The 71,893-nt window shown below is 44.1% G+C and overlaps 1 protein-coding gene, 2 long non-coding RNA genes, 7 other non-coding genes and 1 pseudogene across 10 annotated transcripts; 8 read left to right on the forward strand and 3 right to left on the reverse strand.

Moving 5' to 3' along the window:
* Positions 1–1,835: 1,835 nt before the first annotated feature.
* Positions 1,836–1,909, forward strand: trnat-agu (transfer RNA threonine (anticodon AGU)). Its single transcript has one exon. It is a non-coding gene; the product is annotated as a tRNA-Thr (tRNA).
* A 2,131-nt stretch (positions 1,910–4,040) lies between these two features.
* On the reverse strand, positions 4,041–4,950 carry LOC138242923 (uncharacterized). The gene is made up of 4 exons (XR_011191798.1): positions 4,883–4,950; positions 4,704–4,775; positions 4,500–4,568; positions 4,041–4,336 (listed from the first exon to the last, which is right to left on the reverse strand). It is a non-coding gene; the product is annotated as an uncharacterized lncRNA (long non-coding RNA).
* Positions 4,951–10,955: 6,005 nt separating this feature from the next.
* On the forward strand, positions 10,956–11,074 carry LOC138244871 (5S ribosomal RNA). The gene has a single exon (XR_011193486.1). It is a non-coding gene; the product is annotated as a 5S ribosomal RNA (ribosomal RNA).
* A 5,444-nt stretch (positions 11,075–16,518) lies between these two features.
* On the reverse strand, positions 16,519–18,370 carry LOC138242898 (uncharacterized). Its single transcript, XR_011191772.1, has 4 exons — positions 18,263–18,370; positions 17,672–17,730; positions 17,449–17,563; positions 16,519–16,883 (listed from the first exon to the last, which is right to left on the reverse strand). It is a non-coding gene; the product is annotated as an uncharacterized lncRNA (long non-coding RNA).
* A 14,209-nt stretch (positions 18,371–32,579) lies between these two features.
* LOC138218554 (5S ribosomal RNA) lies at positions 32,580–32,698 on the forward strand (annotated as a pseudogene).
* Positions 32,699–33,235: 537 nt separating this feature from the next.
* LOC138216936 (5S ribosomal RNA) lies at positions 33,236–33,355 on the forward strand. The gene has a single exon (XR_011180649.1). It is a non-coding gene; the product is annotated as a 5S ribosomal RNA (ribosomal RNA).
* Positions 33,356–33,888: 533 nt separating this feature from the next.
* Positions 33,889–34,007, forward strand: LOC138217188 (5S ribosomal RNA). The gene has a single exon (XR_011180900.1). It is a non-coding gene; the product is annotated as a 5S ribosomal RNA (ribosomal RNA).
* Positions 34,008–34,543: 536 nt separating this feature from the next.
* Positions 34,544–34,662, forward strand: LOC138219123 (5S ribosomal RNA). The gene has a single exon (XR_011181574.1). It is a non-coding gene; the product is annotated as a 5S ribosomal RNA (ribosomal RNA).
* Positions 34,663–35,199: 537 nt separating this feature from the next.
* On the forward strand, positions 35,200–35,318 carry LOC138217189 (5S ribosomal RNA). Its single transcript, XR_011180901.1, has one exon. It is a non-coding gene; the product is annotated as a 5S ribosomal RNA (ribosomal RNA).
* A 28,624-nt stretch (positions 35,319–63,942) lies between these two features.
* LOC138243768 (U7 small nuclear RNA) lies at positions 63,943–63,998 on the forward strand. The gene has a single exon (XR_011192386.1). It is a non-coding gene; the product is annotated as a U7 small nuclear RNA (small nuclear RNA).
* Positions 63,999–64,304: 306 nt separating this feature from the next.
* LOC138243420 (histone H4-like) lies at positions 64,305–64,601 on the reverse strand. Its single transcript, XM_069199022.1, has one exon. The coding sequence runs from the start codon at positions 64,599–64,601 to the stop codon at positions 64,305–64,307; it is 297 nt and encodes a 98-aa protein (XP_069055123.1).
* Positions 64,602–71,893: the final 7,292 nt, after the last annotated feature.

The following is a 71,893-nucleotide window of genomic DNA, read 5'->3' on the forward strand; positions in this document are numbered from 1 at the left end:
ATATCGGGGCTGTAGGCAGTCAAATCTATAGATGTAGTGAAGATATAAGTGGAGATGGTGTGTCTGCTCTCTGTGAGAGAGCCGGGCGGAAAGAATAATCTGTGGTCTGGGAAGAAGAGACCCTGGTTGGAAGAGCGGCGCTCCTCACAGGAGAGAATGAAAAAAATCTTTTTCAGGGAAGCTGATTGTTCTCTTTGGGTGAATTAAAAGCACTTGAGGCAAGTGACGTTGTGGCGCAACGGTAGTGAGTCTGACTCCAGCTTAGAAGGTTGCGTGTTCAAATCACGTTGTGGTCAGCTGATGAGTTTGCAGGTGCTGCTGGAAATTACACCACGCAGTTGGGTTTTATCTGTACACCACATAGGTAATCTGAAAGAAATAACAGCGTAGTAGAGAACACCCAGTCAGGAGCATATACAGCGAATCATCTTGAACACGACAAGAGAAAAGGCACACTGCACATCCGCGAAACATCACGTCCGGCTTTAGAGACAGTGACATCAGAGAATGGAAGTTTCAGACCTCATTTTTGTTACAGGTTCAAGCAAACTTGAAAGTTAGGGAGTGTTTGGTCTCTTTTGTTTCAAAAAGTGTCTGAAGCCTGTAATTATAATTTGCCCTTTTTTAATTGTGGTTGAAATCCACTCCCATGTACCAAGACCTTACAGTATATTCATGTTTACTTAAATGACTAACTATTGGACTATTGGACATTAGTTGGTGTTTTTTTTTGTAACGATTTGCTATTTCATGCAGGAAAAAAAGGAACCCAGACCCAACGTTTGGTTTCAGGGGCGGTTCATTTACATAACGGACATCTATTTCTGAGGAGCCTGATTTAAATCACACAACCCCGGTAGAAGTCGAATCGACAATCTAATAAACCGAAATCAGACGCGTTATCCATTAAACCACTAGCCCGTCACGTAAATGAATTGCACCATGGTGAGTTCAGCGCCGCTACTAGTAATACCCCACCCCCATCTTAAATTTCTACGTGAGAAACGTGTTTTCTACATTTTTATCAGTTTTTAAAAATCATTACTTTTAAGCAGACAAAGCCTTTATGTGTCGCTCTGAATTTCTAATTGATTTAGAATTCCAAGAAAATAGCGTTTTGTTCCACAACGGCGTGAAATGATCACGTCTTTCACTCTACTTCTCTCTAGTAGTAAAGCTTATCTTGCTAGGTGAGCATTTGCTCCGGTAACTTAGGTCACTTTTCATGTTAACTCACTTCTTCTAAACACAACAGTTCCTGGTGCATCTTTTCTCCATGTAAAAAAGACATTTTCTCTACATGATTTCTCTTTTTTTTTCATCAAAGTGTACAGAAAGAAGAAAGAAAGGAAAAGCGTCATAAACGAACTCTGTCGCCCATGGGAGATGTCAAGCGCATTGGACATGAAAAGTGCCCGATAAAAGCCATTTCTGTACGTTTCTCTTAGTGTCGGGGCTCCTATTGAATGTAAAGGAGGCAACGTGCTCAGCCAGCTAACTCAGCGCTTACTGAACGCAGGTGTCTCAGAGCGGTGTGTCCAACCAGCAGTAAAAGAGGAGAATTCTGCCGGCGCCGTGGTTTAGTTGGTTAAAGTACCTGTCTAGTTAACGGAAATCCTGGCTCCAAATCCCAGCAGCCCATCGCCTGTGTTGCACTGGACACCCTGTAAATCATCGAGCCCAAAAGCACATCGAGCTCCTTGGTAATGAAATTGCCGGATAAAAGCCACTTCACATCCTTTCTCAACTTGCTCAGCGAGCAGGCTCACCGCACACCGAACGAAGATGTGACAGAGAGGTGTGTCCATGTGGCTTTAAAAGGGCAGCACTTCGCCGGCACCGTGGCTTAGTTGGTTAAAGCGCCTGTCTAGTAAACAGGAGATCCTGGGTTAAAATCCCAGCAGTGCCTGTCTTCGTGCACCGTTTATTGTTATAGACAACATGCTTCTGCATTATGTTTAAAGAAAGTGTTCATTTCGTTTTTGGCACAACTTGTTTTTCAAGAAATCCACACATTGCGAAAGATAAAATGCTCATCTTTCTTATCAATGCAAAAGAATTACTGCCAGCTGGCAAGAAAATGACAACGATTTTTTATTTTACTTTAGCCAAAAATCTGTGAATGTAGAAAAAATACGACATGTGTCAGTTTTTATGGCACACTCAATCAGGGTGTCCTTCAGTTAATCACAACGTTGGTAGATCAAACGCACCCAGAGACACACTTCGAATTAATCCGATCTAAACATTACCCAGTGGGCAAAAGACGTATAATATACGTCTATTAAACGCATAACTTAGACGTCTAAATGTGGTCTACAATTCATCTAGAATGAAATTCTAATATACGTCTAAAGTTATACGTCAATTATACGTCTATGTTTAGACGTTCATTATACATAAATGGTTGGAGTTCTATTATACGGATACATTTAGAGGACTATTATACATATATGGTTGGAGTTCCGGATAACTTTAGAGGACTATTATACGTATATGTTTAGAGGTCTATTATACGGATAACTTTAGACGTCTATTATACGGATAACTTTAGACGTCTATAATACGTATATGGTTAGAGGTCTATTATACGGATAACTTTAGACATCTATTATACGTATATGGTTAGAGGTCTATTATACGGATAACTTTAGAGGTCTATTATACGTATATGGGTAGAGGTCTATTATACATCAAAGATGGGTTTTATAGGTGTAGAAACAAGTAAACCAAGCCAATGATTTGGTTTAGAAATTTATTCTGAAAATACACATTCACACCTGAAAAATTAAATTATACATTGTATGCAATCAATCAACAATCAACATATGGGCAATAATCATAAAAAAACACAACTAGTCTTAAACTTCAGCTACAAATTCTGGTAACATCAATATACAGTATAGTAATGACAAACACAAACCAATTACATTAACACACTATCTAACTCAAAACCACATTTTGATTCAAATATAAATTTTAAAATGTACAACTTTATTTATTTATCCAAATTCTTTTCAGTGTCCAGATCTCCTGGCCCCCTGCCTTGCATATGCATTCTTCAAGGTAACGCATTGCGTGCTCCTTTATATCTTTTTCTTTCGATGTAGGGTGGGACTTCAGCACCACAGCTAGGAGAAAATTATATAAAATTACTACTCGAATAAATGATGGTTAATATCTTCTTGAGTATAATCTCAAAAATGAACCATTAAGGTTTACTAAGCTCAAAGAGGAAATAAACGGATAAAATGTGGCTTGCATCACAGCAATTGAGCAATAAAGTCTGTCCTAATTAAAGAGTACCCAAAGTTTGAAAGTACAACATAGAATAGGAGTACCTTTAATTACTCTATAAAGATTTGTGTCTCCCAGGCCTCTCTTTTGTTGATTATCTTTTCGGTTTGTGCCAGCGAAGTTGAATTCTGTCATCAGTTCATTTGTCATAAGTCTGAAAACCAAATTTTCACTGAGTTTAGACATTTTTCCAAGTGAGTTTCCACTCAACATTTATTTACTCAAATATTTAGGATCAAATGTAGTACTGTAATCCTTATATTTTAAAAGACAATTTTGCAGTTTTACACCTTGCACATTCAGTGGTTAACACATAGGTATCTATAAGCTCAATTCTGTGGATATGTTAATTTGATCGAAGTAAAAATTTAATGTAAAAACATTTTAAAAAAATCAATAAGCAATACCTTGACAAGACTGTGAAAACACTCTCTCTGACATTACTGTCGCCTACTCTCTGAAGTTGGTTTATCTGGAAATAATATTATATTAGAAATAATATTAGAAGCTATTTTTACTACTAGATCTTCATTAATCAACTAATCAGACATACCCATTTACACATTCATGGAACAAACACATTTTCACGTATTAACTGCACTTTTTTGCAGTATTATCTCAGTCTAAAAATACAAAGTGACCATTTTTCAAAGTAAAAAAAAATGTAGTAACTTTTTAGAACATGAAAACACGTTATTTTGCCATTAAAGGATAATCAAGATTATACATTATAAACTAAAAATATGAACTTATGCCAGAGATGGATCATATTAATCAAATGTAGGCTATAAAATTATGACCCATCTGAAACCTAGAATATTGGTAGTGAATATTTTCTACACCACAGTGAGAATATAATATCATACCAGCAGGTTTTGATTGTCCATGCTGTCAAGTGCTTGCTCATATGCACAGAACTCTTCCATTGTGGTCAGCCTCCTGATGTGGAATTGGGAGTCCACCGGTTCCGTGGACCTACCCAAACGCCTCAATTCATCCCTCATCTCTATCAGGAGGCCCAATACCCGCTTCTGAAACTCTGAAATAATTTACATTTTATGTCAGCATTTAAAAGGAATTGGGTTAGGATTTTCTTACACTTTTGTCACATTAGCATTACTGTAGTGTTGCTAATGTGCTACATGCAATTTATAATCTTAAAAATAAAAAATTCCCACCTCTGTAGTTCATTTTAACTGTACTTCCTTCTGAAAGAGGATATTTCTCTCTTTTCTCTTCTGGTCTGGACATGGTCTTCTGCCTGGGAGACTCTGAAAAGAATTCAGTTATGGAAAACATTTACTTTATCACATAACTTAATATTTCAATTTAGTCATTTAGTTTGTCATAGAACTTCATCTCAATTTCATAGAATAATTAGATGTAGGCAAAAAATGTAGTAATACCTTCAGGAATGTTGAAGCCAGAACTCGGCACCGTTTTTTTCCTTGGGGAGGTTCTCACCTTTGATGGTTGGGCTTCAATAACATAAAAAATGGTGTTAACTTGACTTTAAATATGATTGATGATGGTTATCTTCTGAGTACATTAAGAAAAAATTTTAACTTTAATTCCAATAACCTACCTTTAAACGTACTTGAACAGCTGAGTGAGCTCTGGGAGACACTCTTCCTAGGAGAGAATCTCAGTTTGGGGGATGGCACTGGCAGCTTCGGTGGCTTCTTCTTTTCTAAACAGAAAAAATATGGCAGTAAAATATTTCATATCAAATTTAATTATTTAATCAACTTTATCTGTAACTTTTTACAATGAATTTATTTCCTTTATTTTGTGAACTTTGAAGGGAGAGAAACTGACTTACTTGGAGTAGTAGCATCAGAATCAAAGTCTGTAATATAATAGAAAATTTTCATATTTCAATATAATACTGAAAATTAGTTTAACATAGAATAAGCTAACCACAATTTTTAGCAATTTCCATTATCAACAAATCTGATAAGATTTTTAACATTTTCATACAGAACACCTTTCAAAATGACTTATTTTAAAGAGTTGTAAAAAAAATCAATAACAAGGTACAAGCTAAATGAGGCATCAGCTGATATTAAGAACTGTTTAAAAATCTAGCTATTGAGATTGAGATTGTTACTTTCACATACCATCAACGTAATCGGAGAACACCCGCTTCTTACTTTTGCGTTTTGGATTGGGTGTCTCATCCTCGTCTTCAGCATCCGTAACAGAGGTGGTTAAATCAAAGTGATCACACTCTGATTTCTTGTCTACAAATAATTATATTTACATTACATATGATCAAATATGAAAAGGGTATTGTTGCACTAATACATGTACATAGACAGTTACTGTAAATATTCAATTGGAATTTATAATAATTAACAGGAATTTGCTCTTATTTTCAAAGAAAGCTATACCTGATGTATGTTTAACTTTAATGAGCTTGAAGGTAACCCAAGTATCTTTATTAGGGTTGGCCTTCTCTTTGTATAGTTTTGTGGCCTGCTTTGGATCATTCGGCCACCACACATACTCTCTTCGGGCATCCACCCAGTTTGAGGGCAAGACTCCCTCAACCTCCCCCTCCTGCTCTATCCAAACTGCACGTGTCCACATCACCTGAAACAGACATACACATTTTAATTTTGAGTCTTAATTCAGATTGTGGTGCTGATTACTAAACTTATGTTCGCTTATAATGATTATACTCAATAAAAACACATAATTCAATAATAAACATTCTGCTTTATTTATACATTTGTAGTTAGATGGTATTCACTACATGCAATTCCTCACAAACATTAAAATTTAAACTTCACCATGAGAAAAGAGCAGACTGAAGCATCCTGTGTGAATCAAAGTTGCAACTTCTTCATGGAACAGGATTATGTTCTATGCCATGAAGAAGAGGGAAAAGGACATAACCAGCACCATATGGGAGACACACTACTTTTCTGTGCAACTCTTTTACAGAGAGGAATTTCTCCCTTGCATGCACCTCCAGACTATTAACATATACAATATTAAGCAGTTTTGACTCACATGGTTCAGTGAAGAAGTTACAAGTCTGAGTTTGTCGTACAACATCACATAGAAGACTTCTGTCTGCTCTTTTCTCCTTCACAAATGCAAAGTCCTCATTATCCAACAGGAAACAACAGTCTTTTTGTCTTGACGAAATATACATCCGTGAACCAGATGCTTCACAGTTGCTCTGAACTCTTTCCTTCTCCTCCATTCTCTTTACTACTTGAGCTATAGGGTTATGACTGTTCCGCACTAGTTTCTTCAAGGACTGTAAAAAGTTTTCAAATGGGAATGCAGATACATAATTTAAGGAACAATTAAATTGTACCACATCCTGATGTAGATGTCTCAAACTGTGCACATTATATACAACAAATGTTGGTCCATACAAATGCTGAGCATTGTCAACAAAGGTATCAAGCAGTTTTTGGGCATAGTTGAGATAGGCATTTCTCTTTCTTTCGTCCGAGTCCAACATAATGGAAAGAGCAACTGTTAGCATCAGAAAATGGGTGTATAGTTCCTTTGATACAACATTACGAAGCACAATGGGGCCTGTATACAAAAGGAACTTGCGGAACTCTGTAGCCTTCCATCTGTCAAGCTCTGAGAGGGATGCTGTCTAGCAAATTCCCCAGGCATCTTTCTGCTAAGAATTTCCAAATTATCAGAAATTTCTTTCCTCTGCCTGACAGACAGTCGACATTTAGGTGGTCCTTGCTTTAAGAAAATAAGAATTCTCTTGCCAACACCAAGACAAGCTAGATGCATGTAGTCAAGGGAGAATTGGCTTATGCACCCAATTCCAGCAGCAGCTAAGGGAGAAAGTCTTTGTTGGTGTTCCTTGTACTCAAAGTTCTTGAATTGTTCATCTGTACGATCATTACATGCCTCATCCCCTGTGAAAACAACTCTTCCCTCCCAGCTCCCTTTAATTTTGCATCTTTCGCAGCCAAAGTACGAATTGTGTCCTTTGCAGCATTTCAGATATGAGCGTGCAGGGGCATCACATATAAAAGCCTTCACAGTAACATTAAATACTCTATCTTCAAAGTGAATGCCATTATTGGTGAGTAACTTTAACTCCTCTAAAAAGTCACTCACATAATCATCAACTGATTCAGGCTTGGACCCTCCACAAAATAATGCTACAATGAAAGGCTGGAATTGGTGAAAAGAGCACAAAATAGGCCAAAATTGCACAGATGTAGATTTGAAGAGAGGAACTCCATCAACATTGATACACAGGTCTACAGAATGCATGCCTTCTTGGAATGTTTTAGAAGAAGATATGTTTTTCAGGATTCCTTTCTTTAATCCAAAGTAAATGTACTGACCGCCGCATTTATCACTGATTTGCACTTTATTAGGTGTTTGAAGGAGAGTCCTGCAATCCTTTGGAAGCTTGTGCCCCTGACGTCTCAATATCTCCAATAAATCATTGAAACACTGTCTTTTACAACCATGCTTTGCAGACCAAGCTACAAGTTCGGTAGATAGATTTGGCCTTGCTGGGTCAGTCTGTGCCTCATCTACAAGGTCAGTAGATTCAGGACTGGGGTCAGTTACATCAGATTCATCAGAGTCAGAAATGTCAACCTCATTCAAGATTTCTTCTTCAGAAGTAATAACTTCTTCAGTGTACCCATAGTCATTTGAATCCTGGTGTGTAATGTCATCACTGACACAAGCACCCATATCACCAGAGGACTGTTCCACATTCTCGTCCGTGGTGTCATCTATGTGAAAACTGTCATCTTGATCATCACTGCTGGATTCTGCAAGAGCATTTAGCTCTGCACGTCGCTTCCTCCATCGGGATAAATAGTGCTTTGACATAAAGTCTGATTTGGTGTGCCCCCTGCGTGCTGATGTGCACCTACAGATAATTGTAACACATGCAAATAAATAGTAAATAAACAGTGACTGTTGTATGTAAGGTACTATAAGGACGATGTAATATAAAAGGAAATGGTATCAACTTTTCTTAAGAAAATAAAAATAGAAATTGTCATTCAAAGAAATCAACATATAATTACATTTTTTTTCAGGCAGGTGGCAAGACCCCCTCGCGAAACTCCTGTATGCAAAGCTGTGTAAATAAATTACATACAGCACTGTTGCATGTTTTAGACCATACCGTATGCTCGGTAATTTCCCTCCATTCCTGTCATCAGTTTTATTTTTGGTATTTTAACAGAGATTTTCTACCGTTTACATTTATATAATCTAATTTGATTAAGAGAACAAAATGACTGCGATAAAAATGTTGTTAACTTCAAAAGGGTGAGTAAGAAAGGTCACACTACGCAGGTATTTCCCGTATATCATTGCCTAGTTAAATTTAGAACAATAACATTATTTCAGAAATCACACAGAAAGGAGTATAACACCGCGATTATTTTTTCCCATAAAAACATATCGTTATTCCTTAAAGTTGTCTTGCTGAGGCAATTCTAATTTCTAAGAATATCCATATATTTTTAGGAGAATCAGAGAAAATTATCATCACATACTTTACAAATTTATGGGGTACTATAACATTAAGGGTTGTTTAGCATTGACGTTGTTAAAGGTACATGTTACATACTTATTTTCAATGACCTGCTGAACATGTGCTGTTTTTTCTGATTCTCAAATTAGAGAAACGGCAAAACGATTTTGTGTAATCTTCCCCTTCACACTATTTTTATGTGCCATTTTTTGCTTATTAACATACTTTTTTAATCAAAATAATATTAAGTAAGATCTGTATGTATTCAGATAGTATTATTATTATTATTTATACTTACTCGTCAAAAGAGGATCACTGCGATATTCGCGGACTTCTTCTACGATTGAAAAACGTGGCCAAAATGGCGACCAACGAATACTAGCAATGCATTGTGGTATATAACCGGAAATTATGCTGGGTTAGATATTTTCTCAACGTATGCGTTTATTAATGTTGTCGATATTATGGTTGAAATTTAAAATTGATAATACATCGCGGCTATGTGCCCCCTGCTATGTGCTGATGTGCAATTTTAACGCATACAGTTAGTAAGGATCGGTCACTGTTATTATATACAGTATAATGACATTATGGAAAAGGATTGGGAACAGGCCTGGCGTCACGGGGGGAGGAGTGTCGTCCCTTCAGTTTTGGGCAAAAGGATTTACTTAACTTAATTTGCGCCATAAAAAAATAGTTGTACTTTGTCAATGGTCAGACAACACTAAATGACACGAACAGTCACTCAGTCTGTTTGATGGGCAGGAGGGCTATCCGTCCAGGAACTGCACATATCAGTGTCGTTATTGAGTGTCAACATTACGATCCTGTTTGCTCAGGTGGACCGATTCCTTGCAGTAGTTTATCATTATACTTAAAATCGTTATATAACTAGGACTAGTTATAGCAGTCTGTGCTTTCTGTTGGTTTTACAACATTTTTTTCTTAACGATTCAGAACGTCCATGTAGCTGCAAAAATGAACGCTGGTACTTTTCGCTCCAGGCAATACAAACCGTGAGAGTGACGAAAAATGTGAAACTGAACTTCATCACAAATACCAGATTGCTAGTCGTTATCTTCTATCATGAAGCACTAATCAATGGCATAGCTGCGAGATTTCATTTGGGTAGCTGCACCGTACAGCTCCGTTTCAACCGAAATATCACTCCCCCCTCAGAATTTCAGACGCCCCCCTACAGCTTTTTCCCCGGGCACCGCGCACTGATGGGGGACGGGGTGTCCAGGAAATGGTATCAACTTTTGTCAAGAAAATAAAAATAGAAACTCTATAGGCACTCAAACATTTTACTGTATTTTTTCAGGCAGGTGGCAAGACCCCCTTAGCAAAACCCTTGTATGCCAAGCTGTGGGCATTGATTCGTCGAATATACGTATATTTACGGCGAAATTACGTCTATACGTATATATACGTCACCTCGACGTATAATCAACGTCGAATTGCAACCGTAAAATCGACGACATGAATAAACGCATATATAACGTCGAAAACACATCTAACACAGTGCCTGAGGCTTTTTACTGTATGTATCGTGTGTGCCGCAACTAGGAGTATACGGCACTCTGCACAGTGCACAAAGTAAATTATTTTGCAGTAATTAATTTACACGTGTATAATAAATATAGTAAATATAATAAATTAATTACTGCGAAAATAATTTACTTTGTGCACTGTGCAGAGTGCCGTATACTCCTAGTTGCGGCACACACGATACATACAGTAAAAAGCCTCAGGCACTGTGTTAGATGTGTTTTCGACGTTATATATGCGTTTATTCATGTCGTCGATTTTACGGTTGCAATTCGACGTTGATTATACGTCGAGGCGACGTATATATACGTATAGACGTAATTTCGCCGTAAATATACGTATATTCGACGAATCAATGCCCACTGGGCAGATGTCAAAGCACAGCAGCAGCTCTCCACAGCGATCCTCTATAGCGCCCTTTCTCCCGCAGCTCCGTCCTCATTGGAAGGAAGCAAGAGTGAAAGGCTGAAGTGAAATAGAGCGGGGACGAAGGCAGTGAAGAGAGAGAACGTGAGAAGAAGAGAAAAACGCAAGGGAAAAAAAGCAGCGTCGTAAAAGAGGTGACGGAGCTGTCCTCTCAATAAGAAGGGTGCCAGCGAGCCTTGCTCTCGCTTACGGCCACACCCCCTTGAGCACACCTGATCTCGTCTGATCTCGGAAGCTAAATAGGGATGGGCCTGGTTAGTACTTGGATGGGAGACCGCCTGGGAATACCAGGTGCTGTAAGCTTTTAAGCGCAGGAGGCGCCCTATCCCCGCTCGCTCGCTCATTCCCCTGTTCACACGTGCAGTGTGGCTTGTCCGTCTGTTTCTTTGTCAGCTTTGGCGAGACACGGGTGCTCGTATATTAGCGTGAGCGTTTTTTATTCTGATCAGGAACAGTTTAACAAGTCCGCAAAGGATCGAGGAAAGGTTTATCGCCAGCTGAAAAGAGACACAGCGCTTCGGCTGTGGAGACTCTTTCGGCTGGCGTTCGGAGAGTCGCGTTTTTCAGAATTGTATTGAGATTGTTTTCCACAGAGCTCAGATGTCAAAGCACGGCAGCAGACCGGGGTAAAGTTAGCTCGAAGTTCGAAAACGATTTTGGCACGCCTGTAGCGCTTTCACGAAACCTCTTAGAATTGCGAGAATGCTTGTTTTGTGTATAAAATACATTGTGGATGCTTTCTCAGCCTTTACTTTTTCGTTTTTATGACATTTTTTTGACCAAGCACGAATATTCTTTTGTCCATATCTTCGCAATGGAAGCACAGAACGCCGTCAAACCAAATGCATTTTAAAGACCACGACTTGTGGATATTTCCACACTCTTTACATCAAACTATCAGTGAGCTAATTATCTTTTTTTAAACCTCCGGTTTTTCATCGATGCGTAATTACGCACGAACTGGAACCCGGGGGACCGCTGTGTGCACACGTTCACAACGCGAGAAATACTGTTCAAATCGCTTCGTGCGAAAAACCCGTATATGACCATAGGAAGCAGAACAGCGCAGTCTCCCATTACCCAGACTGTAAGCACGGGAATAAAGCTTTGTTTGACTTCTGAAACCCTTCCTTTACGTCCTGTTTTCATTCAGGTAAGGGTCAACTATATTGAAAATACTACTGACAGCAGGAAGATTAAAATATTCTTTACTCAGCATCTTATTAAAAACAGCTCACATGATGTTCAAACCGACTTTTTACACAGAACACTGACACAGCTTTGCATTCTGAATCTCTTTTTCTCATGCTTTTATTTAATATGGCACAATGCACTGGGATAGGGGTATTCTGTTCACAAACCAATAGCATTTAAACCACAGCACCCACAATGCTGCAAGTGTTTTGCACACTAAGCGGGTCCTCTGACTTTTCCCAGCTTTATTTTGGGTTGTGGAACCTTTCTTTATATTTTTTATGATTTTCTGAAGATAACACTACAGGTAATACACTGGGACAGGTGGGTCGTCTTCATGGCTCAATAGCATTTCAAATACAGCACCCACTCTGCTGAAACCAAGTGTTTTACACACCAGACAGGCCCCCAAACCTCATACAACCTTACTGTAGCTGTGGCCCCTTTCTTTAATTTTTTATGATTTTCTGAAGATTACACTACAGGTAATACACTGGGACGGGTGGGTCGTCTTCATGGCTCAATAGCATTTCAAATACAGCACCCACTCTGCTGAAACCAAGTGTTTTACACACCAGACAGGCCCCCGGACCTCGTACAACCTTACTGTAGCTGTGGCCCCTTTCTTTAATTTTTTATGATTTTCTGAAGATTACACTACAGGTAATACACTGGGACGGGTGGGTCGTCTTCATGGCTCAATAGCATTTCAAATACAGCACCCACTCTGCTGAAACCAAGTGTTTTACACACCAGACAGGCCCCCGAACCTCATACAACCTTACTGTAGCTGTGGCCCCTGTCTTTATTTTGTAATGAGTTTCTGAAGATAACACTACAGGTAATACACTGGGACAGGTGGGTCGTCTTCATGGCTCAATAGCATTTCAAATACAGCACCCACTCTGCTGAAACCAAGTGTTTTACACACCAGACAGGCCCCCAAACCTCATACAACCTTACTGTAGCTGTGGCCCCTTTCTTTAATTTTTTATGATTTTCTGAAGATTACACTACAGGTAATACACTGGGACGGGTGGGTCGTCTTCATGGCTCAATAGCATTTCAAATACAGCACCCACTCTGCTGAAACCAAGTGTTTTACACACCAGACAGGCCCCCGGACCTCGTACAACCTTACTGTAGCTGTGGCCCCTGTCTTTATTTTGTAATGAGTTTCTGAAGATAACACTACAGGTAATACACTGGGACAGGTGGGTCGTCTTCATGGCTCAATAGCATTTCAAATACAGCACCCACTCTGCTGAAACCAAGTGTTTTACACACCAGACAGGCCCCCAAACCTCATACAACCTTACTGTAGCTGTGGCCCCTTTCTTTAATTTTTTATGATTTTCTGAAGATTACACTACAGGTAATACACTGGGACGGGTGGGTCGTCTTCATGGCTCAATAGCATTTCAAATACAGCACCCACTCTGCTGAAACCAAGTGTTTTACACACCAGACAGGCCCCCGAACCTCATACAACCTTACTGTAGCTGTGGCCCCTTTCTTTAATTTTTTATGATTTTCTGAAGATTACACTACAGGTAATACACTGGGACGGGTGGGTCGTCTTCATGGCTCAATAGCATTTCAAATACAGCACCCACTCTGCTGAAACCAAGTGTTTTACACACCAGACAGGCCCCCGAACCTCATACAACCTTACTGTAGCTGTGGCCCCTTTCTTTAATTTTTTATGATTTTCTGAAGATTACACTACAGGTAATACACTGGGACGGGTGGGTCGTCTTCATGGCTCAATAGCATTTCAAATACAGCACCCACTCTGCTGAAACCAAGTGTTTTACACACCAGACAGGCCCCCGAACCTCATACAACCTTACTGTAGCTGTGGCCCCTGTCTTTATTTTGTAATGAGTTTCTGAAGATAACACTACAGGTAATACACTGGGACAGGTGGGTCGTCTTCATGGCTCAATAGCATTTCAAATACAGCACCCACTCTGCTGAAACCAAGTGTTTTACACACCAGACAGGCCCCCGAACCTCATACAACCTTACTGTAGCTGTGGCCCCTTTCTTTAATTTTTTATGATTTTCTGAAGATTACACTACAGGTAATACACTGGGACGGGTGGGTCGTCTTCATGGCTCAATAGCATTTCAAATACAGCACCCACTCTGCTGAAACCAAGTGTTTTACACACCAGACAGGCCCCCGAACCTCATACAACCTTACTGTAGCTGTGGCCCCTGTCTTTATTTTGTAATGAGTTTCTGAAGATAACACTACAGGTAATACACTGGGACAGGTGGGTCGTCTTCATGGCTCAATAGCATTTCAAATACAGCACCCACTCTGCTGAAACCAAGTGTTTTACACACCAGACAGGCCCCCGAACCTCATACAACCTTACTGTAGCTGTGGCCCCTTTCTTTAATTTTTTATGATTTTCTGAAGATTACACTACAGGTAATACACTGGGACGGGTGGGTCGTCTTCATGGCTCAATAGCATTTCAAATACAGCACCCACTCTGCTGAAACCAAGTGTTTTACACATCAGACAGGCCCCCAAACCTCATACAACCTTACTGTAGCTGTGGCCCATTTCTTTAATTTTTTATGATTTTCTGAAGATTACACTACAGGTAATACACTGGGACGGGTGGGTCGTCTTCATGGCTCAATAGCATTTCAAATACAGCACCCACTCTGCTGAAACCAAGTGTTTTACACACCAGACAGGCCCCCGAACCTCATACAACCTTACTGTAGCTGTGGCCCCTGTCTTTATTTTGTAATGAGTTTCTGAAGATAACACTACAGGTAATACACTTGGACGGGTGGGTCGTCTTCATGGCTCAATAGCATTTCAAATACAGCACCCACTCTGCTGAAACCAAGTGTTTTACACACCAGACAGGCCCCCAAACCTCATACAACCTTACTGTAGCTGTGGCCCATTTCTTTAATTTTTTATGATTTTCTGAAGATTACACTACAGGTAATACACTGGGACAGGTGGGTCGTCTTCATGGCTCAATAGCATTTCAAATACAGAACCCACTCTGCTGAAACCAAGTGTTTTACACACCAGACAGGCCCCCGAACCTCATACAACCTTACTGTAGCTGTGGCCCATTTCTTTAATTTTTTATGATTTTCTGAAGATTACACTACAGGTAATACACTGGGACAGGTGGGTCGTCTTCATGGCTCAATAGCATTTCAAATACAGCACCCACTCTGCTGAAACCAAGTGTTTTACACACCAGACAGGCCCCCAAACCTCATACAACCTTACTGTGGCTGTGGCTCCTTTCTTTATTTTGTAATGAGTTTCTGAAGATAACACTACAGGTAATACACTGGGATAGGGGGGTGCTATTCATGAGTCAAAAGCTTCATCACAACATCTGAAAATTTTAGATTTTACATTCTTTTTATTTCCCATGTTTCGTTTAGTTTTTTCCTAATTTCACATTTTAAATAAGCTATATCTGTAATCACAATGAAGGTGTGGTATGCAGTCTTGATGATGTGACTGTGTAACCATCAGGCACGAAGGAGAGAAAAACAAAAAACTCCAAAGGAGAAAAAAAATCTCTGGGGGTCCAAGGCCTGATGGTTGACCTCCCCTCCAGGTCCTGGTTGTGTATGACAAGTAGTTACTAGAAACAGTTCACATGCACAACCATGCAGATTGACACGGTGAATTCTATTTCATATATTATGTGAGACTAGATGTTAATGTTGAGTGTGTCCCATCCACTGGGTTGAGCAGTACAGGATCTTGAGTTTTGTAGGCTGGGTTCCTTGCTTCAGAAATCCAGGAGGATCCCTTGTCATGGGGGACGGAGCTCAATATCAACCAAAGGCACCGAAGAGAGAACAGTGGCAGGCATGGTGTGGAGAAAAAAAAAGGGTTAGACACAGAAAAAACAATTGCAACGTGGTTGTCTACTTACCCACTTGATATCTATGTTTCTGCACCTCCTAAAGAATTAGATCACTTGGGATAAAGAAGACTACAGAGACGATGTAGAAGACTACAGCATTGTTAAATATGCTTGTAGGTATGGGGCATCCTTAAAAAGGTCTGACATATATTTCCACAATTTAGGGGCTGTGTGCCTAAATGCTCTGCTACGTGCTTGCTATTGTTAACATAATCTGTTCATTGATCTAGACAGCATCCTACAACTACCTTAACCTTACTGTAAGAAAAGTATCACTTTGGTGTCTAGGCTGTTCTTTTTCATGAGTCTCCACTCCTGGAGATGTACATGGTACGATATTGAAAGCCAGTGGGGTTCGGACTTCGATGATGCAATTGTGTTTTATTGTTCCGGTTAGAATCCTTTTAGCACTGTGCCCTGTCTGAAGGTAGATAGAGTACTGTTTTGGAAACCTAATAAAAAGGAATCACCCTAGATACACTTCTATTTGATAGAAGCCATTTTTCTTTGATCTTTCTCACAACGGAGTGGAATTTCTTGATTAATCTATCTTACTAGGATGGATACAATTTTATCTGGAAATCTTTCACATAAATCATGTCATGGTGACATAGTGTCGTTTTACATTTCTTTGCACTACTACAGTGATGTTAACAGTGTGTAGTGATCATATTTAAAAGGGACTGTGTTGTGTCATGATTAACTTTTTTACTGTTTTCATACAGACTTTGTTTGGTTTCTGGCAATAGATAACAAATGGTTTCTAGTGATTTTGTGTTCTAGTGTTTTTCATTATTGTTTGGCAAAGTGTACGAAAGTTTACTCTTACCCAAGATAAAATTTTTGGGGGGATATTGAAACTTGTACTTACGTGTCTTTTGGAGGTGAATTCTGCTGAGAACACGTTGACAGTCTTCTTGAGTTTCCAGCATGTCTTTTATGTAATGCTCGGGAGTAGGGGGTGGATGCTCACTCATCAACAGTGCCTGAAATATAAAACCGTAAGAAGGGTTACGAACTGCAAAGGATCCAAGGAGTATAAATGGGTCACAAATCAAGATCTAGGTATTTGCACAATTTGCCAGATCTCTCTTAATCAAACTCCTTTTTTCTTACTTTGTGTTTTTACAGCAAGACGTTATATTGTTTCTGTGCTAAATGGCAAGCTCTTTTAGGTGTTCATGGTTGTGTCTTTGTTTCTATACTATTGGAAAGAAACCTAGTAAGTGATTTGATGCATCCATGTCTAATCATTAATCTGACACAGTAATTCTATCTTTGAGATGCCTGTGTCATGTAATAAATTGCACAGATTATCAGTAATCTTTTATGTGTGCCTTCTTTGGTGTGTTTTTTGAAAAGTTATCTCTAATTTATAGAACCATTAATGCCAGAAGACAAGCCTGCAATCCAAACTTCTTAACAATAACAAACAATTATAACGTCCACTGAAATATGTCATCCTACTGTATGTTTCTGCTGAATCTAAAACTACATGTCCTGCTTAAAAAACCCTTTCATAGTGATAGTTTGCATGCAGAGCATACTCACCAAACTGGGGTTGGCAAAATGTACATATCCATGTTACTTCATTCTTTGCGCTTTCATACTCTTCTTTTGAGATGCACAATTCATGGAACCAGTTTTCACAACTGTCACACTGAATCTACACGGACAGTAAACCTTATATCAGTTCAGCTATCACCTTTTCACTGGCATGTTTTGTTATTATGTGCTTACATTACACATACAGATAGAGATGATGTTCACTTACCCAGTTTGTCTGCCGCACTGGTGTTTCTCCACACATCAGGCACATGTCCTGGAGAGGAGCTATAATAAACATGCCAAATAGACTGATTTTTCCAATGTTATCTACAGATCATTGTTGCATAATTGAAGACAGTTTGATAGAGACCTTTTCGTATGCACTTTCCTGATTAGGTGTTCTACTGCTTCTTAAACCGCACATTGTCATGTCTCAGAATACTCCTGTCAACACCTGTTACCCTTTTTTGCGTCAGCGTGTGTTGCTATGATTTTAAGGGGGCACATGATAACACAGCTATCATGTTTCAGTTTGCTTTGCTTCACTATGGGCAATTTAGACCCACACTTTTCCCAGACAATGGTTGTGTCAACCACGACGAAGGCCAAAGTGTCATTGAATTTTAACTGTGTGAAATGTGATTTAATTAACTTTTCATCACTGTGTTATATAGTACAAAAAGAATACCCAAATGACTTCTGCATATAAATAAATTGAGAATCTTTTTCATCCAGACTTGTTACAGAGAGAGAACATGCTTCAGGAAAATAATATACACCAAGAAAAGTAGGCAATGAGGATCAAATGGTACAATACCTGAAGCCTCAAGAATTCTGATTGACAGGTCTTCCCGCAACTTTCTCATTTCTTTGGCACTGCTGTTTATTTCGATATATGTTGGAATATCCGGGAAATTGTTAATGATGTCTGCGCCCATCTAACAGACAAAAGTTTGTCGCAATTATTTCCCTAAAAATCTCTCATACAATAGTTTTAAGTCCAAAATTTCGGCGTGGAAAGGTTATGCTGACCTGCATCACAAAGACCCCACAGCTTGAGGCATCTGCTTGCCTGGTGTGACCAATCACGCTTGGGTCCCAGTTGATATTCAACCAGTCTTCTTTTCCTAGGACATTCCTGCGCATCTTAAAAAAGTCCCTGTGAATCAAAACAATAGGTTATTGATAAATGAGGAAATATTTGTCATGCTGAACTTGAACCTGAAATGTATGTGTGCCCCTGCAGAATTTCACCACGAAACTAATGCTTGATTTCTTACCTGAACCTTTTTGCCGCTGCAGTGGAGTCTCCCATCTCATCACTCCCCATAGGGTCGACCACAAAGACTTTCTGGGATGGAGCATACAGATACTGCAAGAAACAAAGGGCCCATCATCAGACATGAAGTTGCATTTAATGTGGGGCCAGACACACAGGCAGTTTCAGGAGTTTTATGTTGTTTAAACAAAGGTTTTTAATATTTGAATATTTTATATATATAATATTTATATTTATATATTATTTAACATTTAATATTTTGCAAACCTCGGCAAAGACAGTCAGGAAATGACCTAACAGTACTTTTTTTCCTACATGACATTTTGACTTGTTTGGTTGTCTGTATATTACACAGCAGTATTCACAATAATAATTTAGGAAAAGTGCACTATCACCATTGCCTTGGACACTCACTATCAATGTCCACCTTTTTTAACAGGAGAGGAACACATACATTGTGACTTTGTAATTTTTTTAGATGCAACAAGGATAATCACTTGAACTGTAAAGGTTCCAGGTGTAATTATAAACCTATGCTGTTTTGGATTACCTGCACCACACTTACCAACAATTTCCAGTGGACACCAGTGTAAAAAAAGCTAATAATGGCTTCATAGTTTTCAAAGTTGACCTGTAATGAAAAGAATGACAAGATTAGTACAACAGGCTGCCTCACAGGGATGGTGTGCTACCTTTGAATTTTGATTTCTGAATATAAAGGTAGTTTCTTTAGGCAGCACCATGGGCACAGTTGTGACCTGTTTTGATTGCTTGTAGCTCTCCTTGTTTCTCTATTGATAAAACAATCATCAGTTAGTGAAAAACCATGTTTGCCCCTCACTAATGTAATCCATCAACATTTGTGTTTGATGTCCTTACCTTGGACAAACGTTGTCTAGCCATGCGCTCTCTATTCCCACTCATGATTACACCAGTTGTGTAGTGGTTCATTAGGAAAACCTTCTTCCCCAAGTCCATGGATTCTTTCGCTACTTGAAAGTAACACTCAATGGTCTTATGGAAAAAGCAAACACAATTGAAGAAGATGTGATTTCACGCACTCACACACATTTGATTACACAAAAGCTCCGAAACCTTAACAAATGCATGCAATCAAACACTTTCATCTTACCTCGCCTATGAGCCACTCATCTGGTTTCAGAGACACAAACTCCGAGTGTCTGAGAATATATGTGTCTGCACTGTGCATGGATGGCAAAACTGCAACCACTAATTCACTCGGATTGATGTTCCAAAGGGCGTGTACCTAAAAAAGATTTACCAAGCCAAAAGCATACACAAGAGATCACTGGACCTAACATAATGAAAATTGAGATTACACACCACAAGTATAACACAAGTATGTCAACAAGTATAACAAGTTAGAGAGAAACGACAAAGAACACCTACAGTAGTAGAAGATGACATTCATAAGCTCTGAAAAAGAAGTGAATGTCCACACAGAGAAATATTTGAAATACAAATCCTACCTTCTTTTTGAAATCTGTTTTCTCTTTTATAAGTTTTGAGATGGGGCGTGCATCACAGTGTGGTGTGATCACTTCAGCCATGCCCACGGCAGCTTGCTTGGGTGACACTTTCCTTTCTTCTTTGTGCTGCCATTCTTTATATTCTGTGGTTCCTGCTTTCCCCTGCTGTACTTGCAGGCCGTTGCTGTCATCTGGCGATTTTTCATTTGTTTCAATATTTCTATTGCTAACTTTTTTTTCCTGTGTTCTCATTTTTTTGGGGATTGGAATTTTCTGTGGTGCGCTGTAGAATTTATTTTTTGTTTCTTTGCCTACACCTGGTGCTCTCTTTGCCCATTGTTCCTGTGCATGTTCATGACGTGTCTTAGTGGTGATCAATGGAGCCGTCAAAACCTTTTTGGGGAGAGCATTTTGGATTATATGTTCTCTGTACCGGCCTTGGAGGGATTGTCTCATTATCGTAATAAACTCTGCTGGCCTCAGTTTCCTCCTGTGCTGAAGTATTGAATGCTTGACAATGCCAAACCAGGTCTCAACATGACAATTAGTGGCTCTTGTTTGTGCTACCTCTGACATTGATATGTCTTTTTTGCTGTCTGAAGCATATCTTGCCAGGTCACCCAACAAAATTCCACTCCACAGTGGAAATAGTGCCATGTATCTTTGCAACAGAAATCTTATTATGTCTTCACAGAAATAGGGGTTCACATTGTGTTGTGTCCCATAGTCATCATGTCCTTGAGCTGATATGCTGTCTTCATAAATACCTTTGAACTCCACAGCGAAAGGAGAGCGGCCCAGGCTGCCTCTCATTTTTGGGTACAGTACCTCATCTGTGTCTTTGACTTCTGCTTCCTTTTCCATCTGGTCTGGTGTGGTTGTTTGAGAAATGTAAGTTAAGGAGGCAGACACTAGATTGGACTTCATTTGTGAACCTCCTGCTTGAGAGTACAATACACATGTGTTTGAAAACATTTCTGGCGACACTCAAAGTTGTGCTGTTTTGCAGGATGGCAAAGGAAAATGTTGCAAAGTCTCGCAGTCCTTTGTCTGTTGTTTTTTTACTAATTGCTTGAGAGACAGCCTTTATGACATGGGCAGAGCAAAGGTGCAGAACAGTGAACATCTGAAGTTCTGTGTACTTAAGTTTGCCTTGGCAGACTTTCATTGCACGATTTAAGTATGCATGGATGGTGTCCCCATTGAAGGCAAAAAGAACACTGTGAATCAGGGCCCAGCTGTAGTCAGTTTCTACATGCTGCACTCTCTTGGTAGTACATGTTGAGATGTCAAACATGAATTTCCGTAGCCAACGTTCTATACTGACAATGGTGTGGTCAGTTGTCAACATTTCAGACACTGGTAATGGAGGCTTTCTTTTTCCACCTCCAGGTAACGTAAGACTGTAGTACAAAATTCTTTTGTTCTCCGATGGAATTTTTCTGACTACCCCTCCTGTTGCATCCAGGTAAAGGCTGACTTTCTCCTTCATCTTTAGATGGGCAATAAGAATTCGCATACTCTGTTCTGTGTAAAGATAGGCAGCAAATGTGTCTAACTGCAAAATCTGTATATATCCTGGGAAATGGACAATGTCGAAGTCGCATGCTTTCATATATTTTTGTGCCATATGTAATTCAAACACTGGATCATAGTGAATGCGTTTACTGTTCCTGAACTCTGATGAAATGACTTTCAGGACATTCTGTGTTAGTGGTTTAGATAAATTGCCTGCTGCAATTTCAGCAAGCGGTGTTCTGCTCAGGTTCCTGTAGTACACATTGCTGATTCCTTTTGTGAGGGCACGGGCAATCTTTCGACGATAAGGCTGACGTGCTTGTCGAAATTTTGTTTCCCTTTTACTGTGCTGTATTTGCCCTGCTCGTACAACATCAATTGTGATGTCATCATTGCCCATTGGTTTGTGTCTTGTTGTCATAATGTATTTTACATTGCAGGACCTGAAGGTACAGACTGCTTTTATCATCAGAAAGTTTTTTTTTTTCTGCTGTTCTCTTTCCTGATGTATTGGTATTTGAAGGCTATTGGGCAACAAGGATTTATCTTCCTGAACTCGTTATATAAGATCTGGGTCCATGGTCGTCTTAGTTTAGATGTACCTTTTAGAGGTGCTATTTTTCTCCATTGTTCAGCCTTTAAACATACTTGGAAAGTTTTAGGCACAGACATAATCTTTCTTAATCCCCTTTTATCCTGAGGTGATGTCCCAGATGAGCTTGCCCCCTGGGAATATTCACTGTGCTCTTCAGGCTTTTTTTCTGATTCTACACAGATTTTTTCTCCCTCTAACATGTCACCACTGTCTGTGCTGCCGTGTGCTGCCCATGCATCTTCTGTATCTTCTGATGAACTTCTGAGCTCTGTGTTGCCTTCCAAACTATGTCCCTCACTTTGACTTGAAATATTGACTATAGATTGTGTACTGTCATCTGGTTTGGAATCCCTACCAATACTCTCCTCTTTCTGCGCCCTAAGCACTTTGGTTCTTAGTTGTTTTCTATCTTCATGCCAAATCACTGATAACCATTTCTTGTTGCTGGGGCATTCCTCTCCAAGGAGTCTGTTTGACAGTGTTGACCACATACTGTCATTCCACCTAATTTTTTTTTCGAGTTTAGAAAACTTCAGAAATTCGTTGATCACATTCCCTACTCCACCAGCCCTTGACCACAGGTCTGGCCTTCTACTCCTCTGTCCTCCTTTAACATGTGACATTGCCAGCAATCTGAAAAATAGAGAACATATCTGAATGGACTGGAAACATAATTGAAATTCAATGCCCAATGGATGTTAATAGTGTAGGAGCGCAACAGATGTACAAGTCCATTAAATGGTTTTAGTTCTGTGTTTAATTTTACGGGCCCTATATTTTGATATAGCATCAATCACAAAACAGCATTCTGTCACTGTCACAACCACCAGCTAGCGGAGAATAACTCACAAAAGAACTAACCACTACCAGCAGCGGGTTAATTATAACAAGCACCGCCGCACGTGTTAATCCATCAGCACACACTCTACTGTGCGGCAAGCAGCACAATTTTAACCATCCAAACCCTCGGTATTGAGTCTTCTCTTTGAGAGCTCTACCTCGCGTTTACTCTAAATCTCGCTTACTGGTTACTGATCTCCCTTTTGCCTCTCGACCTTGGGCCTTGCCTTCTGTTTCGGATTGTTTGCTTCTCTCTGTACTTCCTGGATTTTGATCTACCTTTCGCCGATCGACTATGATCTTGCCTGACGTTTCGGATTGTTCTCTTGTCTCAATAACTACTTGCTCCTGCGTCTGCACAGGATCTGCATACCTTTTCACTGAGGATTCCTGGCAGCCACCACATAAAAAAAAAACTAGAAAAGAAGTATGTGTTTCTTTTAAAAAAATGTTTTTAAAGAAGTCAACATATCTGGGTTGTGTTTGCAAGATTTTTAAAAATTGCAAAGTTTTTGTGGGTATGATTGTAAAAAATCAAATCATAACTGAAGAAGGCTCCATGGTCAAAACATTGTGTTTTCTTTCTTCTCTTTTCAGCATGGAATAAATCTGATTACTGTATTGACCATATACATTTTCTTGCATTAGGACTTCATATTCTGCATACCTCAGCTTGCTCTCCATGAGACACACAGACAGGGAGAAAAGCTGGGAGTCAGAGCACAGGGTCTGCCATTGTACAGCACCCCTGGAGCAGCTGGGATTAAAGGCCTTACTCAGGGGCTCAACAGAGTAGGATTCCTCTGTCAACCATGGGATGTGAACCAGCAACCTTCCAGCCACCGGTGCAGATCCTGAGCCACAGAGCCACTCCTCCGCCTATTGTGCCAATTCTTTAAAATTTGTCCAAAAAGATGCAATTTTGAAAAAAAAAAAACTCTTGTAAATAACATCAGTGATTATTGAAAAGTACATAGAAAAAAAGAGACAAGTTAATAAACTTGGAATGACTACTTACAGCTCTGGAAAGATCGAAGATAGTGTTTCAGGTTGTTGTCCTTTAATTGATCCTCAACCAAAACAGAAATCCTCAACAGTCGAACAAGTCCATGTGATGAAAACCCTTATGCTCTTTAAATGGTTTTTAATGGATTGTGCATCTGTACTTAATTTTTTTCCACTCATAAGCTTTTGGATGAGAGATTCTGACCACTGTATAAGATCAGAAGCAACAGAAAAAACAGGCCTCTTTTCTGCTTATTTAACACACTCCTAATGCAAACAACACATTATGAATACAATGGAAAGGTTGCACCCAATGGGATCAAGCAGCTTAAAACATATGTTCTGGGGACAGGAAAGTTGTTATAGAGATAAATGGTATTCATGAAACAAATTATGTAGCAAAAAACTTTGCCAAAAGTCACAACCCATTTAACATATGTCTGACAGGTTAAATGAGTTTGATATCTCTTAGGTTTGAAATGCACTCCAACAGCTGTATGATGCAAGCTCAAGAGTCAAAAGAACAGTAGTGAACTACAGTTCTTACAATTATAACAAGCAGCCGTGTGCTCTTGTGAATGATCTACATCATACACCCTTACAGACTTGGAAGTTTGCACAGTTTGTAGTCTTTCTAATTCAAAATTGGTTAAGTGTGAAATAGACGGAATGGTTTAAATAACCAGACAAAACAAATAGTAACAAACATTCCTTACCTTGGTCTTACATGGCACAGTTTGTTTATTTCAGGCTTTACTTTTTACTTTTAAATCCCTTCTAAACGAAACATGTCCCATAACTCCCTATGTACAGGGTGAGGCCTATTTATAATTTAACTTAATCTTTAAGTTGTTAATTCCTTACAGGAGCAAGCAGCTTGGAGCATGCGTTCTCAGCACTCCACGTGCCACATAGAGAAAGGAAAACTTTTTAATGGTGTTCATGTACATTACAGCTACATGAGTTAAGCTTTTGAAGGCTGATTTGTAGAGAGGTAAAAACAAATTAAACTGGTTCATGACAGTTCAAGAGAAAATTTTTATATTAAACTCTCTCTCAGATATCAGAGTATGCCAGTTTGACTGCTGTAAAAGTATTAAAAAAATAACAATACCTCTTGGTTATATTATATTGCGAAACCCAAGTGTAACTAATATTTAACAAGTAATAGTTTAATTCCATGCTGAAAAGAGAAGAAAGAAAACAAAGTTTCGGCCATGGAGCCTTCTTCAACTGTAACCCTTGAAGAAGGCTCCACAGCCAAAATGTTGTGTTTTCTTTCTTCTCTTTTCAGCATGGAATTAAACTATTACTTGATCCTTTGCAGCCTACACCTGCTGACACAGCTAGCCATCTGAACTAATATTCAACAGGTTCCACTCACATAGAGATTCAAAAATGCTTTATTATCATGACTGTTAAATCACAGAGTTGCCAAGGCCAATACAACATCCAAAAACATCCACAAAGAAAATACAACATAAGCAGATATTCTGCTACAGATTATTGTCTATGTGGCATTCTAGTTTGTGTTATGTTTGTGTACTCCTGTGGTTTTATAAGTGATTTTTCTAGTTTTTTTCTGTGCTGTGGTAGATTTAGAAGTGTGTTATTTTTGTTGTGCTATACTTCCTCCTCTGTATGCAATTGCATTTGACCTCAAGTACAGGCAGCAAAGCTATTATCAAACTTTGGTTTTGATCTTAACATCATCAGAGGGGTTACTGATTTCTGAACAGACTTAGAGTGTGAAAGTCAACAATGTATTATCCAACAACAGGTATTGTTTTACTGGTTCCCCCAAGGATGCATATTGTCTCCGTTACTCTTTGTCCTGTAAGCAAACACCCTCAAGAGCTCTCACCACTCCAGACACTTAATAAAATTTGCAGACGACTCTGTCATTGTTTGTCTGCTGCAAGTAAATGAGTGTAGCTATGGACATGTCAGATGAGTATGATAGGAGGTGTGAAGAAAACTTCCTGAAGACAAATGTGTCCAACATCAAAGAAATGATAACAGGTTTCTGGAAAAAACCCATACCCCCACCCAAACCTAAAGGGGGAGAGAATTAGCTGAGGTGGTAGGAAAAAAAATTAGTAGTTGTGAAATGTTCTGAACCCTAAGTGAAATTTCAAAACAACTTAAAAAAACAGGTCCAATGTGGACATGATCCTCACAAAAGGACAAAATTGTCTTTATTATAAAGGCAACTTAAGCATTGTAATGTTAATGATTCATTGTTGATCTTCTCCTATCGGTCCTTCCTCAATTTGTTTTAATTTTCACTCTGATGTGTGGTTTGGAAATTTCAAGAACCAACTGGGTTGTCTTGTGAAATTATGTCCGTCTATTGTTCACTTGTTCTGCGTACAGCAAAATACATCTGTAACGAATCTTCACACCCCTTGTCTAACTAGTTCCAAGTTCCAACCAACTACAAAACCAATAGATTAAAATTCTGATTCATAGCTGCAGCCATTTCCTTACTTCATACTTGATTTCTGGGCTATTTTTTATATGCATGTTATTGGTAATTTATGTATGTTATTGTTATTGTAGACAGTAGTTAGTACATCACATTCAAACACTTTAAAAAACAACCTTAGGCCTTCAAGGCTTGAAAATATAGAGCTCTAAAATATTGGAATTATTTGAAGACAATATCAGGAGTGCAAGTGGCAGGAAAGAGATGAGCACAACATGTATTCTTATATTATTTAGTATGTTGTTTAAGAATAAAATAAACTGTGGGAAGACTGCAATAACAGCAATAGTACAATAAAAGATGAGAATAACAGTGGAAAAAAAATTACAGGATTACTAAAAAATAAGGAACTTAAAATGCAATCCAACATCAGACAATACTGATAACAGGGAAGAAAGTGCAAGAGACTCAACAGCTGAGGAGAAGGGGAAAATATCACATTGAGATAAATAAGGAAAAATGGGTCACAGGAAAAAATTAAATCAAAGAGCAAAAGGGAAAAACATGGAAAAGCCAGCAGAAATTCTAGCACCAGCACAAAAATAAGGGGACAAAACAGAAAGAATACAAAACAACTGAACAAAGGAACAAGACATGGAAGAAAAGAAAGCCCATGCATTCATGAACCTACACCAAAGAAAAGATAAAAATAGCTTATCTCCACAAAGAGTTAAAACCCATCGTAACCATAAATACTGTAGGGAAAAAAAGTCCCTAGAAAAGCTGTGTCCTGTTTTCTCTGGTTATCTCACCTTTTGGAAAGGGTGATTGTATGCAAAACATTAATGCTAAAACCTGTTAACATATACTGTATCTACCTTCCTGCCTGGGCAGATGGCAGATCCACCACATTCACTTCTGTCAGACCTACCCTTGTAATCCATTACCATGAAAAACTCAAATCAGCCCAGGTCTGGAAACAATGCAAAAGGAGACATACTGTATGGAGAGAGGACCCAGAATCCCCCCTGTAGTAGACTGCTACTGGGCAAGGGGTAAAAAAAATAGAAAACCAACCTATTCCTTTTTTAAAAAAACCCTAGAAGCAGGCACACAGGCGAGCTCAATTTCTAACAACACATAAGCAAAAGAGGCATCTATAAGGGCAGGTGACTGGAGATCTCAATAAGAGTCAACACAAACACAAATGATACAAAAACCAACACAGTCTTCCTAAAATAATTTATGTAAGTATTTTCAAACCGCTTATACTTTCTGAGTACGCTAAAAAAAATCAGTTGTGGACTGTACCTCTTACCCCACATTGAAAGTTTGTATATTTGTTATTTGTTCAAAATAGAGCCTATTGCTTTTTAGAAATCAAAGACACAGGTCACTATTTTTCTGTTCATTTAAAGTGTGTGTTGAGTGCGTATGTGGTCAGATATGTGCCAGCTTCATATGAAGTCGATCTGACTTCTATTCAGGACACTGTATTTGGCAAGCTGCCAGTAATAGGGTATTGAAGATACTGGTGAATAGCTAGCCCAGGTTACTGTTCACACAAATGCTCCGGCAGTTGTTAGGGTCAGGTGATCAGTCCTGGATTCCAGGCCAAAGGAAAACATCCGTACTTCAGGATGGGGTTGAGTATTTTAAACTAGGCTCATCACTAGGCTCATGCAGTTATGTCACATGATGTGGCTGTTTACCCTGTCTACGCCACTGGCCTTTTGTAGTTTAAGGGTATGGAGTTAGTATACTTGCTCCAGCTTTGTGTTTGGGAAATCCAAGGGATATTGGTTGTTTTTTATAGACAATTCAACAATGTTCTGTTTTTAAGACTTTGTACCATACACCGATCCGCCCCGGAGACCCAAGTGATTCTGGTTTAGGTAAGCCAAGGGACAATGATCTTCACGTTACCAGGGGGACAGTGGGTGGACAAGTCTCCCCTAAACAATGTATCTTGTCAGATTATGATGTCAGTCCGTTTAATAATGTTGTTGAACTCCCTTCAGCCAAAATACAGAGGAGCCCAGGCCCAGAATGTTACACATACTGACAGAAAGTGATCTCATTATGTGTGTCATGATGGTGCTGTCTGGCTGTCCTGCTGGTCTGGATGAGGGGTGCGTAGTGTGGTGCAGGTACTTGTCCCATCCTGCTCTTGGTCCAGGTTGGAGGGTTGCACCGATTCTGAGTCTTGTTAGCTGGTATGGATTGGTTTGGGGGTGTTGATACCAGAGTGGTCCAAGAGGGGGGTGCAGATGTCTCGGGGGCATTCTTGTTTTTCTATGACTTCACGTTGATTCTGTTGGTTCTGAGTGTCTTGGTTACATACGCTTGTGTGTATAGATGAAAAAGCTATTGAAGAGCACCTCATTCATCTCAGTGGAAGTTCCCATGTTCAAAAAATCCTAAAAAGAGAATTAAAGTTTCACACAACAAAGCATGACTGTGAAAGGTCAGGAGGCCTGACACTTGCACAAATGCACAACACTTGATTACAGTCAAAAAATCATGAAGCCATGAAGACGACCCACCTGTCCCAGTGTATTACCTGTAGTGTAATCTTCAGAAAATCATAAAAAATTAAAGAAAGGGGCCACAGCTACAGTAAGGTTGTATGAGGTTTGGGGGCCTGTCTGGTGTGTAAAACACTTGGTTTCAGCAGAGTGGGTGCTGTATTTGAAATGCTATTGAGCCATGAAGACGACCCACCCGTCCCAGTGTATTACCTGTAGTGTAATCTTCAGATAATCATAAAAAATTAAAGAAAGGGGCCACAGCTACAGTAAGGTTGTATGAGGTTTGGGGGCCTGTCTGGTGTGTAAAACACTTGGTTTCAGCAGAGTGGGTGCTGTATTTGAAATGCTATTGAGCCATGAAGACGACCCACCCGTCCCAGTGTATTACCTGTAGTGTAATCTTCAGAAAATCATAAAAAATTAAAGAAAGGGGCCACAGCTACAGTAAGGTTGTATGAGGTTTGGGGGCCTGTCTGGTGTGTAAAACACTTGGTTTCAGCAGAGTGGGTGCTGTATTTGAAATGCTATTGAGCCATGAAGACGACCCACCCGTCCCAGTGTATTACCTGTAGTGTAATCTTCAGATAATCATAAAAAATTAAAGAAAGGGGCCACAGCTACAGTAAGGTTGTATGAGGTTTGGGGGCCTGTCTGGTGTGTAAAACACTTGGTTTCAGCAGAGTGGGTGCTGTATTTGAAATGCTATTGAGCCATGAAGACGACCCACCCGTCCCAGTGTATTACCTGTAGTGTAATCTTCAGAAAATCATAAAAAATTAAAGAAAGGGGCCACAGCTACAGTAAGGTTGTATGAGGTTTGGGGGCCTGTCTGGTGTGTAAAACACTTGGTTTCAGCAGAGTGGGTGCTGTATTTGAAATGCTATTGAGCCATGAAGACGACCCACCCGTCCCAGTGTATTACCTGTAGTGTAATCTTCAGAAAATCATAAAAAATTAAAGAAAGGGGCCACAGCTACAGTAAGGTTGTATGAGGTTTGGGGGCCTGTCTGGTGTGTAAAACACTTGGTTTCAGCAGAGTGGGTGCTGTATTTGAAATGCTATTGAGCCATGAAGACGACCCACCTGTCCCAGTGTATTACCTGTAGTGTTATCTTCAGAAACTCATTACAAAATAAAGACAGGGGCCACAGCCACAGTAAGGTTGTATGAGGTTCGGGGGCCTGTCTGGTGTGTAAAACACTTGGTTTCAGCAGAGTGGGTGCTGTATTTGAAATGCTATTGAGCCATGAAGACGACCCACCTGTCCCAGTGTATTACCTGTAGTGTTATCTTCAGAAACTCATTACAAAATAAAGACAGGGGCCACAGCTACAGTAAGGTTGTACGAGGTCCGGGGGCCTGTCTGGTGTGTAAAACACTTGGTTTCAGCAGAGTGGGTGCTGTATTTGAAATGCTATTGAGCCATGAAGACGACCCACCCGTCCCAGTGTATTACCTGTAGTGTAATCTTCAGAAAATCATAAAAAATTAAAGAAAGGGGCCACAGCTACAGTAAGGTTGTATGAGGTTTGGGGGCCTGTCTGGTGTGTAAAACACTTGGTTTCAGCAGAGTGGGTGCTGTATTTGAAATGCTATTGAGCCATGAAGACGACCCACCTGTCCCAGTGTATTACCTGTAGTGTTATCTTCAGAAACTCATTACAAAATAAAGACAGGGGCCACAGCTACAGTAAGGTTGTACGAGGTCCGGGGGCCTGTCTGGTGTGTAAAACACTTGGTTTCAGCAGAGTGGGTGCTGTATTTGAAATGCTATTGAGCCATGAAGACGACCCACCCGTCCCAGTGTATTACCTGTAGTGTAATCTTCAGAAAATCATAAAAAATTAAAGAAAGGGGCCACAGCTACAGTAAGGTTGTATGAGGTTTGGGGGCCTGTCTGGTGTGTAAAACACTTGGTTTCAGCAGAGTGGGTGCTGTATTTGAAATGCTATTGAGCCATGAAGACGACCCACCTGTCCCAGTGTATTACCTGTAGTGTTATCTTCAGAAACTCATTACAAAATAAAGACAGGGGCCACAGCTACAGTAAGGTTGTATGAGGTTCGGGGGCCTGTCTGGTGTGTAAAACACTTGGTTTCAGCAGAGTGGGTGCTGTATTTGAAATGCTATTGAGCCATGAAGACGACCCACCTGTCCCAGTGTATTACCTGTAGTGTAATCTTCAGAAAATCATAAAAAATTAAAGAAAGGGGCCACAGCTACAGTAAGGTTGTATGAGGTTTGGGGGCCTGTCTGGTGTGTAAAACACTTGGTTTCAGCAGAGTGGGTGCTGTATTTGAAATGCTATTGAGCCATGAAGACAACCCACCCATCCCACCTGTAGTGTTATCTTCAGAAAATCATAAAAAAATAAAGGTTCCATAACCCAAAACAAAGCTGGGAATAGTCAGATGACCTGCTTAGTGTGCAAAACACTTACCTGCAGCATTGTGGGTGCTGTGGTTTAAATGCTATTGGTTTGTGAACAGAATACCCCTATCCCAGTGCATTGTGCCACATTAAATAAAAGCAAGAGAAAAAGAGATTCAGAACACAAAGCTGTGTCAGTGTTCTGTGTAAAAAGTCGGTATGAACATCATGGGAGCTGTTTTTAATAAGCTGCTGAGTAAAGAATATTTTTATCTTCCTGCTGTCAGTAGTATTGTGAATATAGTTGACCCTTACCTGAATGAAAACAGGACGTAAAGGAAGGGTTTCAGAAATCAAACAAAGCTTTATTCCCGTGCTTACAGTCTGGGTAATTGGAGACTGCGCTGTTCTGCTTCCTATGGTCATATACCGGTTTTTCGCACGAAGCCGTATTGAACAGTATTTCTCGCGTTGTGAACGTGTGCACACAGCGGTCCCCCGGGTTCCAGTTCGTGCGTAATTACGCATCGATGAAAAACCGGAGGTTTTAAAAAAGATAATTAGCTCACTGATAGTTTGATATAAAGGGTGTGGAAATATCCACAAGTCGTGGTCTTTAAAATGCATTTGGTTTGACAGCATTCTGTGCTTCCATCGCGAAGATATGGACAAAAGAATATGCGTGCTTGGTCAAAAAAATGTCATAAAAACGACAAAGTAAAGGCTGAGAAAGCATCCACAATGTATTTTATACACAAAACAAGCATTCTCGCAACTCTAAGAGGTTTCGTGAAAGCGCTACAGGCGTGCCAAAATCGTTTTCGAACTTCGAGCTAACTTTACCCCGGTCAGCAGCAGCTCTCCACAGCGATCCTCTATAGCACCCTTTCTCCCGCAGCTCCGTCCTCATTGGAAGGAAGCAAGAGTGAAAGGCTGAAGTGAAATAGAGCGGGGACGAAGGCAGTGAAGAGAGAGAACGTGGGAAGAAGAGAAAAACGCAAGGGGAAAAAAGCAGCGTCGTAAAAGAGGTGACGGAGCTGTCCTCTCAATTAGAGGGGTGCCAGCGAGCCTTGCTCTCACTTACGGCCACACCCCCTTGAGCACGCCTGAACTCGTCTGATCTCGGAAGCTAAACAGGGATGGGCCTGGTTAGTACTTGGATGGGAGACTGACTGGGAATACCAGGTGCTGTAAGCTTTTAAGCGCAGGAGGCGCCCTATCCCCGCTCGCTCGCTCATTCCCCTGTTCACACGTGCAGTGCGGCTTGCCCGTCTGTTTATTTGTCAGCTTTGGCGAGACACGGGTGCTCGTGTATTAGCGTGAGCGTTTTTTATTCTGATCATGAACAGTTTAACAAGTCCGCAAAGGATCGAGGAAAGGTTTATCGCCAGCTGAAAAGAGACACAGCGCTTCGGCTGTGGAGACTTGTTCGGCTGGCGTTCGGAGAGTCGCGTTTTTCAGAATTGTATTGAGATCGTTTTCCACAGAGCTCAGATGTCAAAGCACAGCAGCAGCTCTCCACAGCGATCCTCTATTGCGCCCTTTCTCCCGCAGCTCCGTCCTCATTGGAAGGAAGCAAGAGTGAAAGGCTGAAGTGAAATAGAGCGGGGACAAAGGCAGTGAAGAGAGAGAACGTGGGAAGAAGAGAAAAACGCAAGGGAAAAAAAGCAGCGTCGTAAAAGAGGTGACGGAGCTGTCCTCTCAATAAGAAGGGTGCCAGCGAGCCTTGCTCTCACTTATGGCCACACCCCCCTTGAGCACACCTGATCTCGTCTGATCTCGGAAGTTAAACAGGGATGGGCCTGGTTAGTACTTGGATGGGAGACCGCCTGGGAATACCAGGTGCTGTAAGCTTTTAAGCGCAGGAGGCGTCCTATCCCCGCTTGCTCATTCCCCTGTTCACACGTGCAGTGCGGCTTGTCCGTCTGTTTATTTGTCAGCTTTGGCGAGACACGGGTGCTCGTGTATTAGCGTGAGCGTTTTTTATTCTGATCATGAACAGTTTAACAAGTCCGCAAAGGATCGAGGAAAGGTTTATCGCCAGCTGAAAAGAGACACAGCGCTTCGGCTGTGGAGACTTGTTCGGCTGGCGTTCGGAGAGTCGCGTTTTTCAGAATTGTATTGAGATCGTTTTCCACAGAGCTCAGATGTCAAAGCACAGCAGCAGCTCTCCACAGCGATCCTCTATAGCGCCCTTTCTCCCGCAGCTCCGTCCTCATTGGAAGGAAGCAAGAGTGAAAGGCTGAAGTGAAGTAGAGCGGGGACGAAGGCAGTGAAGAGAGAGAACGTGGGAAGAAGAGAAAAACGCAAGGGAAAAAAAGCAGCGTCGTAAAAGAGGTGACGGAGCTGTCCTCTCAATAAGAAGGGTGCCAGCGAGCCTTGCTCTCGCTTACGGCCACACCCGCTTGAGCACGCCTGATCTCGTCTGATCTCGGAAGCTAAACAGGGATGGGCCTGGTTAGTACTTGGATGGGAGACCGCCTGGGAATACCAGGTGCTGTAAGCTTTTAAGCGCAGGAGGCGCCCTATCCCCGCTCGCTCGCTCATTCCCCTGTTCACACGTGCAGTGCGGCTTGTCCGTCTGTTTATTTGTCAGCTTTGGCGAGACACGGGTGCTTGTGTATTAGCGTGAGCGTTTTTTATTCTGATCAGGAACAGTTTTACAAGTCCGCAAAGGATCGAGGAAAGGTTTATCGCCAGCTGAAAAGAGACACAGCGCTTCGGCTGTGGAGACTTGTTCGGCTGGCGTTCGGAGAGTCGCGTTTTTCAGAATTGTATTGAGATCGTTTTCCACAGAGCTCAGATGTCAAAGCACAGCAGCAGCTCTCCACAGCGATCCTCTATAGCGCCCTTTCTCCCGCAGCTCCGTCCTCATTGGAAGGAAGCAAGAGTGAAAGGCTGAAGTGAAATAGAGCGGGGACGAAGGCAGTGAAGAGAGAGAACGTGGAAAGAAGAGAAAAACACAAGGGAAAAAAGCAGCGTCGTAAAAGAGGTGACGGAGCTGTCCTCTCAATAAGAAGGGTGCCAGCGAACCTGGGTCTCGCTTACGGCCACACCCCCTTGAGCACGCCTGATCTCGTCTGATCTCGGAAGCTAAACAGGGATGGGCCTGGTTAGTACTTGGATGGGAGACCGCCTGGGAATACCAGGTGCTGTAAGCTTTTAAGCGCAGGAGGCGCCCTATCCCCGCTCGCTCGCTCATTCCCCTGTTCACACGTGCAGTGCGGCTTGTCCGTCTGTTTATTTGTCAGCTTTGGCGAGACACGGGTGCTTGTGTATTAGCGTGAGCGTTTTTTATTCTGATCAGGAACAGTTTTACAAGTCCGCAAAGGATCGAGGAAAGGTTTATCGCCAGCTGAAAAGAGACACAGCGCTTCGGCTGTGGAGACTTGTTCGGCTGGCGTTCGGAGAGTCGCGTTTTTCAGAATTGTATTGAGATCGTTTTCCACAGAGCTCAGATGTCAAAGCACAACAGCAGCTCTCCACAGCGATCCTCTATAGCGCCCTTTCTCCCGCAGCTCCGTCCTCATTGGAAGGAAGCAAGAGTGAAAGGCTGAAGTGAAGTAGAGCGGGGACGAAGGCAGTGAAGAGAGAGAACTTGGGAAGAAGAGAAAAACGCAAGGGAAAAAAAGCAGCGTCGTAAAAGAGGTGACGGAGCTGTCCTCTCAATAAGAAGGGTGCCAGCGAGCCTTGCTCTCGCTTACGGCCACACCCGCTTGAGCACGCCTGATCTCGTCTGATCTCGGAAGCTAAACAGGGATGGGCCTGGTTAGTACTTGGATGGGAGACCGCCTGGGAATACCAGGTGCTGTAAGCTTTTAAGCGCAGGAGGCGCCCTATCCCCGCTCGCTCGCTCATTCCCCTGTTCACACGTGCAGTGCGGCTTGTCCGTCTGTTTATTTGTCAGCTTTGGCGAGACACGGGTGCTCGTGTATTAGCGTGAGCGTTTTTTATTCTGATCATGAACAGTTTTACAAGTCCGCAAAAGATCGAGGAAAGGTTTATCGCCAGCTGAAAAGAGACACAGCGCTTCGGCTGTGGAGACTTTATTAATAAGGCCCCTCAGTAGTTGAGATCTCTGTTATACCCATCTAGAAACATGCAATCAGCATGTTATTGCTGAAGCAATAGTCACAACATTATTCCACACCTGGGTGAGAGGCGGGTTATGATGACAGTCATGCTTTCTACACCTTATACTGAGCTCAGAAATGGACCAAGCGGACATCTCACGAGCAGATCCCTCCGCGTATAAGAAAGGCAACTTGTCTCAGCAAAAATACCACGGATTCACATCCAAAATATGATAAAAAGGCAAAAACCCCACACTTGGAATGCAAACGTACCCTAAAAAGGAAACACGGTTTTAAAACCAACTTGATTTTCCCCTGGAGAAACCTTTTTATGGACACACATCGCATCTATTACACATGTAGAACTAAATATAAAGATAAAACTTAATATAAGAAGTCATGACATATCACACATGACGAAGTCTGGTCCAGAATAAACAGTTTACACTGACCCACCTTTATTTACCCTGGTCACTCACTTCTATTAACTGTTTAACTGGGTAACAAATTAATATTTGTTTCAATTTGGGATCTACACCTGGGAGCCCTGAAATGTTGGCCAGAGGGGAGAAGCTGATATTCAGACGTGAGAATATATTAAAAAAAGGATCTGATGTTGTTTTTCACCTGTCTAATCAAAGCTTGTTCAAAAATTATCTGATTATAGGACACACGAGTTTATAATCATACTCATTCCACTTTTTAACCCCGTATATATGCACAATATGAAACGTATATACACTAAATCTCACGTGTGACTCCCATAATATACATTTCTTTACGAAAATTAGGAACACTTACTACAATTATCAACCCCCCATGACGAGGCAATATTTCATACCTTTGTTTCTTTGTGGGTTCAAAGTTCTGTCCTGTCGTTTCACACGTAATGTTTTGGTAGTTATCTCAATTTTCCTTTGCAATTATCTCCAAGATCATCATCAACTTTTTGTAAAACGCTATGCACAACTGATATTTAAAGAAAGTCCTGTACCAAAACGTCTTCGTAGGGAAAGACAACTTTTTTTCCTTACGTTAGTCGCTACACGGTTACTCAAAAAATCCATTCACCGCCTTTAAAAAAAAGTTTCGTTTTTTATTGTGGTTCACTGACATTTCTGTCACAATTCTGAGGGACCCCAAATAAAATTCACTTGCCGGTATAAAGACGCCGGCGAGGATAAGACAGGTATCGAGCCACCTGCGTATCTAGCGGACGTTTAAAATAAAAAAAATGGCGTGTAATGTTGCGAAGGGCTACTGTTTTTTTTTATAGTTTGTCGATTGTAAGGGACGTGGGCCGCGACAGAAATACTGGACGGGGTGGGAAAAGGTTTATTGATGGTTTATTGTACCGCAACGGTCACAATTGACTCACCAGCAAAGATGGCGCCGAGGCCACATCGACTCCCTCCCGCCCTGACTCGCACCGAAGCTCGAGCTGCGGAGCGCGACGCCAAACCGCCGGTCCACGGGCGCGGGCGCCGGACATAGACGTCATAAACCCTTCCGAGGCGCAGGAATTATAGATCACTGTAGTTTCTTCTGGACCCGGGTTAGGGACAGTGTGCCCTCCGTGAGAGTCTTCTGAGGAAGCCAGTGTCTCATGGGTGTCCAGGCTTGGTACCATCTGTCCATCACAGGACACACAGACACACACACTCACACACCCTGGACAGGACACCAGTCCATCACAGGACACACACACACTCACTCACACACCCTGGACAGGACACCAGTCCATCACAGGACACACACACACTCACACACCCTGGACAGGACACCAGTCACTCACAGGACACACACACACACTCACACACCCTGAACAGGACACCAGTCCCTCACAGGACACACACACACAACCTGGATAGGACACCAGTCCCTCACAGGACACTCAGACACACACACTCACACACCCTGAACAGGAACCAGTCCATCACATGACAAACACACACTCACTCACACACCCTGGACAGGACAGCACTCCATCATAGGACACACACACACCAGGGCCAGTTTTCCCAGAAGCCAATTAGCCCAAAAGCCTGTCTTTGGACCCGAAGAACACAGGGAGTCCAGACCCGAGCCCAGAGCCCTTCCGCGCTGAACCCCTCCGTACAGACGGCCGCACACAGCTCCGTTGTTCCCGATTCCCAAGGTGATCTGTTAAAAGAAGCCGGTGTGTTGCCTCCAGGTGACATTTCCTACTGGAGTCAGGACAGGAGGCTCTTCTGTACACAGAAGGGGGTGGGGGTGGGGAACAAGCCGCCCAGGCCTGTGGTTGAAGCCGATACCCCGGCTTCTCTCCAGACACAGCTGGGTGAGCTCCTCCAGTCAGTACAGGGGGCTCTACTGTACACAGAGGGTGGCGGGGGTGTGGAACAACTCCTTTGTTCGGGGCCTTGGGGCATTCTTGTTGTGAAAGGCGCTATATAAAAAACTGAATTGAAATTGAATCTTACAGGTTTGGGTTTTTCGGAGATCTTGTCAGAGATCTTGTCTGACGTGCCATTTCAAAAACGTAACGACACTCCTCACGTCCGAGCGCCGCCGGTCTGTGACGTAACGTATGCTTACACAACCATGACGGTTTCATCATGGACAGCACGAAAGCCCGAAAAGTGGTTGACGTTTTAATTTGGCAACGCCACGATGGATCCCAGTTTTTTTTTTATTTTGGGGGCCAAAGAGGACAAAAAAGGAAACGTCTGGAGGTGGATCGATGGTCATCTCTGCGGTTGTTCTGATGTTCTGGAAAAAACAAAACAAAAAAAAAACGGCTCGCTTGCCCGGTCGTGTAGTGTTTCCACACCCCACGCAAATCAACTTCTCTTCGCCCCCGGGGGCTCGTCGCCCGCCGCACCCCTCTCACGTGATAGGGGCTTCCCCCGGCTGTGACGTACTTACCCTACCCCCTTTTCCACCAACGTCATACCGAAGGTCGCGCTTCGGGCCGCGGCGATGTTGACGGACTGTCTTGTAGCGTGAGAAGGGTTTAAATTTCGACTTAAGGAGTTGGCCATCGTTATATTTCGCGAGGTATCATACGGGGGGAAAAAGAACATTTATATTTATCAACCTACTAGTAATACTGGGTGGATGTCACGTTCCCCAAAGTTCAGTGCCTCTCTCTAATAAAGTAGAAACGCGACATTAAACTCCGTTCGAAACGGGAGAAATCACCAGGACACTATACAAATGACGTCCGGAAAAGAAAAAAAGAACTCCTATTCCCATTTGTAATGACCCCTTCGTGTTTTTCCCGGTGTGCGCTTATCTTTCGGAGACCGTTTCTCTCTGGTGTTGTTTTGCTGTTGGAATTAATGCCGAGGTGACCCTTCTGTGTGGAGTCTGCGTGTTCTCTCCAGCGGGCCGTTTCCTCCACCGCAGGGGCTGGTCGAACCGGGGTCTCCCAATCGTCACAGAAGTGTGTGTCGTTTTGGGTGGTGGTGGGGGGGTGCATCGGGGATACTGCGCCCCGAGGGGGTGACCTCTCACCTTACTCCGGACGAAGGGAGAAGACCTGTACCTTCACGAGTCCGGGTTGTGAAAACTTCTTCTGGCAGTTCAAAACGTTTCGAAGGGACTACAGCGCTACCCTGTTTTCCATTTCTATCGTGTATTATTATACAGTCATAAGTATCTGTACTGATCACAGATCCCCCTCTCACTACCAGGACTGAAGCCCAGTGCAGCACGAATAATAATAATAATAATTAATAAGTCTGGACCCTCCCCTCAGAGCTCTTCCCAGGTCAGGGGGATCCCCTCCAGCCCCCCTCAGTGTGGAGCCCCCACCTGGATGATGCTCCAGTCCGCTCAGCACACAGCAGCTCCCAGTGGGGAGGAGAGCAGAGGGATGAAGCCAGTTCAGAGAAGGGGGGTGATTAGGAGGCCATGATGGGTCAAGACCAGGGGGGAGTCAGGCCAGGACACTGGGGTAACACCCCTACTCTTCTCCAGAGACACCCCGGGATTGTTAATGAGCACAGAGAGTCAGGACCTCGGTTTGACGTCTCATCAGAAGGACAGCGCCTGTGTACAGTCCAGTGTCCCCCCTCACTATACTGGGGCATCAGGACCCACACAGACCGCAGGGTGAGAGCGCCCCCTGCTGGCCCCACTCACACCTCTCCCAGCAGCAACCTTGGGGGGGGGGGGGACAAACCAAAAGCTAAACAGATTTTTTTTTTAAATTGTTTATTGATGCTTAACAAAAGTCCAGTCCAGTCTGGTGTCCCTCAGCTCCAGTCCAATCCAGTCTGGTGTCCCTCAGCTCCAGTCCAGTCCAGTCTGGGGCCCCTCAGCTCCAGTCCAGTCTGGTGTCCCTCAGCTCCAGTGCAGTCCAGACTAGGGTCCCTCAGCTTCGGTCCAGCACAGTCTGGGGTCCCTCAGGTTCGGTCCAGCACAGACTGGGGTCCCTCAGCTTAGGTCCAGACTGGGGCCCCTCAGCTCCAGTCCAGTCCAGTCTTGGGCCCCTCAGCTCCAGTCCAGTCCAGTCTGGTGTCCCTCAGCTTCGGTCCAGTCCAGTCTGGGGTCCCTCAGCTTCAGTCCAGCACAGTCTGGGGTCCCTCAGCTTTGGTTCAGCACAGACTGGGGTCCCTCAGCTTCGGTCCAGCACAGTCTGGTGTCCCTCAGCTTCGGCCCAGCACAGACTGGGGTCCCTCAGCTTCGGTCCAGCACAGACTGGGGTCCCTCAGCTTCGGTCCAGCATAGTCTGGGGTCCCTCAGCTCCTGTCCAGTCCAATTTGGTGTCTCTCAGCTCCGGTCCAGTCCAGCCTGGTGTCCCTAGGCTCCAGTACAGTCGTCTGGTGTCCCTCAGCTCCGGTCCAGTGCAGTCCAGTCCAGATCTTAGCAGGCACAGAACCAGGAAAGGAACCTGGAAAGAATATTGTTATTGCAGGTGTTAGGGACATAGACACTGACGTCACCATGACATCAAACAGCAAGAGGAGACTCCTCCTTGAATCACAGACATGACCGGGCGGCGCCCCCCTGTCTGCTTACCTGCACCTCCTCTTCCTCTTCTTGTCCTTGCCGGCAGCCTGCTCCTCCTCTCCCTCGCTCTTCCTCTCCTGAGCTACGGTCTCCGCTGCCTCCATCGGCTCGTCCTGATCTTCTGTCTCCACTGACACGCAGCTCAGGGACTTCAAAAAGACGCAACAGCGCTTCTGAAGCAGAGACAGGAGGGTCACGTTCAGAGTCAAACTGGACACCCCAGGACATGAACACTGCACTGAGAGAGAGAGGGGTTCATACAAACACACTGACTGGACACTCCAGGACATGAACACTGCACTGAGAGAGAGGGGGGTTCATACAGACACACTGACTTGACACTCCAGGACATGAACACTGCACTGAGAGAGAGAGGGGTTCATACAGACACCCTGACTGGACACTGACTGGACACTGGACAGGAGTAAAGAGAGGATCAGAGCATTACCCACCTTCTTTTTCTTCTGTCTCACAGGAGGTGCTGATTGGACCTCCTCCAGCTGGAGTCCGAGGAGGGAGAGAGGGGGCAGGAGAGGGACAGCACAGGGAGAGAAAGAGAGAGACAGGTGAGTCAAGTGTCCCAAGAGCACAGAGACTCTGCTGAGATTACACTCGCAGTGAGTAAGCCTGGGTGTAGCCCACTAATACTGACCCACTGGACACCACAGGACAGAGAGGAGGAGGAGGAGAGAGACACACTGCCTGGACACCACAGGACTGAGAGGAGGAGGAGAGAGACACACTGCCTGGACACCACAGGACAGAGAGGAGGAGGAGAGAGACACACTGACTGGACACCACAGGACAGAGAGGAGGAGGAGAGAGACACTGACAGACAGGGCTGAAAGAGAGAGAGACACTGAGACCCAGGGACAGACAAGACGGCGAAACTCCACCACAGACAGGACAGGAGGCAGGGTGGGACCAGCACTGACCTCCTTCCTCTCTCCTGCCGGAGGAGCTGTCTCCACTTCCTCTTCCTCCTGCAAGTCAAGAGACAGGCTGAGAGAAAGACGGGCTGGTGGGACATCGGCGAACAGAGCTGAAGGCAGAGAGCTGGGGAGACAGGCCCAGCTGGGACAACGCAGGACAGACAGAGAGACAGACAGAAAGGAAGGAGAGAGAGACACAAAGATGAAGGCACAGAAAGACAGCAGGCAAAGAGAAAGATTGAAATTGAGGGACAAACAAACCAAGAGAGAGAGAGGAAGGAGAGAGAGAGACAGAGATCGAGGGACAGACAGACTGACAGACGGGGCTAAAAGAGAGAGACAGAGAGGCAGGGACAGACAGACAGCAGGACGAGAGAGAGACAGAGATCGGGGGACAATAATTTGGTTTTGAAATTTATTCTGAAAATATACAATCATTCACTCCTGAAAAATATCGAGTTCAAATTATACATTATGTACAATATTGTAATCAACATATGGCTAATCATCAAAAATAAAAAAAAAACTGTACTGGGGGACACAGCTGGCTGTGGTGTTCTGGACAGAACACACTGAGGTCCAGTTTCCACCTCCTGCAGGATCAAACAGCACCTCCACTGGCTCTCCAGTGAACAGAGGGACAGACAGAGAGGCTTCAGGCTGCAGGGTGACAATGTCTCTGTGAGCTGAAAGACAATCAGGACAGAGGATGATATAAGAACACACTCTGTCAAGAATATAGAGCACTCTAGTGACCCTACTGTAGACCTGCTTACCACCCACAGTGACGATCACAGTGCTGATACTGCTTCCCATAAGGTCCCTCACTGTGTAGTTGCCCTGATCAGCTGGAGTGAGGGAGCGGAGTTCAGAGAGCTGTTCTGCACTGACAATCTCTGTTCGTACCTGGGGCCAGGGAGCCCTGCGCTGCTCAGTAAGACTATACGAGACTGGACAGATCCTGCAGGATCAAACAGCACCTCCACTGGACCAGCAGTGTGGAGGAGGAGAGACAGAGAGGCACCAGGCTGCAGGCTGTGGACTTCTGAGTGAGCTGAAAAGGGACAGGTAGAAACACGTTGAATATTTAGTTTTACAACAATACCTTGAGTTTGGACTGCGATCAGCTTCATTTTGTATTTCAGCTGTGAAAATGCAATTTCAAAAATGCACGCCCCAGTCATGTTAGGTTCAAGTTACAGTTGCATCACAACTCAATACATTTGCAATTCACTTCAAATGTTGTTTTTGTTTGATCCAGTCTGTCCTCACCTAAAGGAGATACTTACTTTTAACACCTTTTATTTCTTCTGGGAGGTTAACTGGCTTCTGAGATAATTGTTCCTGGTGTTTGTGTTGTGTATGCCTTACAATGGAGGGGTGAGAAATAATGGACTTATTACATTATAATGAATAATAATTGCTTACACTTATATAGTGCTTTTCTGGACACTCCACTCAAAGCGCTTTGCAGGACATGGGGACTCCCCTCCACCACCACCAATGTGCAGCATCCACCTGGATGATGCGACGGCAGCCATAGTGCACCAGAACGCTCCCCACACACCAGCTATCAGTGGGGAGGAGAGCAGAGTAATGAAGCCAATTCATAAATGGGGGTTATTAGGAGGCCATGATTGGTAAGGGTCAATGGGAAATTTGGCCAGGACACTGGGGTAAAACCCCTACTCGTTTCGAGAAACACCCCGGGATTTTTAATGACCACAGAGTGTCAGGACCTCAGTTTTACGTCTTATCCGAAGGACGGCGCCAGTTTACAGTCCAGTGTCCCCATCACTAGACTGGGGCATTAGGACCCACACAGACCGCAGGGTGAGCACCCCCTGCTGGCCCCATTAACACCTCTTCCAGCAGCCACCTTAGTTATTATTGTCGAGAAGGAAAGAATATTAGGAACATGAAAAGCCTTAATGTCTTAAATGCATTTTTTATACTGAAACAGAGAGGCACACACACGTCATTACAAACGCACACCCGCACAGAGACGTCCTCAAGTGCCTTGTTCACAATTATGGGCTCCAACAGGAACAAAAAACGCCAGCCTGACAACTCGAGCATTCAAACCAAGAACCCAACACGTACTCACGTTGGCAGCCTCTGCAGAAAAGCATAAAGAACCACAAGCCTTCTCTATTGGGAGGAAAAACACACACTCCCTCTCTCACACTCCTGATTTCCTTAAATAGCTCATTCTTCATCTCTGGCTCCTACATACAGTATAGCAGCGCTCAGTCTGCTTTGAATAAGCCATAAATCCAAGATTTGTTTAATCTGTTCCTCTTGTCTAGGCCTAGATCTGCTTTTCATAAAAGAGCTGTTTGCATAAATAGCTAGGGTTACAGCTGAAGACACCAGCTTCATCCCCCAGTGTGTTATACGTCGGGAGCAAGAGAAGAGGGCCAGGCCGTACCTTTTCATAAATTTTTCTTCTGAAAAGTCAGTTTCTCAGAGGCAGATTTAGCCCCTCATGCATTGTAGAGAGATAGACACGCCCGCGCGCGCACAGTTAGAGCTGCACCCTCACACAGAGTCAGACCCGCACAGACACGTCCTCTTGTTTAAACAAATACACAAACCTGACGGCGCTCACAATGATCCAGACACACACACACACACACACACACACACACACACACGACATCAGTAGTCACTCTCGCACACTGGACCCCAGCTCAGTCCTCACCTCCAGCTCCTGCAAACCGCTTCGAACAAACTGCATTAAGAAAATTAGGTTGTGTTCCGGTAGCAGGCCATCCTGGGCACCAGTGTGAGTTACACACTCATTTGTAAAAGCCCTTCCGCATCGTCGGGCATGCTTCACAGTGCTGGACCTGGGGTGTGGGTGCTGTCTGTGTGGAGTTTGCATATTCTCTCCCTGGTCTGTGGGGGTTTCCTCCAGGTGCTCCAGTTTCCACCCACAGTCCAGGGACAGGCTGCCACTTTCACTGGGCAGTGCACCGTCGCCGTGGCAGCATGGTGGGTCGGATCTGATTTCAGTCTTTATTTCCTTTTTTAGAGATCCTGTAACCAGTACCTGTTAACTGCCACGACGGACAGGGAAATGCGTCATCACTGTACATCCTCTTACCTCCTGTGGCAAAGGGCAGCTGATGAAGCTTTGTGCTCGCCAGATCATGGCAATCGCCACTCCACCCTGATCCTGGCTCAGCACAGGGCACCTGGGTTCACTCCCTTCAGACGAAAGAGACTCAGTTCCTCCAGCCTGTCAGTGTGGGACACACCCTTCAGACTGAAGAGAATCAGTTCCTTCAGACTAAAGAGTACTTTCAGCCTGTCAGTGTACCTTTGATGGACGGGGTACCAGGCCATCAAAGGGTACTAACCACTGTACCAGAACCGTGCCACCGTCTGACTTCTAAACAGTGTAAACTAATTTTCTGAAATAATCGGCTGAAACTTTGTTGCAACACCTTCTTTGTTGACAATGTTTTGTCTTTGTCGTATTGGTTGTGCTGGTCCCTGACCGTAAGAAAACACATTAACCCCCCCCCCCCCCCCTAGTGGATATAAATCCAAACCTCGAGCAGCAGCTGAAATTGATTTGCCAGGGATTTAAATTAAAATGATCCCAAAGTAAAGCAGAGAGACTGATTTGCCTAGGCACCTGGCACGGGATGGGGGGAGTCCGATTTGAATATTGTCCTTGCAGAGAACCAATTAGATTGGGCCTCTCTAAGCCCGAATGGTTTCCATGGGGACCGCAGCTGGGTGATCCGAGGAAAGACCGAGGGCTGTACAGGCCTGGAAACAGTCCGCGTCTACCCAGCGTCCCCGGCGGGTCGGAGACAACCCCGCATCCAGAGGGGAGAAGAACGGTGAGTGGTGACTAAACTAGAGGGGAAAATAAATGTCGGGGAGCAACGCAAATCAACAAAGAATTACAGAAGTGCAAAGTTTCAGAAACACTGTGTAGGAATGAGTGACCTGTTAGGAAATCCCAATGTTATTGTTTCAGGGTGTGGAGGGAGCTTTTAACGGTTATAGGGAAATTTCAGGACATTTTAAAGATTGTAAATGTCCAAACCTGCGAGAAATGTAAGCCTTGTTCATTTGAGAGTCTGGGAACGTTTTAGCGCGTAGGGTACCCAGCGTACCGACAGGGCTCAAAAAGAGTGTTTATTTCACTGTAGCCCGCAGTGCGACCTGTTTTGAAGAGGGAGTGGTCAGTTGCTTTATTTGAGTAATTGGCTCTGCCTTAAGTGAAACTGTACCAGTCAAGCAATGTTGACCCAGGGAGAACCTGATGAGAAAGATGATAAATGATCAGCTTCTCCTTTATTTACATGACAACACCTTGCTTTAAGTCACTGCTTATCCAGTGAAAACAAAATCAGTGTCTCTGTGGCTCAGGCTCTGCGCCTGGGGCTGGAAGGGTTTGTCGGTTCAAGTCCCGCAGCTGGCAGAGGTATCCTACTCATTTGGGCCCCTGAGCAAGGCCCTGAACCCCAGCTGCTCCAGGGGTGCCGTATAAATGGCCGACCCTGCGCTCTGACCCCCAGCTTCTCTCTCCCTGTCTGTGTGTCTCATGGAGAGCAAACTGGGGTCTGCGAAAAGAAAAATTCCTAATGCAAGAAATTGAATATGGCCAATAAAAGTGATCTGATCTTATCAACTGAGGGCCACAGGACCTATTCTGGCAAGCAAAGGGCACTAGGCAGGCTACATCCTGGACAGGACGCCACTCTATCACAGGTCTTGGTAAATTGATCACGTATTATGTCTTTATTATGTTTGTCGTCGACCCGCAGTGATGGCTAAGAAGGCATGCCTCACCTTGATCGTCTCAGGTTAGTGTGTCCTTTTTTCATTTGTGTTTACTAACCCCAAACCTCTGTTTGGAATGATGATGTTGCATTACTGCACAGTATTCAAGTTCAAGTTCATTGTCATTATATTCATATACAGGTATATGGTATAACGAAAAGCTATTTAGCTAGCTCTCAGATGATAAGTAATACAAAAAAACAACAATTCAATTGTATAACAAACGAAAGACAGAGACAACAAGCAGTGTGCAAAAACAACAACAGGAAATGTGCAAAACAACATCAGATGTGCAAAAACATTCATCAACAGAATGAAATAAAAGGATAGAAATTATGGGGAGTGAGCTTTTTGACATGTAAGGTAGAGGTAGATTTCAATGTGTGTTTGAGTTTTTGGTAAGAAAGAAGGCACTGTGAGGTTCAGATCATAGGTGAGAGGTGAGGTGAGAGTGAGAGAGGCTGGGAGTTTAATAGTTTAATAGTGCAGGGGTAAAACTGTCTCTGAGTCTGGTAGTCCGGGCCCGAATGCTCCGGTACCGTTTTCCAGATGGTAGAGGGTCATACAGTCTGTAGCTGGGGTCTGTGGGGGTCTTTGATGATGCTTAGAGCTTTCCTCAGGCACCATCTGTCATCAATGTCCTGTATAGATGGGAGGGCAGCCCCAGTATGTGAACAGAACTGGGTCACCAGCTCTCTGTAACTATCTGAAACACAACGACGGTTACTTATCGACAGATACTTTATTGATCCCGTGAGGGGAAATTGCAGTGCGACAGCAGCACTGTCAACACAGCGACAGTGTAACGAAATGATACAACAATACAACAACACAATCCAATCAGTACAGTCAGTGAGAAGTGCACTAAGAAGAGTTGCTCACAGTCGAGAATATACAAAAAGCAAGCCAGAACAGTACACAAAAAAGTTGTATTGCACAATGTAAATATATTGCATATATATTGTATATATATTACAATATATTGTAAATATATTGCGTCCCTGGCATGTATTGCACAAACAACAATTGTAAACGGGGAAAAAACCCAATGGAAGCAGAGAGTTTACTGTTAAGTCCAAAACCAGGTCAGTGCCAGTGCTACCCCTGCCCAGACACACAGTGGATAAGTGGTACAGTCTGATGGCAGAAGGCACGAATGACCTCCTGTAGCGTCCCCTGTCGCACCGCGGTTGGATCAGCCTGTTGCTGAATGTGTTCTTCTCACAAGTGTGTCATAGAGGGGAGATGGGAGATGTCCATGATGGCCTGTAATGATTTTCCTGGAGCACCTTTTTGGAGTTCTCCAGTAAAGAGGCAAAGAAATATGTGTGGAGCTTCATTCAAATACACCGTTTGCTCCTGCTTACTTGTTTACTTTATTTAGAATTGGTCACAAATGTATATAGTGTCATAGGGAAAAAAAACGGTGAACGGTTGTAGACAGTTTGCCAAGGTTAATTTATGGCTGGTTTTAAAAAAATTGATTATATACAGTACATGTATTGTAATCTCCTCATGTGGGCTTTTTCTCTCCTTTCCAATTTGGACCAGCGGAGATGGAAGATAAAAAGAGGTTTATTCAGACCTCTGAACTTCGGTGTTGAAAGGGCCAGTGCCTCGGTCCAGTCAATCCAGGGGTCTGTGACTCTGGTCCAGTCAGTACAGGGCTCTCTGATCCTGACCCAGGGAGAGCTCAGGTCTAGTGAATCTTATAGGTCACCCTGAATCACCGGTTTTATTTATGTTTGTTCCCATTGATTCCTCAGTTACTTAATTGTACAGACCACCTGTTTAATTGATTGTTCTCAAGGTGATCCAGGCCTTTATTAATTGATCAAAGCACTGTTATTTACTCCTGGTCCTGCAGCATGACAAGTAAATTTATATGAGTGAGAGACTTGTAACAGCGCCAATCGACTCTAATTACATGAAGAGTGTATTCAAGCCATTAAGAGTCCAGGAAAGGACATCAATATGTCCTTTGATTATAAGGTTTGTGAGGAGAGGTTGGAGTTTCTGCAAAGAGCTTTGCACATTTACTTTTTCTGTTGGGGGTACAGTCTCTTTCTGCAGGATCAAGATGGCTAACCTCTCATAAGCACTTGGCTCACCTGGATAGATCCTTTTCAGTCAGATAACTGGGTTTCATTTGACCTATAATGACTGGAGTGGTTGAACCCTGGGTTCAGAGGTGGTATGTCCCTCCAGTTCATGTGTGTTTCTTATAGGTTTGCCCCAGTTTCCTCCCACAGTCCAGAGACATGCTGGAGGGTCAATTGGCTTCTGGAGAATTTGCCCTGATGTGAGTATGGGCGTATCTGTGCCCTGCAATGGGCTGGTGTCCCTGGGTTAACGTAGTCATTCATCTGTCCTGCCTTGTGCCTGTGGCTTATGGCTCGCCCACATTGTTTCGAGGATGCAAACGACTCATCAGCATAAACACCTCAGTCTTTTCCCTGAGTCGCCTCCCTGAGTTTTGCATCGAAAGTTTGTTTTCCCTGCCTGCACGCTGGTTTAAATCATTTGAATTTCATTTGCTGCCCGCTTCTCGGCCTCCGCTAATCCCTCTGTATCGCCTGCGATCGTCTGCGGTCTGGACTGGTCCGCTCATCTGGACCTGAGCAAAGTACAGAAATGACTGGGGGGCCGATTGCTCATCAAGAAACCTGTGGCCACCAGCCTACCAACTCAGAGGTTGTACCTCCTTAGACCGATTATCATCTGGTCTTGTTGATGCTGTTGCTTTGTGCCAATTTATCGTTCCGGCCGACTATTATATCAGAGGTGCTCTTGATTATATGATATTCCATCTGCCCACCTGTTCCACCTCATCCAGTTTAGGGTGGTGGCACAGCCAGAGCTTATTCCAGTAAACAGCAGGCACAAGGAGTGGTACTCCATCACAGGGCACACACACTCACACCCACACTAACTCTCCCAGACGTCAGTGAATATATCAGCATGCCTTTCGACTGGGGAGGAGACTGGAGCTCCCAGAGGAAACCTAGTGTGAGCACAGTGTCGAATATACAAACCAGACCAGAAGCAGAGCTGAACCCAGCGTCCCAGTGCTGAAAAACTGCAGTGCTCTAGCCCCTGTGCCACTTCACAGTGCATGGGCAGACCCATTTGAAATTCTCCCCCAGGGAAGACGAAACCACTCAAAACGACAGCCACAATTGTCGAGTTGAGAAGTTCCGGGCCAATCCCTGACCGGATTTGCTTCTCCAATGTGTTGGCCCGTCATGGGCTGGCTTGGCCAGGCATCGCGAGCTGATCACCCACTGCTCCTAAGCCTCAACCTTGCCTCCTGCATTTCAGGCCTCTGGGCGTTGGCCTCACCTCACCGCTACCACTTTGTGAGCAAGCGCAGGACGTGGGCTGGGGCTCGGGAGTACTGCAGGGGCCAGTACACGGACATGGCTACCGTGAGCGGGCCAGCCGACCTGGAGCAGCTCCTCGCCAACGCCGAGCCGGTCACCGACTTCGCCTGGATCGGCTTGTACTACGTCTGGGACCTGTGGCAGTGGTCCCTTGGGGGGGACTACCTCTACGGCGCGGGGAGGTCTGCTTTCACCAGCTGGTATGAGGGAGAACCGAACAACTACGGGGGCAAGGAGAACTGCGTGGCGATGATCAGCAGCGGGTTGTGGGCTGATCGCTCTTGCACTTTCACGAGGTATTCCGTTTGCTATCAAGGTAAATGTCCCATGAGTCTTTTACGGTCTTTCTCGCACGAATACTGAATGTGTAGTCATAATAATGCAGCCATATCACCCTGCAACTCACAACTGGCAACCCACTGAAGCTAAACAGGTGTGAGTCTGGTCAGTATCTGGATGACCTCCTGGGAAAAACTAAGGTTGCTGCTGGAAGAGGTGTTAGTGGGGCCAACAGGGGGCGCTCACCCTGCGGTCCATGTGGGTCCTTATGCCCCAGTTTAGTGACGGGGACACTATACTGTAAACAGGCGCTGTCCTTCGGATGAGATGTAAAACCGAGGTCCTGACTCTCTGTGGTCATTAAAAATCCCAGGGATTTGGCCAAATTTCCCATTGGCTCTTACCAATCATGGCCTCCTAATAAACCCCATCTATGAATTGGCTTCTTTGCTCTGCTCTCCTCCCCACTGATAGCTGATGTGTGTGGAGCGTTATGGCGCACTATGGCTGCTGTCGCATCATCCAGGTTTGGCTGCACATTGGTGTTGGTGGAGGGGAGTCCCCATTACCACTAAAGCGCATTGAGTCGAGTCCAGAAAAGCGCTATATAAGGAGCGGTTAGCGTCACTTCCTCGCGGCACCAGGGCCCTAGGTTCAAATCCTGGGGTGGAGAGGTGGAGATTGCATGTTCTCCCCATGTTCGCGGGGGTTTCCTCCAGGTGCTCCAGTGTCCCCCACAGTCCAACTGAATTGGACTGTGGGGGACACTGGACACTGGTGGGTGAATTGGCTGCTGGGAATGTCTGACCCTAGGGCTTGTGTCTGCGTGCGGTGGACTGGCGTCCCATCCAGGTGGTATCCTGCCTGTTGCTTGCTGAGGCTGCTCTGTGACCCTCAACCAGACTAATGACTGGGGTTCACTTCTTCAGGGGGGGAAGGCGCAGCCGATCAATACTTCCTGGTGGCTGAGGCCAAGAACTGGACAGAAGCCCTGACGTTTTGCAGAGAACATTACACCGACCTGACCCGGGTGAGGAGCCAGAGCGAGAATGAGTTAGTAAGAGTCACGGCCGGAGGCAGGGAGGTCTGGATCGGGCTGTTCACTGAGCCCTGGAAGTGGTCCGATGGGGACGTCTCCACTTTCCGCCCCTGGTACGAGGGGGAGCCCAACAATTATGGCGGCATTGAGAGCTGTGGCGCTGTGAATCTGCAGGGGAGCGCGAGAGGCTCCTGGAATGACTATTATTGCAATACCACCTATGCGTTCTTCTGCTACAGTGGTAAGTTATTGCGGGGCCACTTTGACAGCCTTATAGGGGTAAACTTGCGGGGAACATCGCCGGCACTTCGCTCTCTGCGACTGCTTGTCCAGTTTGCGCTTGTGGTGGCCCAGAGTCGGTCCCAGGGTGCACTGGGTGCAGTGGTTAGCATTGCTGCCTCGTATTGCCTGAGCTCTGGGTTCAGTCTGCATGCAGTTTGAATGTTCTCCTTGTTTTTGCGTGGGTTGCCTCCTGCAGTCCAAAGACATGCTGGTAGGTTTTGAATTACCTCCTGGGCAAAATTAGCTGTGGCGTGTGCCCTGTGACGGACTGGCATTACTTACAGGGTGAGCCCTGCCTTGCACCTGTTGCTTGCTGGGATAGACTCTGGAGCCACCTCCGGAGCACCAGTCTTTTGTAATATTGTAAGTGATGTTTCGACGTCCTTGACCATATAACTGTCCCTCAGACCAGGCAGGTTGAATCACTTAATGCTCCTTCAGAATGGGGTTTGCCTCTTTTATTGTCTTCTATGCTGTTTTCATCCTTTCCTCCGCAGGGAAGAGGGTGGTGCTGAGAGTGAAGATATTAATGGACTCGGAAGTGAATCCTAATGACCCAGATGTTAAGGACTGGCTTCTGGTCCAGGTATAGGAAATCGACTGCTAGTTTGTGTCAGTGTGCATAGGTGGCTTTCCATATTCCAGGTTCCTCATAAAGAAGAAACAAAGAAAATCATACTGTTGGAGCTGCAGTGGACAAAAAAGATCTTCCAGTCAATGCTATGCATAATGAGCCACACATTGCAATGTTATACAGAAATCAGAAACACACTCAATCAAAATGGTTGTCACACATTACACGCAGTGGGTTCCTACCAATATGAGTCATTACCGGGGATTTTCTTTGGTTGAAAAAAAGCATTTTAGTAGTTTCTTCCAAAATCTACTAACAAGGAAACAATCAGATGAATATAAAGGGATAGTGTACTTATTATTGTAGTGTTACCTCACCTGGCTGGGGAAATCATCTGTGAAGAATGAGCCAGGGAGGCAGCCGCAAGGGTGAAGTTGGGGTGGAGGGAGGAGAGCAAGAGAAAATGAGCGCAGAGCTATGGACAGACTGGGAGGATTTATAAACTGGGGAGTAGAACTGATTAATAAACACCATACAAAACAAACACAAAACACTATTACCTTCGTTTTGGCATTTTGCATTAAGGGTGCATATGAATAGACACAAAGATACAGGGTGGAGTTATAGAGTTGTAGTATCCTCTTACAAGGCACCAGTAATGTAGGGGTCGCACATCTACTGGGACAATTCTTAATTGTAGCCGTAAGTCACAAAATGATTATTTTCATGGTATTCGAATCCAACCTTGCGGGATAACTCAAACAACGCACACACACGGGTATTAATACACAAGAATACATTTATTAATACATAAAATGTGCATATAAACATAACAGATCTTATCGAGAGCGTTAGCAGAATACAAAAGGTATATATTCAATCACGAAGAGTTACCAATACCAAGAGGACATACGTTCAGTATATCATTCATTTAGACTGTTTCGCAAGTGAACTTGGTTACAACTTCTACACTAGATACTCAAAACAAGTACATCACTCATAGGAATTAAATGGATATCAACTGCGGTTGAGGTAACAATTGAATTCAAAAGGTGTAATGCAGAATGTTGAATACTCATCCAATCTGCGTGGAGTCAGATCTCCTGCAGACACAAAGAAGCAAAGGCAGGCTTGTTGCTGTCCAATCCACTCTCTCTGGCTCGGTGCCAGGCAGTGGTGCTGCTTGCGACGTGGTGAGAGAGATTTCTACTGCGATGCTCTAGCAGGGGGCTCTCTGAAGACCGGCTAGTTAGTTCTGGCTTACTAGCAAAGTTTGTGCACAGGAGAAAAATGACTTTGGGTCCCAGCAGGTCAGGAAGAAGACTGGTTCGTTCGTGATGAAGCGCTAGTTCTGAATAGTGATTCAGCTGAATAGCATCAGCAGCAAGCCTCCAACCTGTTCACGAGGCTTGCTGCTGATGCTAACCTCGGGTGGAGGTTTCGCGCTGGCTACCTCTGTTCTCAACTCTTAGAACAAAGGAAAGTCCTGCACTCGGACACACTGGCCGTTACGTGGTGGTCCGGGCTGAGTCTGAGGATGTTCAAGTGGAGCCCTGAGGCTAAATGTCCAGCAGGCGCACTGCGAGAATGTCCTGCGCTTGGAAACTGTGTTCCCTTGGGAACTGTTCTGCGCTTCCCAACTGTTCTACCCTGAGAACCGGTTCACAGGCTCTCTGTGTTGCCTGTTTTTACCTGGAGGAACTGCAGGTTGTTCATTGGTTGAAAGTTTCATGGGCATCAGAGACCCACATGGGGTTAACCTGCCCTACCAGTTCCTGATTGGCTGATGATGAGTAAACATGTCCTCTGACCTTAGAGTCATAAACCAACTTTGAATTACACTTTCCCTTGGAATCTCAGACTTTTAGGCGCCAGAATTGAGATTATTAAGGTTGCTGGAGAATCTCAGGAATTGGGGAGCTGTTCCTTATCAGGACACTCTATCAGCAAGGGAAACACCTTAATTGTGAACCAAATGGAGTGGCCTCAAGCACCACTGAGATGAAGGAGTGAAGGACTGGCAAGGGAACAGAAAACTTAATTCCTGTATTTGAATAAGCCTCGCCGCTACAGAGTTAATAGGGGCTTTAAACTGGAATGTAAGAGAGAGAATACTGTAGATCATGCTTGCGGTTATATCGAAGCGCTGACCTTTCCCTTGCTGGCTTTGTTTATTATGTCATGCCTGCTCACGTCGGATTGCTCGAAGACCCTCCCGAGTAACCACAGCAACCGACATGGCCACCTGTCAATCACCCAGTTGCCATGACAGTGCAATCAGGTGGAAGATCAGTTCCACCTGCTCACAGTTAGCCATCACCTGCCTCCTAATCCAAGTATATTGACGATCAGCCCTCACATGGCATCACTTCCTCGCTAAGTCTTAGGGAGTTCAGGCTTGAGCCTTGGCGTTCCTTAGTCAAGTTTTTCTCGATGCTTTGACCCCGTTTCCCTCGACCTCGCTCTTGGATCGCACTTGTGTTTGCTCCTTGGCATTGAAGATTTCTCGCTTCAACTTTGTCTCTTAGCTGCTTCGCTTGGGTATCTATCGGCTCCGGGCTTTGCCTTTTTTCGACATCGCCTCTCTGGCTGCCTCCATGCTTTGTTCTGCGACTTCGAATCCTGCTATGTCCCTTGCTCACTCCAGCTTCCGCCTCCCACTACAGACCACTATCACCCGCCGCAGGCGGTGTCTGCTGCTGCTTCCCTGTTTCGCCCAGCGATTGCTTCCTCCCCACCGCGAAAAGACTGCAGCTCTCATCCAGGAAGACATACCGAGCCCGATTTCTGACCCGGGCGCTGTGGTGCTGTTCCCTCTGCAGCTGACGAGAGAGCTGTCCAAGCACACCGAGCTGAGAAACACCAGCCTGCGCTGGAGCCAGGAGGACAATGGCGTGGTGTTCTCGAAAGAGGAGGAAGACGGTGAGATGCTTAAGCAGCACAGCCTTGCCGTCGTGCGTTCTGAAAGCTGGGTAGTTCATCAGTGATGTGTTTGCTCCGCAGGGCAGTGCCACCCCATGGGAGACTGAGTGTCAGAAGATCAGTCTGCACAGGATTTCTCTGGGCAGTGTGAAACACAAAACGCCACTGGCGACAGACCGACATCAAACTTCAAATACTGTAGCATTTATATTAAGGTTCAATATATATGGATATGTATTTTAATATTTTCTTTATAAGTGATTCTTAAACATGAAGGTCTGGTCTCAGTACAGTGAAAATTCGTTGAGAGTTGTTTAATGAATGTATATATATTATCACATTTAAATGTAGTAGTATTATTAAAGTCCAAGGAAATACTATTTGAGAATTGTTTGCTTTGGTGTTTTTATCTTTTATGTTTGGAAGGGAACATTTGATAAACCTTACTGGGCAACTTGACTTTCTGACCAGCTGCTGAAAAGTTGGGTTTCAAAGTTTAAAAGAGAATGAAAATGGTTGGTCGGTTGATGGTGGAAGCCATTGAAGCCACAGATCAGAACAGGTGGACTTACAGTAAGTGGAATATGATTAAACGTCAGATTTTCAATGTTGACGGCTTAGAGACTAACAATAGACTAAACAGATTATGAACATCTATTCTACACGGGGGGACACAGTGGGATCTTTGTAAATTATTCCATGTATTGTAAGTACATGTGTACAGGACAAACACAGAGCTCTAATAAGCTGAATTGTCTATTGGTATCATTACCTTTTCATATGTTCTTAAGTAATTTGATTTGTTATAAATAATAATAATTGCTTACATGTATATAGCGCTTTTGTGGACTCTCCACTCAAAGCTCTTTACAGGTTAATGGGGATCCCCTCCACCCCTATGTGAGCAGTATGACAGCTGATCCACTGTGAGAGCGGACGGGTGTGTCTCCCTCTTGTTGCCGCAGACGCTACTGCATGGACACCGGAATTCCTGGTTAAGCCGCACTTCCTTAGTGACCGTTGCTATGCACGACTTTCGTTTTTTTTTATTGCAACAACAAAAATTAATACAGTACAAACAATAATACATATAACATATAACACCAATAACACATTCAGGGGCTACAATCTGTAATACAATTGCACTTGACAAAAAAAAAAGACTGAACAAGATAAAAAAAGATCAGGTCCACACAGCTTTCACGTTCTTACATTTAGAAATACTTAATTGTAGATAACACCCTTACGTCTGTTTTAAACTTTTTAAACATGGGTCTCAGACCATTTAATTTTATCTATTTAAAAACGCGTAGTATTAATGATTTAAAAGGAACATACTTCAAGGAACTTCTTGAAGGAGACATACTGTATATATCTGTGCATACTCAGGGTTATAGTGCTACTTAATCACGCTGGCATGTAGGGAATAAATACTGGATTATAGTGACCATGCAGCTTGGTGTCGGTCACCAGAGTAATTAAACGCAGCAGTAATTGGCTTTGCTCCTAACAAGGCTGTCAAGAGAGGATCGAGGCTGTCAGGGTTGAATAAATCTGGAATGTACCTGCTCAATATCTGAGGATGGAACTGCAGGGGACTTTGATGGGCATAAGACATCTCCCAAACTAGGTACTGTGTAATCATCATGTTCGTAGCTCCTCTGTCATCCTATGGAAGCACAAGGCACCTGTGTTCAAGTCTTTTGTTAGGTCATGTGCATGCATCCAGGATGGATAGTGGCGTACCTTGCTAGTCCAATAAGGGACACACACACACAGAAGAACATGCAAACTCCACACCGACAGCACTCTGGATCTGGACTTGAACCCAGGTCACCTGGAGTACGAGGCGGCCAAGCAAAACCACTGAGCCACCCCAATACTCCATATATATCAAATAAGGAGTCTCAGAGGCTCCTTAATCTGAAGCACTGGACAATAATGAGACAGGCCAATTTCTATGTTTATTTACTCAAAAATAAAATAAAAGGCAAACTGGAGCTAAATCACTTCCTACAACGTGGATGTCCAAAAGCGAACAGAGTTTTAAAAAACACTTTGACACCCCCCCTGGTGGTAAAAAACATTCACCACATAATTACACTGTAATCAGACTTCAAGTTTCAATGTGAAACATAAATCTTTCAGCTCAAATGTGTTCTTGCTCTGTGGTGTTGTCATTGAATGCGGAGCTTATTAATATTCATGGCCAGCATTCATGCTCCGCATGCCTGAAGTGTGTTGCCATCTTTTACTGTTTAATAATAATAATTAATAATAATCCTTTACATTTTTATAGGGCTTTCCTGGACACTCCACACAAAGCGCTTTACAGGTTAATGGGGATCCCCCCCAGCCCCACCAGTGTGCAGCCCCACCTGGATGATGCTCCAGTCCGCTCAGCACACAGTAGCTCTCAGTGGGGAAGAGAGCAGAGTGATGAAGCTAGTTCAGAGAGGGGGGTTATTAGGGGACCATGATGGGTAAAGACCAGGGTCTTTAGACCAGAAGGTCGCTTCTCGGCCTTTTGGCTAAGATCAAGTTCAAGTGGCATGCCCACAGTTCTTGTCTTTCCAAAGGTCTAGAAGGCGATCGAAGATCCTGAAGAGTGCTTGAGCTGGTATCGCTCTAGGTTGAGCCTAGGGGGTTAAGGCCAAGCAGCAGCTGAGCTGGGTGGGATCCAGTAGTAATGTTATCTCTCTCTGTTCTCTCCTCTCCTCTCCTCTCCCCTCCCCTTTTCTCTTGCTCCCCCTCCGGAACCCCGAAGAGTGCTTGAGCTGGTATCGCTCTGGGTTGAGCCCAGGGGGTTAAGGCCAAGCAGCAGCTGAGCTGGGTGGGAACCAGCGCTTTCCTCTTGTTACGGATTCGGCCAGTGAAACCGAAACCAAGTAGTGAACCCACTTGCGGGAGCCGACAGAGACGAGTCGTGATCCAAATACCGTAGCCGAAGGAGTGAGCCAAGAGTCCAGGGGAAGCCAGTGATCCAAACAGGGAGAGAGTAGCCAAAGCCAGACCGTAATCCAAAACCGTAGACGAAGGAGAGAGCCGAGAGTCCAGGGGAAGCCAGAGAACCAAACTAGGAGAAAGCAACCGAAGCCGAGCCGTAATCCAAAAGACGAAGTAAAAGGGGAAAAACCGAAGTCAGAGCCAGAACAGTACGAGGAGGTAGAAGGCGTAGCGCGACTAAGTAGCTCGAAAGGGAAACCAATACTGAGCGAGGAGGTAGGGAAAGACTAGTGCTTAAATACAAGATGAGACGGAGGTGTGGTGGTGAGAGGGTACAGTCATAGGTGGACTGATGAACTAAGGCTACGCCTTCTTCTGCCTCTTTCGTAGCCGAGAGGCAGGGATCGTAACACCTCTCCTCTCTCTCTTCTCTCTCTCTCTGCCTCCTTAATCTCTTGGCTGGGAGTAGCTGCCCGTGGCCTGCCCGCTGCGCTTGCTTTCTCCTCGAGACTCGAAAGCGCTATCCGCTCCCTCTCTCTCTGCCTCCTTGGCCTCTCGGCTGAGAGTGGGTGTACGTGGCCTGCCCGCGGCACTCAGTCTCTCCTTGAGACCCTTGAGAGCACTTTCAACTCTCCTCTCTCTCTGCCTCTCCTGCATCTCAGCCTGGACCGAGTGCGTGTGGCTCACCACAACAACCTGTCTCCCTCCTCGAGACCAGCGAAGGCCTCCTCCTATGCCTGCACCTAGCTGGGCTTTGCCCACAAGGACAAAGGCCAGGGATCCCTTGCTGCTCCCCACAGGGCCTTTGCTTTCTCTGGCAGAGAAAGGTGGCAGACAAGAGGAAACTGATCTGGTTCCACTGGACCAGAAAAGGAGAGACGATGCCAACTGCAAAAACGTGACCTTCCTGAGAGGGATCCTGCAATTGGTGGCTGGAGATCTCTACTGCCTTCAAGACAACAAGGCAGAGAAATACATGTGGAGGCCTATATGGCCACGGACTCCTCATACGAGAAGGCAACAAAACTAATCAGAGAGAAAGGTAAGCACACTGGTTTCTCTGAAATCAGGCCGGAGCCGATGAGGAAGATAAACCAGATGACCATCACAGTCCACACATACAATCCCTATGTGCCAACGGAACTGATAACAGCGTTCCTAGGGAGGTATGTAACTGTGGCGGGCCAACCGACGGAGATAAGGGACAGTCTCGGCATCTGGTACGGCAAACGCCAGTTCCGAGTCCTCCTGTGAGAGGACCCAGAGGGTGTTGACGGTTTCCAGCACCCCCCAGCCCATTTCAACATCGGATCCGACAGGGGATACCTTTATTACCCCAGGATGCCGGATTTCTGCAAGAAGTGCAGACAGTCCGGCCACAAGGAGAACGCGTGTGACATTGTCAGATGTCACAACTGCAACAAAGAAGGGCACCTGGCAAAAAACTGCTGGGCTGCCAAGACGTGTGATGGATGCCAACGTAAGATAAGCAAACCTTCGTTTGCGCAGGTGGTGGAAGCCGGCCGGCAGAAACTGGTCTCTAGACAAAGGGAGGGAGGTGAGAACAAAGAACCCGCACCTCCCCCGCAGAGAACCGAAACTGCCGAGGCCACACCTCCAGCCGCAGTGCAGCCACAAGATGATGGACAAAATGGCCGACCGGAGGAAGGGCCCTGGATAACTCCCACCAAGAAGGGAAAGAGAAAGTGGGAGAAGCGAAGCAGGGCGGATCCACCACCGGAAGGACAGAAAAAAAGAGTGGTGAGGGAGAACCGTTTCCTCGTCCTATAGGAAACGGAACATCCCTCCCCTGAGGCCCAGGAACAACCGGAGAAGGCAGCCCAGGAAATGGAAAACCTCCCCCCTGAGGCCCAAGGACAACATGACGAGGCAGCACAGGAAGCAGAACCCCCCTCCCCAGAGGCCCAAGGGCAACAGGAGGAGGCAGCCCAGGAAGTGGAAACCCCCTCCTCCGGAGCCCAGGGACAACAGGAGGAGGCAGCCCAGGAAGTGGGGACCCCCTCACCTGAGGTCCAGGAGCAACTGGAGGTCCCCGAAACAACTGGAGAAAGGGAAGAAAAGAGCCTTCCCGAAGCGGTGGCAGGGAGTATCCTCGAGGAAGACGAGGACTACTTCGAAGCAACCCTGGAGCCAGGTTCTGATGGTAGGGCTGGACCTTTCCAGCATCTATAATTTTCAGTCCCCAACGAGACCTGGAGGGAGCCCAGCATATTCCCCCCAGGACCCGAATTAGAGGAGTTTCATCTCGGCTAAACAGTGCCCAGATGTAGACCCCAGTTTCCACTGTAAGTACACAGAGAGGAAGTTAAACTTTCATTTGCTTAATCATGACGGTGAAACTTACCTTTCTGACATCAAATGTGAGAGACCCTGTGAAAAGACAGGGAGACTTTTATGATCTGGCCTCAAAGTCTTTCTCAGTTTGTTTCTTACAGGAGGTCCACCTGAAGGATGAAAGCGACAAGTGGACATTCACCAGGGAATGGACGAAGGTAGAATCATGCTGGAGTGTAGGGGGGGCCCACTCTTCCGGAGTGGGAATCCTCCTCGGAAACACAGAGATGACGCTGGTTTCCTCCTTCTCGGTGGTGCAGGGTCGGATCCTGGTCGCAGACATCGACTGACCTGGCCAGCTGCTGCACCACCAACAGACAGGTGGTACTCGGCGGGGACTTCAACATCGACCGGGAGAAGGGGAACTATTCAAGCAGTTCTCCCTGGTGGACGGCTTCAGACGGTGCCGCCCAAACAACGCCAGAATGAAGTGGAGAAACTCCCGGGGAGTGTGCAGCCGCCTGGACTACATCTTTCTGCACACAACCTGCTCCCTGGAGTCGGCGACGGTGTCCCCGGCGTGGTATTCCGACCACGAGTGCGTAACGGTGGTGGCTAACACCAACCTGCCTGCATTCGGTCGTGGGTACTGGAAGCTGAACCGGGATACTGGAGGAAGACGACTTCAGGGCACTGTTCAGTAAAGTCTACGCAAGCTGGGTCGACATGAGGGATGGCTACAGCTCCGTGGTGGAATGGTGGGTGTCCATGAAGGACAGGACCCGAACGCTGGCGCAGACGTACTGCAGATGGAAGGCGGCCAGGGAGAGGAAGGAAGCTGCGCAACTCCCGAAACAACTAGAGGAGGAGTACAGCTCTGCTAACAGGGGAGGAGCCTTCAATTCAGCCTGGGCATGGGACCTGAAGGAAAGGCTCCGCAAGCTGCACACCGAGCAAAATAATGAAACCTGTTCCTCTTTTTTCTTCAATCAGGTCCGAGAAGCCCAGAAAAAGAGGGTGATCTACAGCCTGAGATGGGGAGACGGAGAGGAAGTGCTGGACGAGAGCGACAAGGTAGAAGCGACCACCACTTTCTACAAGGAGCTCTTTTCAGAAAAGCAGACAGAGGTGGAGGCAGGTGATGCTTTTCTGGAGGGGCTGAAGGCACGAGTACCAGAGGAGGTGAGGGAGGACTTGGAGGGTCCAATCACGGCCAAGGAGCTGAAGGCTGTGCTCTTGTCCATGGAGAATGGCAAGGTGCCGGGGCCGGATGGACTCCCCAAGGAATTCTACACCTGCTTCTGGGACACCCTGGCGGCAGATCTGGTGGAAGTGGTGCAGGAGATCTTCCGCGGGGGAAACTCGGAAACACCATGAGGAAGGGCGTCATCTCCCTGCTCTTCAAGGGAGGAGATGCCAACGACCTCAAAAACTGGAGGCCGATCACGATGCTCTGCATGGACGTAAAGATCCTGTCCAAAGCTTCTGATCACCAGACTGAGAACCGCCCTCCCCCACATCATCCACAGCGACCAGACGTGTGGGGTGGAGGGGCGATCCATCAGCTGGAACCTCCAGCTGACCAGAGACGCTAGCGCCTGGGGCGAGGACCGGAATATGCCCATGATGGTGGTCAGCCTGGACCAGGAGAAAGCCTTCGACAGAGTGAACCATAGCTATCTGTTCAGGGTGCTGGAACGCTTCGGTTTTGGAGAGAGTTTCAGCCTCTGGATTAAGATACCGTACTCTGACATAGGCAGCAGAGTCAACGTGAACGGAAACCTGGGGGATTTCATTCCCCAGGAATCCGGAGTATGACAAGGCTGCCCCCTTTCACCCCTTCTCTATGTTCTTTTCACAGAGCCCCTAGCAGAGGCGGTGAGACGGGACCCTGTCATCAACCGCCTGGAGATACCGGGAGGCGCGGGGGAAACCCTGAAGATCTCCCAGTACGCTGACGACACGACACTGTTCCTGCGGTCGGACAGGGGGCTGAGGAGGGCCCTGCAGGTCATGGAGCAATACTCCAGAGTCTTGGGGTCGAAGCACAACCGCTGAAAGAGCAAACTGAAGTTCTTCGGGCCCTGGAAGCACAGGACGATGGAGCCGGAGGGTCTCGAGCTCTACACGGAGCCTCTCAAAATACTGGGGGTTTCCTTCCAGAGCCAGGACAACGAGACCATCAACTGGACCGAGAGGATCGCCAGGGTGAACGCGAAGCTGGGTCTGTGGAAAACGCGGTCGCTGTCCTACACAGGGAAAGTGATGGTGTTGAAAGCAGACATCCTGCTGGCTTTGGTTTACCTGGTGGTGGTGTACCCCCTGCCGGCCAGACTCAGACGAGCGCTGCAAGGGATGATCTTCGGCTTCGTCTGGGGTGGCACGTACGAGTACATCACAAGAAACCGGATGTGTCAGCCAGTTGAGGAAGGGGGTCGAGATGTCCCATATTTCCCCCTGAAACTCGACTGCATCTTCTACTGGAACCTCTGTCAGGCGTTGCAGGAGCCCATTGGCCACAAGTGCCAGTACTTTGTCAGGCTGTGGCTCTCCGTCCCCATGAGGCACTTGGTCCAGTGGTCAAACATTGGGCCCAAGGCAGAGAGGCGACCGGAGTTCTACATCCACACTGTCAAGTGGAGCAGGAGGTACGAGGCCACGAGACAGCCAGAGCTCTGCACCAACCACAGAGCCCTGTACAAAGAGGTGAGGGGGCATTTGGTCGCTGACGAAAGGCTGCAGGTTCCCAGACAAGTCTGGGAAAGGACACAGCCCAAAGAACTTGACAACCAACTGAAGAACCTCAATTGGATGGCTGTACACAAGAGTCTGGCTACCAGAAAGGTCCTCTACAGACACTCGATCTCCAGGAATCCGCATTGCCCCCGGGACACGTGTTTTGTCGAGGAGACTCAGGAACACGTGTTCTGGAGCTGCCCCTTCGCCAAGGCGGTGTGGGGCAGAATTGACAACATTATGCAACTCCTGGGAACGGGTGCGGTGCTCAGTTACCAGTACATTCTGCTGGGGGCTGGCACCCACAGGACTGGAGAAGGGGACACAGGACCTGCGGGGGCTGCTGCTGTCCCTCACAAAACAAGGACTGTGGAAGGCGAGGAACACTCTCATCCAGCACAACATAAAGTGGGGGCGAGGGAGATGCAGGAGAGGATCCTGGTGGACCTCAGGAGGAGGACGAAGCGCCACGTCGCCAAATGGGGTTTCCCCACGGCGAGGGAGCGCTGGAAAGGACTTTGGGCCCTATACAGGGATTAAAGGACAATAGCAAGCGGTAGGTTTGGAGGGATTCTCTTAATTGCACAAATCCGCCCCCACTTGCAAAGATTGATAACGGACAATCAATCTCCGTTCCGCCGTTGTTTTTTATTACATGGAGTGTTAATATGTGTGAGATGTTCCTTTTGAGATGGTTTTTTTTGCGGAATAAAGTATATTTTGTAGAACAACAAAAAATCTTATGACAAGGTTTACAAGTTATTTGTTGAACTACATTCTCATAGGTGTGGTCACATTCCAGGTCATTTGTTTACGTTTTTTGTTTCTGGAGCAACTGTTAGATGAAATGTGCTAATATGTAACCTAACTCCAGTGTGAATAACTAGAAGAGGGGAGCAGCTCCATTCCAGACCAAGGGAGCTTTGAGATTGGCTGGGCCAGATCTCTCATTTGCATATCTGATTTGGAAATATAACACTAAACCCCTTCTTGCATGGATTTAACTTGCACCCAAGAGTCCCCTACTGTGTATTGCTACTTATTTTTTTATGATAAGTGGTGATTACCAGTTGACAGGTTTTATTTGTTAAATTATAAATGGTTTTGTATTATCATCCTGAATTACATGTACTCAAGGTTTGGTAGGGAATGTGTTATCATTTCATTTACCAAATTGAATTTTTGCTCTTTTAGTATTTGTCTAGAAGGCTTTCTGAAGTCAGGAAGCCCATTTATTTGGTGAAAAAAGATTCTGTATTAATATTAATATTGCTCATACAACATAAATAGGGGCTTTTATGAATAAAAAGATCTTGCACTTGGAAATCTTGATAAAGCTGTGTGCTTCCATACACTCGAGCAGTTTTGATTCCTAATATTTGACCTTAGGTGTGGGAACGGGTCTTTTTTGCAATTTGATTTCCAATTGATCAGCACAGTATGAAAAATAGACCCATAAAGCAACCTCAGCAGTGACAAATGTCACTGGGTCACTTGGGTTTATACGTCGGGGTCCGGTAGTGAAGCTCCGCTCCTGTTTAGCCTCCGAAGCCGTACAGGGTGCGGCCCTGGCGCTTCAGCGCGTACACCACGTCCATGGCGGTGACGGTCTTCCTCTTGGCGTGCTCGGTGCAGGTGACGTTCTCCAGGAACACCTTCAGCACCCCGCGGGTCTCCTCGTAGTTCAGCCCGGAGATCCACTTCACTCCCCCACGGCGACCCAGGAGGCGGATGGCGGGCTTGGTGATTCCCTGGATGTTGACCCGGAGAACCTTACAGTGATGCTTAGCGCCTCCTTTCCCGTGTCCCTTTCCGCCTTTGCCTCTTCCAGACATCTTCTAGTTATCAGCTGTGAACACGACACACTGCTCATCTTTGATGTATAATAGACATCTTTCTTTGATGTCTATTATACATCAAAGAAAGATTTTTATAGGTGTAGAAACTAGTAAATAAAGCCAATGATTTGTTTTAGAAATGTATTCTTAAAATATACAATTATTCACACCTGAACAATATGTAGTTCAAATTATACATTATATACAATATTGTATTCAAATGTCTAATCATCATAAAAAACACATCTAGTAAACTTCAGTTACAAATTCTAGTAACATGGCAATATATATAGTAATGACAAACACAAACTAATTACATGAACCCGCTAATATTTAACTCAAAACCACATTTCGATTCAAATATAAATTTTTAAAATTTACAACTTCTTTATTTCCACTAAAATATTATTAATGTAGCACAAACGCTACTTTCTAATAAAGACAGTGTCTACTGTTTTGTGTCTACTGGTGGTCCTCCTCTCGATACTAATTAAATGTTTAATATGATCCCTCGAGAAAAAAAAGGAATCAATTTCCGCCTGGAATGATTGATGCCCCATCAAACATTTTGTAATATCCCTGGAAGTTTATACAGTAGAATCCTGGTTCGTGGCTTAAATTCAAGGTAAATGAGACTAAGGAAACGAGTTGGAAACTTGATGTCGAAGTGGGATTTAAATCACCCATTTCACATTTTACTTCATTGGGCAGTATGTGCCAGAGAGCAATGCTGCATCATCCCTTTGATAGCTCAGTTGGTAGAGTGGAGGACTGTAGTGGAGTCAGCAGGGAATCTTTAGGTCGCTGGTTTGATTCCAGCTCGAAGTAAGGTGCTTTTCGTGTACTTTAATCAAGGAGTTAAAAAAGCGAATCTGTTTTATTCAGACATTGATCAAAAGCTCAATAATCGACGAAGCAAAGGCTCCTGTTCCGAATTCAGCCCACGTCTGATTGTCTTGTTTTGGCCAAGATCTGATCTTTGAATTAAGGGACTACACTGTCTGCTTTGTAATTCAAAAATACATACAAATGTCAAGTTTTTTGTAGATATAAAGGTGTTCTCTGTTTTCAAAGGATAGTTACTTAATTGGCATAATGATTTGGTATTGATTTTGTATCATTGTATTATAAAGTTTGTGCTTTATGTGTTTTTATCGTATTGTGAACTTATTTTTTAAACAAATGCTTACAAAGGCAAACAAGGCAGACATCTGTTTATACCAGCGGTGAATTGTACATTTTTATTAAGTACAAGCTACTGTGCACTTCTGGGAGTATAACAGGTTCGATATAAAGTGGCAAAAATATAAAAGGGGAAAATACCCCAGACTGCATGTAAATCCCTCGTTGTGACTGTTTTAGATAAAATGGCGTACTATGCACATAATGTTGCAGAAACACAATCTGATATTTTGATACAGGTAGGCCAGTGCTTCCAAAGCATGCAGGTGTAGAACAGGACTTAATGCATTTTTATACAAAAATTTGTATTCTATATTCTGGTCGCTTGCAGATTAGAATGGCAAATGTTTAGCAATAATATTATTTATGGTACCTGAAAGTTTCAGGTTGTTGCACAAAGCTAAGGTATGCGTATACGTGATCTGACAACTGGAATCAATTTCCTGTCGTTAAACTCTGTTTATTTTTAAGTTGAGGCCCAGGATCCAAATCTTCAGTTCTGATTTTTTATCTGATATCTTTCCTTCCTGTCGTGGAAGTCACACGATGTGAGCAATTGTTTTTTTTACATTGCGATCCAAAGAGCCTCAGACGCACAGTCTAACAGTAACCAAACCAGAATGGATTCTGCTGGGAGCCGGGCTGAGCTCATTCTCACTCCCTGTGCTGAAAACAGAATTATTTCTTCCCCGAACATCGTCTACAGATCACTTGTGCGCTTTTAACCTTCTCGCAGCTATGGGCGAGACTGACGCTCATGATATGAAGGCACCCGCTGGAACACATTCTCTAACTCTCACAATCACTACAGACTTCGCTTTTTAAAAATAAAGTAGATATAGCCCTGAAAAAAGCATTAGCTTTATCAGTTTTTACATTAATCTATTTTGAATCAAAGTTTGATTTTTTTTTATTGCAATTTACATTATAATAATAATAATCATCATCATCATTATTGCTTACACTTATATAGTGCTGTTCTGGATACTCCACTCAATGCGCTTTACAGGTAATGGGGACTCCCCACCACCACCACCATTCTCCTGAATAATCACAGAGTCAGGACCTCGGTTTTACGTCTCAGCCGAAGGACGGCACCTGTTTACAGTTTAGTGTCCCCGTCATTGTACTGGGGTATTAGGACCCGCATGGACCGCAGGGTGTGCGCCCAGCAACAAAAACCAGACGTGTGTCGGGCTCGGCTTCGAGCAGGACAATGACGTCACGGGGACAAAGTAGAGGAAATCAAAACGGTTCTATAAAAGACCTGTGTCAGCTGTTGGTTTGCACTCTGGACTCTGGATGAAACCTATACACCTATACACTTAGGTGTGTTCAGTTTAAAATGCTTAACTAATACAAGAGAGAAGTATAGTATGAAGGATGTGACAAATGCATGATTTCTTGGAACAAAACAGTTTTTATTTGCGTTCGAAATGAATCGGAATTTTAGTGCGACACACAAACCCTTTGTCTTTTTTAGAGTGATTTTTAAACAGACAAAAATGTAGAAAACGTGTTTTTTTAGCCCTACAATAGCAGGGTCACTGAAGTAATTCTTTTATATAAATGAACTGCACCTGAAAGCTATAGAAAACACTTTGGGTAAGTTGTCTGCAGCCTCATGCGAATTTCGACAACTTACCCAAAACACTGTACTGTCTGGAGTTCAGCTCCAGCTCTGAACTCAATTGCAATGAAAAACCATGCGTAACAAAACTGGAGAACAGCTGAACTTGTGCTCAGTTCGGTGATGAGGGTTCAGAACTGTCCTTGTTGTAATTAGCACAAACTGCACAGGCTCTGAATCAGACCATGTCAATTAATCTGATCAGTGTAGGACACATTAATGTAGAATTATTAATAGGTTTATTAGTTAGCTAGTTCAGGTTTACCCACCTGAACTAATGTAGAATTATTACTTGGTCTGTCTCTTGTTTGTATATAAATGAATGTCTCTGACAACTTAATGTTAGTTTTACGATGTAAGTCAGGCGTTGACATATGCACGAGTATACGAATTGTCTCACTCCTGATTCAACTCATGTTCTATAGGAGATTGGCGATTCCTCCTGTTTCTCGTACAACCATATCAGAACAGAAGCCCGTGTCACCCAGCTGTGATTCAAGATCGACTCGCATCTTTATCCCTTTTTTGTTCGTGATCATTATTTTCTTTATTTATGATCAATATTGAACTTTTTCTAAATGAAATGACAATAATCAAACATGCAGGCAGATTTTTGAAAAGTATTCGGAATTGACAGGGTGCCCCTTTGGAACAGTCGTCAGAAAATATGAGAAAATGAAAGTTATATAAGCTCTCACACAAAGCATTGAAGATTGGAATCTGAGTGTAAAAAAGCTACCCGTCTCCCAATGATAGGCAGGGATACACACCATGACTCGAATAGACTCAGCAAACTTTAACACCTATGATATTACGAGTGCTTTGCACGTGTCGAATTTCAAGAAGGAACTACTACAACAGTTGTGGACATAATTCATTACCACCGGCAAAGTCCAATACCGGCAACTTCTGAGAAAATAATGTTCACTCATGGAATTTGGTCTTTGAACGGCTGGCGGGAAAATTCATTTATACTCCTGTTGCACCCTCAGCTGAAACATGTTAAAACAACAACGCAGATTTGTTGGAGAACCTGACAAGAATTATTGGGTTAGCACTGTATGTATTCTGGTATATTTGCTTTAATTTTAATATAAATGTAAACATGCATGCTGTATAATCTATTGTAATTTTAAAATATGTTAGCTGAGGATGCGAGGGGGGCTATTATACCTTGTGAAACACGCAAGGAACTGTATTTGAATAAAATTGGTGATCACAAGAAAACCACAATTTATGTGGTATTATCATCAATATCCTTCAAAATCTATGTTCAAATGAAGGATTTAAAGAAACTATGAAAAAAGCAACAGTAATAACAGAGGATTTTGATTTTTGCTCTTCAAGTCAGTAGATTGACATAGAGTTGCGCCCCTACAAACAGCACAAAGGATGAAACCCACCTCTTTAGTTATTGCTGTTTGTGCCAGTGAAAGTAACATTTGTGCTATTGAAAGCATCTCGGAAGATGAAGGTGCAGTCACTTCCACATGTCATGATATCATTAGATCCGACGACAAGAGCTGAAGCCCCCGGCATTTTCCAAGCCAGCAATGTGAGGAAGATGGGATGCGGAGGAAGGTAGCTTGGCCGAGCGGTCTAAGGCGCTGGATTTTATGCTCCAGTCTCTCTGGGGGCGTGGGTTCGAATCCCACCGCTGCCAAATGTTAGTGTTTTAAGACCTGCAATACGATCAGTAAAAGCGCTTTTTGTTAGGCTGCAGGAGGTGTTTAGAGATAGACTTTCTAAAAGACAGGCTTAACATCAAGGCAGAAAAAATATTTTGTTTTCTCAACAGAAATTCTCTTTGGCACGTTCAGTTTTATGTAGGGAACAACATCTGCCGAGATCACTTTTGAGGCAGTGCACATGATAGTGTACCGGCAAGTACATTTAATATTGGCGGTGGTGGTGAGCTGCTTTTGTCTGTGAAACTTTTAATTCTTCACGCCGAATCGTTGGCAGGGGTAATAGCTTATCTTTGAACATAGCACTCCATCAGAAAAACTTTGTTCGTGCTCAAAAGAGATCAGAGGATTAACTTCATGAATTCACATAGCATACCTTACAGGAAAAAATTAAAAGGGGAATTGATTGTGCTTCCTGATGTTGTTCCTGTGGTTTCTTTGGATACAGAGGTGAATGTTCTTTGACGTTCTGCTAGAGTATCCACTGGGTGGGCTTTATCAATCAGCTCGGATAGGTCATCAGTGCTCCGTCTCCGGAAAATAATCAGCACTGTCGTTTTTTCCTGTGCTGTCTTTTAAAACATATAAGATCACGAGTTTACAGATTTCTCCAAATAACAACTATACATTTTAACCCAGCGGTTAGCATTCCTTCAATCCAATAGTTTTACTCCTGGTAAAAAGCAGGAAATATATAGAGAGATGATATTCAAATATTTCAACATTCTTATTGGATTACCTATTGGATATATTGCTCAGAATTCCTAATATGATTTTGAGTTCAGTTTTACATTCCTACTTTCAGAGTCTTTTACTGACCTTGCTGAAGCAGAGAAGTGACATAATCACAAATGCGACCTACCTGTGCTGCTGTTTTTGGTTAATAATGATTAAAAAAAACAGCTCTTGCATTAAGAGCAAGAGCAACCAACACGCTCGCTGGTTGTGTTTGGTATTTTCCAGGGTGCTCTTCCTCAGCTGCAAAGTTATTTGGAGAGCAAAAACCTCTGAGAAGGAGTCTGAATCCGTCAACAGCACAGGAATTCTAAGATCGCACTGCCGTCTTGTGTACAGAGATCTGCTTTTTCCTTATAGAGTTTTTTGGTATTTAAGAACACGTATCCTACCTTGAATGCTAGTTTCAAAAGACATGTTAACGGATCACAGATTTTCTTGAAAAGATTTGGGGATGCACTTACCGGGATTCAAACCCGACTCAATTATTTAAAAGGCACCTATACCACCATTGCACTTCTGAGAAACACCGGCACATTTCCGCAATCCTCCCTCTCACCTACTAAGTTATGAAGAGACAGACGTCCAATGAAAACTAATTTGATTCACTCAAGGCTCCGCTCTTTTATTGTGATGTCATTGTAATTAATGTTAGCTGTGATAAGGTGTTGTTTCTGTCTCTAAAAGTTTAAGTCTGCTCCTTTCTTCCTGGTTTAGAAATAACATGTTTCATGATTGTTTACAAACACCACTATCAATTATTTGTCCAGCTCTAACGCCTGTGTGCGTTGACAAGGCATCTCCAAAGGACATATTAAATAACATTATCCTTCCTGTTACCATGCCTGTGGTTGGAGCGTTGTTTCGCCCTTTTTCGTTCTTCTACAATATTTGCAGACAGGACTTTATCACTCGAGTTGTACAAAACAAGTCGGTCCATGAAAATCACCTGTACTGCTGTTGTTTAATCAAGGTAGTCGAGTGAGGAGGTAAAAAAGCACTCCCTGTCAATAAATCAATCATCGTCGCCCGTGTGACTGGATATAAAAATAACGGATTCATTTTAACCAATCTCTGGAAGCTTCGATGCGGTTATTTTTCCTTCCTTATTTCTTCATTCCTATGAATTTACTCTGTAGTAGAGGAAACTGCAGGCATCCTTCGTTAGTGGTGGATTGTGTTCAGAGAGCATCAGCACATCTCAGTTCTGTTAATAAGTCTGTTGGGGATATACCTCAGTGGTAGAGCGCATGCTTTGCATGTATGAGGTCCCAGCATCTCCAGGTGCTTTATATTACTGTGCTCACATTGCAATCTTCTGTTGAATGTGAACTCTTTGCTCATGTTCATAGAGAGCCAAGTTCACACAATTAAACTCAGGCACACTCGAAGTGCTACGGTGTTGCTCTGCTGTTTTAAATGTACCTCAAAAGCATTTAGTTCTGTTAACTACCAAATGATTTGAACTAATTCTATGTCATATTCAGGAAATCCAGAGGTCTTCAGACGTGTCGTGGCTGTTGAAGAAGACACCTTTTGAATCTCACCCGGAATTTCTTGAGAGATCATTCAGCGAGCGAGTCCTCCCTCTGGACTCCACACTGAGCTGAAAACTGCGCGAATTCCATTGTACAACCGAGAAAAAAACTGATGGACCAAACAACGACATTTGATGATTACAAGAAATTCAAGAAACACAACAGTCCGAACACAGGTTTGAATCCCGAACGCTTAATTTAAAAGACAAAGCGAAAGATACGACCTGTAAACTCTCTTCGTGTCTTACAGTTTATGATATAAAAAAATCTTACTTTCAGAATAATTTCTTGCAGCTGATAGACTATTTATTGAATTTTAACAAAATGTTTTTTAATTTTTAACAAAAAAGTGTGCACACTTATAGAACCAAGACATTGAAAGTTTTTTTAATTGTTGTTCCAAAAAATGTTCCATTTGTTTTCGTTCTTAATGTTGTTGATTAAAAGATCTTATTAAATGCGAAAAAATCTGAATGTGAAAAAAGGTCAAAATGCTATTGAAAAAATCAGTAATGT

Source organism: Lepisosteus oculatus, chromosome 14, assembly GCF_040954835.1.
Source record: "Lepisosteus oculatus isolate fLepOcu1 chromosome 14, fLepOcu1.hap2, whole genome shotgun sequence".
NCBI classification, from domain to species: domain Eukaryota; kingdom Metazoa; phylum Chordata; class Actinopteri; order Semionotiformes; family Lepisosteidae; genus Lepisosteus; species Lepisosteus oculatus.

Bases quoted from the DNA above. Each gene is read 5' to 3' on its own strand.
- LOC138243420 (XM_069199022.1), bottom strand. From the start codon at position 64,601: ATGTCTGGAAGAGGCAAAGGCGGAAAGGGACACGGGAAAGGAGGCGCT.